At 36.1% G+C, this 72089-nt stretch overlaps 1 long non-coding RNA gene across 4 annotated transcripts; it reads left to right on the forward strand.

Moving 5' to 3' along the window:
- Positions 1 to 24419: 24419 nt before the first annotated feature.
- LOC149771203 (uncharacterized) lies at positions 24420 to 50595 on the forward strand. 4 transcript variants are annotated; one of them, XR_016418394.1, is made up of 9 exons: positions 24420 to 25208; positions 25720 to 25841; positions 30744 to 30858; positions 47476 to 47601; positions 47947 to 48036; positions 48889 to 49085; positions 49586 to 49743; positions 49939 to 50045; positions 50498 to 50595. It is a non-coding gene; the product is annotated as an uncharacterized LOC149771203 (long non-coding RNA). The 4 variants fall into 4 exon arrangements; XR_016418396.1 differs by lacking the exon at positions 50498 to 50595 and having other exon boundaries at positions 47920 to 48036; positions 49939 to 50431; XR_016418393.1 differs by lacking the exon at positions 50498 to 50595 and having other exon boundaries at positions 49939 to 50431.
- The last annotated feature ends 21494 nt before the right edge of the window (positions 50596 to 72089 follow it).

A 72089-nucleotide genomic window follows, 5' to 3' on the forward strand; every position in this document is an offset into this window, starting at 1 on the left:
CAATTAAAATCAAATTTTTTATCTGGTATCAAATGTGTCAAAACCTTGTTTTTGCGATTGTTATGACTTATTCGCCCATATGAAAAACTTTCGTATAGATCGGATCTAGGCGCACGGACAGACAAATAAAGACGTGCTTATTAAAATATATACACACATTTTATAATATTGTATAGTTTTAATTCTATACTTCAGATCTCTAATATTAGCATCGAAGTATGTGCTACAATCACAAAACGGGAAGGGTGTATTAAAGTAGCAAGGATATGAAGACCGGTAAAGTCGCACCCGATATTCCGTAAAAAGTGGAACTTTTTTATTTTGTATTTTCACACACGTCTATTGGCACAAATCGATGTAGGTAGATGAGAACCTATATATTAATATGAAATTTGTCAAAAGCTGTGTTTGTTTACTATTGGTATAAATTATTTACCTATATGGAAACCGTTCGGATAGGAAGGCATCGGGTGCACAAACAGACATATGAAACCGTACTTAATAATATACATACACATATTATTTAATGTTGTACATCTTTAGTTATATCATTCAAATCTATAGTATTAGTATCCAAGTATGTGATACTATGGCTAAACGGGAAGGGTAGATGCACATATCAAGGATATGAAGATCGGTAAAGTCGCAAGCCATAATGAGTCATAAATACCAACTTTTTTATTATTAATTTTCTCGACTTTTTTGGGGGACAGATCGATTTAAACTGATGAGAAACCTATACATTGATATTATATATGTCGAAATATATGGTTGTTTAAGATTGGTACAACTAATTTACCTATATGGAAAATGTTTGTGTTGGAAGGCATTTGGCGCACGGAAAGCCAAATGAAGACGTACTTAATAATATATGTAAACATGTTATATACTGTTGTTTAGCTTAAATTTTATGCTTCATCATCATCATCATCATCATCATCATCTTTATTTCCTTCCATGGAAGATTACATGATATAAGAATAAATCATCTGAATACAATCAATAAATATAAAAAAAAAAAAATTCTATATTGGAATACAAATTCTTACACAATATCAATCAACAAAGTGTTCGTCAACTCATAAGTTGCAAGTTTCAGTACCTTATTTACAGAAGATAGCTGCACACTGCATGACAAAGTATGCTGCATACAGGACGAATAGCTTGGAGTTTTCTTTGTCGATTACTCCTGATGGTAACCTTTTACCTAAAAGATATTGTAGTTGCAGCTCATCTTCTGCATTAAATAACGTAATGTGCAGTCTCAGGGGAAATTTATCAGTAAGGAAATCCCAGAAAGAATTTCGAAAGTTCGACATATAAGGACAACTAACACAACAATGAAGTATCAAGTCTGTATAAACATTCCCACATCTAATACACATATCAAGCTGTGTTTGTGGAACAGCAGCCCATAGTTTAGCTACATATGTAAATACCTTAGTGTGTTGTCTAGTTTTAGCCCACTGCCACACTGAGGCAGGTCGTAAGTATTCGTGTATCGAAGAGAATCTATCAAAATCTGCTTGATTAGACATACGAACTCTCCAGAGGCTATTTTCAAGACCAACAATTTTTGACCTTACAATTTCTTTCCAATTATGTTTATCTGGAATTTCAGAATAATGTAAATAATCAGTTAGATACCCGAGCAAGTCAAACTTCTTTGAGGTATAATATAAATTTGAAATTAACCCGCAGCTTGACATGCATCCGCTCAGAATGAAGTGAAATAACGCAACGTTAAATACACGTTTAGTATGTACATTGTTAGGCATCAAACACAATCTGTGTAAAAACATCAATTTTCTTCTATCAATTTCGGACTGCGCTGATGTCCATCCTAGCATTCCCAGGGCAATGTCTGATCTTGTATGTATTGGAAAACCTTGTAAATGTTTGGCAAAATACCTCAGAGTTTTATCCAATAAAGCGAGGTCACTTTTTGAAATGTTACACCATAATTCACTTCCATAAAACATTGAAGGGAAAATTACCTTTTTAATTACATTTGCAGCAACCAAAGGATTTAAACCATTCGGTTTAATGCCAATACCAAACAGACCGTGAAAAGATTTTTTCCCTTTCTTGCATGCATCGAGTATTGCGTCATGCGACGTCAGCTTTGAGTTAATCCGGTGACCCAGGTGTGTTGCCGAATCGGTGACCGGCAAACATGACGGGCCAAGATACCATTTCATATTGATAAAATTCTTGTATTGGGGTCCGAAAATGATAATGTATGACTTTGTAACACTAAGCTCGAATCGCCACTTATTACTGTAGTCGTATGCTATATCTAACAGCTTTTGTAGATTGCTAGGATATATAGCCAAAAGTGAAATATCATCAGCTAGGGTTGGATTTCCCACAGCTAAGGATCCAATCTTTGCTCCAAATCCACTATTTTCTAACTGTAGCAGCAAGTCATTTATAAATATTGTGTACATCAAGGTTGACAAAACACCCCCTTGTCTCACTCCTTGGCCAATTGAGAACCAATCTGAAAATTGCCCATTTACAATAACTTTACTCTGTAAATTTGTATACATGTTAAAAAATATCAAAATGGATTTACCCGTAATTCCCAACGTGAATAATTTAAAAAGCAGTCCTTCGTGCCACACGGCATCAAATGCCTTTTTTGTATCAAGAAAAGCAGCAAAAACCCGTGAACCCATGTTTACATTATATTGTACTGATTGCAACAGCACAAAACTCGCTGTTGTGCAGCCTAAACCTTTTTGGTAACCATGTTGTTGTGAACTGGGTATACTAGAATTAGTATCTTTGAGCCAAGTTACCAAACGTTCATGAATAATTTTCTCAAAGGTTTTGTAGATAACAGGCAGTAAAGTAACAGGCCTGTAACTTTCGAGGGAGTTCTTTGATTTTCTGTTACCTTTGTACAGTGGTATTACTAACCCTTTTTTGCAATCTACAGGTATGTAAGATTGATCAATCATCCGAGTAAATAAAATTGTCATACACTCGATGAGGTAGTCGCTGCCATAGATCAAATGTTCATTGCAAATTTGATCATGGCCCGATGCTTTTGATTTCTTTAGACCTTTAATGATTTCTCTTACTTCATTTAAACTGATACTGGTCTGTAAGGCCTCGATATGGCTTACTTCGTCCTGTAGACCCCGATTTAATTCTCTCTCTATAAATTCATAAAAGTTTCCGTCAAAACTATGGTTTAAATTCGGCGTGTGAATGTCCTCATAGTATCTAGCAAAGCCATTTGCGATGGAATCATCATCACGGACACAAACTCCATCAGTTGATAGTTCCTGACAAAAATTTGTATTGTTCCCTCTCTTAATGTTGATCATTTTCCAAAAGTGTCTTACATCGCATTCATGTGCTTTTTCAATTTCTTCATACACCTCCCCCATATATTTTTCCACAGCCAGGTTTTGAACGTTTCTAAAGTCTCTCTTCTTATCTTTATATTCTCTGTAAGAATTAAATTGACTACCCCTCGGTCTTCCCTCATTTATCCAAGTATACCTAGCTTGTCTTTGAAGTTTATGTGCTTCTTTGAGTTCATTTGACCAATATGGTTTGGCATGATAATTGAATTTAGACTTTGGAAGCGCGATGTCGCTTGACTGCTGTATTGCATTAACAATGTGCTGGTAAAAGCTATCAACATTGTCCGAAATAGTATCTATATCTAAAGTTTTCAGGCGAAGGTCCAGCTCAGATTGATAGTTTTTCAAGATATCAGCGTTTAATTTATTCCAGGCTATGTTGTTTCTCTTCATAGACTGTCTGAAGTCTCTCCCACAGGTCACTGTACGAAGGGAAGTAAGGATGGGGAGGTGGTCAGATATCGCGTGCTCTTCGTGATCTGAAACAATGTGCACACTTCGTAATCTACCTATGCATTGATCCGACAGTACAAAATGATCAATCATCGTTCTTGCTGGGATGAACGTATAGCGGGAACCAGTGCATATTATTAAATGTCCAGCACTCACTAGATTATTATATCGCAAGAACTCATGAAATACTCTATCTTTGTAATCTCTGAAAGTGGCTGGTTCAGCTACTGCATTGAAATCACCAGTAAAATACACGTCCCCCAGCTGTGAGTACTGATCATAGAGATTTTGAATCAACTCAATTTGCGCTTTGTAACAATCTATGCCATATAATAGGGTCGGCATATATACACAAAAAATATATACATTTTGCATATCAGGAAATTTGAATTCTATGCCAACAACTCTGTCACTATTAACTTCATCTATAAAGTTAGCATATCTCATGAGAGAAGTTTTGCAGAAGATTGCAACTCCTCCTTTACCACATTTTATTAACATACAATTAGAGGAAATATCCTCTGCCTTAGCAGTGCATTTATAATCAGAACGAATAGTATCGCAAAATGGAAGTATGTGCTGTAATAGTTTATGTTCAGTTACGCAAGCTACGTCAACATTATATTTATCCAGCATTGCACTAAAGCTAAGAGCAGAGGACATAATTCCTCTAACATTCCAGGTCAGTATATTAAGATTCATATTAACTTGCAATATAGGCATATTAATACTTATGCATCGTGAAAGCAGGACTAAAATGACAAAGATGACAAAACACATTAACTTACGACAGAACATAATGGCAAATTTATGAACAATTAACTGTCACCCTAGTCACAGAATATCGCATCCTGCACCTTCATTTGCCTCCTGATCGCGATTGCTAAACCTGTCTCGCCAAGATTGATTCCCATACCACCTTCTTACATAAACACCTTTTGGCCATGTTACATCATTTTCAACAGTGTCGCAGTCTGAATTATATACAGTCAGCTTTGCCGATAGACAATTACGTCTACTGTGGATAAACTTTATGGATAACGGATCTATATCGTATTCTTTCAAGAATTTACCGAGGCCTTCAGCAGTAGATTTGACGCCAATGCCACCCACATAAAAGCGCCTTGTTCTACGTCTAACTACACCTTCAAATACAACATTCTCATTTTTGTCATCAACATCCTCATGTCCAAATTTTATGCTTGAAATCAGTAGTATTAGCATCGAAGTATGTTGTAACCCCCTCCCCTTAGTACGCTACTGCAAGCAGACTTTGTCAAATGCTAAGAGACACTAACTTGCTGGAAAATTATAATTTTAATAATTTTGTGGACTCGTATATTATAACCTTATAATGCGCCTTCATTTTCCATCAGGTAGGTCTCCAGGTCGAGTTGTCATGAAAAACAGGAACCAGTATCGTACATTCTTTTCTAAGCGACTTCTCCGATGGTGCAATGTGTCTATAGAGCGTCCGCCTCGGATGCGAGTGGTCGCGTATTCAAACCCCGGCCGAATCATACTAAAGACATAAAAAATGGTACTAGCAGCTGCCACTTTTGGTGCCGATCATTAAGAGGTTAGTGTTCGGATTAGCCGGCCTGTTGTCAGGATAGTGTGACTGGGTGGGACAAGTTTGTCTTGTGTCCGCTAAAATGCAAAAGCCTACTGAACCAAGTCGAACAGGATACGTATTATACAACTTATTTTCGACGTTTCAGCGCCCCCCCCCCCCCTTAAATGCGTACATTTATTATCAGCATACCTCCATACGCAAGCCTATGCATTTGGGTTACCCCCTCCCCCCTCTATGCGTACATACTAAATGGACGGCCCCTAACCATTCATGAGATGGTATTGATTCAAATTTATGAGTGCGATTGTGATGTACGCATTGTCCTACACAAACACGGGATGGTATTATTCAACCGTACATGTCCACAAAACTATATATATTTATAGATATATGTATACAACCATGGTACAACAATTAGGTATCTAATTACATAATGACAGTGTAGTGGTTAGCAAATTTGAGAAATATACTTTTTTATTCAGACACCATGCCAAAAGGAAAGAACTAACTTACAGTTTACTCTAAACTAAATTAAATTTACTATTTTTGTTTCCAGCATGGTCGGAATATGTTTAAATGTTTCATATTATGAAACAATTTGCATTATGGCTAAGTATATCTTAGAAGGAAATAAGATGTTCTTACGAACTCTTATTTTGTTGGTGTATTGGTTACCTCTCAACATATGAACCATTCTTTGCCATCTCACGATTATAATCCGTATGTACTTATGTGTTGTCTCATTTGTAGTATTAATTTTTAAATGTATACTTTGCTTGTAAAATGATCCCACTTTATATAAATGTACAAACACCGCAATCGTGATGTGCTTACAGGAATACATTCTTCTGAGTTCTACTGAAGTCAATTATTCAGTATAATTTGTAAAACGATATGGACTGATTGATAAAAGTGACTGTTTTCTTTACTTTGGTTTGTCGCAATATTTTTCTAACACAATACTAATATACACTGGTCACACATGACGCCCCAATAGAAGCAGTTGTAGTTAATTCTTTTTTCCCTGTAGTAATGGGATTTTTACAATATATGGCAGTGGCAGATGTACGTCGATTATCAGACAATGGTCGGCTTTTGCATTATTCACTTATTTCCCTACTGCGAGTGCGGACTGATTGACCGTTAAGCAAAATCTCAGTTAATCTCTGCGATTTATGTGTTATCATTTTGATGCAACGTACGATATTGTCCCCAGTGTTTATTTAATTCCATCATCGTTTAACAAGACTTCTTTTCTTATCCACTCTAAATCAACTTTTGTTGACCAAAGACAATACATTTTATAAGCAAGGCAGAACGCAAAATCACATTGCCCATTCACGAGTACAATGAAAATATATAAACAAAAATAGTTAATAAAATTCCAAAGTATGTATAATATTGTAATATATTTTGGAGTATGCGCATTTGTTTACAGCTCTCCATTTTAAGGATTCATTATATACTTGCTTGAATATGGGAAGTCGGTGCTGGGATTATAGTCTTTAGACCGAAATAATTAGCCAGTTACTAGGGGCAAACGTTACGGAGTGAAGTGTAAGTGAGTTTCAAGATGACATGGTTTACTTTTGGTGAATTCAGGTCAGAGCCGCATGAGTGTCCCTGTCACTCAGTAGTCCCTATTCAAATCTAGTTGCGTGAATTGATCGTGTGACTCCAGGTGCAGTATTTATGACTGGAGATTGGTAAATTATACAATGGAATCAACAGGAAAGGACTGTTCCGCCGTCGGCAGGCGCCATTTATTGTTGCTATGGTGGTAAATATATTACAAAGTTACAGGCGTAATTAAGCAAAAAAATCATGATTTAAATGGCCTAAGGTGGCGTAGTAAAAACGGTTCCCTGTATTAGGTTGTTGAGTTGTATAGTTTCACGGCGTGAAATACTGGTGGTAAGTTACGGAAAGTTAACGAAGAGAAGCTTTGCAGTTGTGACCTTGACATTCAATTGGGAAATTGGGATTTGTGGTCATGTATTAATTAGAGTAACATTATTGATAGAATGGACGCGTTGGACTTTCCAGTTTGCAGAAGTAGTTGTACAGGATTCCTTTGAATCAGGGGAAACTTATGACTCGTAGCGGGATTCGCGCAAGGGCTTGACATCGCTCGGTCAAGAAACCCCTTTGGTTGATACAATATTTCTTGCGTGAGCATAATGCAAATATGTATACTGGCTTGCACTGTTTTCAGCTATGATGTACGATGTTGAGATCTCAGTCGGTCAGAATATTCTTTAACAATGGTATCTTTTATCCTAACACGTCTTTCAATACGGTTCCATTTCAATAGGGTACCATTTACCCCTTGCAATAAAGTATATCAGTTGGAGGTTGAGGATGAACTAATCGATATTGAATTTCTCTAAGTACTGTTTGGTCAATGTTCGGATCTCATTATCTTGTTATTGCAAAAAATATATATTGGTTATAATCAATTACACTTTTAGTTTTATGATCATTTAGACATTCTATTTAAATCCAGCATGGTATTAGTTAATATTTCGACGATATTATTATATGTGACCAGTACATTTGAACAGGTATGATTATAAACAGTAAATATAGGCATTTAAACTGTAGGATAAAAAATTCTACTGAAAAATGTTTCATCAGCATAAAAAAATAAGGATTGTCAAATCCGAGACTAGACAACATTTTATAGTACCTATATTTGCTCTTTTCAGGCCAAGTTCTCACATAATGGCTTGTTTTAGTAGATGTTTGCATTCACTTGCTTGTTTTTGTGTGGGGTTTTTTGTGCTCCCACACAAAATGCGCATGCGCGGAATTTAATTTCCGTTGCCATGACGAATAAAAGTTACCGGCCATGCACCAACATTTTTCTTTTTGCATCAGATTTGCATAACATGATTAAAAGTAGTTATACTTGAACAAAAAGAACCAAAAAAAAAACTATCAAATGTACAGAAAAAATAATTTAATTTCTCGAAATAAAAGTATACATCACTGTTACTTAGCTACGATTTTCCACCTATAGAGGACGCCAGCAGGAAATGACGTACATTTATCCCCACAAGACGAAGTACTGGGGTGGGTGGGGGGTGAGGGGCACCAGACAGATCCCCCCCACTTTTCCAAAAAATTATGGTGTTTTATGTGTATTTATTCCCCCCCCCCCCATGTGTTGTATGTTTTATATTATGCAAAAGAATTTAGGTAAAAAACATTTAATTCTAATTTTTAACGGGGTATTTTTTTTTAAACTTAGTTTTATCTATAGGGTTGTTTTTCCGAGTAGGTTTCCATCTTTCCATCACCTGACTTGAAATCCCTTCCCTATACTCTTGGTTGACCTTGGCTAGAGGTCGCCTATATCCCGTGTGTGCTATATGTATATATGCTATAGTTTGTGTATGCTATATTTTGCTTCCATGTTGGGATATCCTATATTTTTTTTTTCCCAAATCTCCCCAGTAATCTTAGGACCTTATAATCGGATCAAGAAAAGGTTTATTTTTATTTATTTAATATATTTTGGAATTTTGGCGCAGTAACGGTGTATTATAATTTAATTAAGAAAAAAAACCTTAATGTGTTCTGTGTGCAAATATATTGTGTCATTATTCACATATTGAATTTGTAAATTGAAATCCGCTGTACTCGAGTTGGAGTCCATACACGTTTTTATTTGCTTGTATTTCTCCCACCTAGAGTTAGGCCGTCTCAAATTATTCATTGGATTTCTGCCAAAATCTCTAAAAATGGTTGTTCTTCCCCCACACACACACACACACACACAGTGGGGATTTACCGTGCAGTGCGAGAGCTGCACATTTAGAGCGAATAGAATTAGAAGAGAGACTTATTAGATCCTTTGTTTTCGTGTTTGTATGTAAAGTTTCCTATATGGGGTGTTTTCCCCGACTCTTTCATAGCCCATGACGTCATTATCTCGTACTTTTCCCATATAGTTTCTCTGTCCCGATAATTAAGATTTGTGATAGGTTGCGTAATATAATTAAAGTCTATTTAATTATTTAATTTTAATTTTAATGGATAATAAAAAGAAACTGAAGCTTTTTAGGAAAATTTATAAGAAATTAAAAGGGTGGCGGCTACAGCAGATTCCAATCCGGGGTGGGGGTATGGGGGCAAGGGTTCACTTTGTGGTGGTCCCCTTTAAGGGGAGACTATCCATTGCCCCATCTCCCTCCCCTTCTTTTCACCCTTTGCAGCCCCGTCCCTCCCATTCACAAATCTTCCTAGAAGGTCTTTTTTCTAATTAATTTGAAAGGATTACAAAAAAATTGGCCTATTCATTTTTTTATGTTTATGACTTGGTCACATGCCATCATGGTTTTAGTTATGTAATTTGTTATTTTTCCTATTAAATTTTTGTTAAAGTTGCCATCTTGATATAAAATTTGGTTTCTTCTGTATTCTTATTTCTTGAATATCTCCATAATAATTGTATCCTGTCTTGTTTCCTAAACTCGCACTGTGCTATCGCATGATATTTTGTGGAGTTCGCACATTTGCACATGAGATATTTTACATGTATGCGTATCATTCTCCTTCGGAGTGCCACTTTACCAGTCAGCCATATGTCGTGTAGATATTTGAATATCAAGCTTTGTATTTTTGGAGAGCCGATGTTGGTCCAGTACCTCCAAGGTCTGTCCCAATTAACCGAGATATTTCCTCCTCTACTTTATTTTTAATTTTAGAGGTTAAGTTTTCCCTTATCCAATTATATGTTTCCTTAGTTTCAATTCCCCAAAGTTCCTCATTTTCCCTATATTTACATAAAAGTTCCTTTATACTTCTAAAGGTCCTTGGTTTTTCTAGTCTTTTTACCAGTTTATTATTTTTGTAGATGTCACTTACGTTTTTCATGCTAAAACCAAACCCGTAAATGTATAAAGCTTCCTAAGGGGTTTTGGGTTGGATATTTACTTCTTTTACATTATAAATGAAATACTAGAGAGGAGGCCTAACTCGAATTGGGAGAAACACAAATAATTAAAGAAAGTGCGGACCCTGACTCGAATACAACCTGCCTCATTTTGAAAATAGACTTTAATGTGAGAAACGCCACACCATAGTCACTCACATAAAACAATAGGTTTTATTTTAATTTCAACTGGTAGTATACCGTTCATCTCGCCGGAATTCTAAATTGAAATTAATTCAAAAGCAACTAAATTTATACCAGGACAAACAAATAAATTTGAAAAGTCCATAGAAAAATATATATTAAGACAACAGGGACAAATTTGACATAGTATTGCTGTCCCTATACACAGACTATGTAGCATACACACACCATAGCATTGATACACATAGCATACACGGAACATAGGAAATCCTTGGCAAAGATCACTAAAAATCAAGGATATGAAATCTGAAAATGGGAATAAGACCCATGTTTCAGACTACTACCCTTTAGAAAACACTGGGACTAATTATAAACTAAACGTTTGATCAAAATTCCTTTTTTAAAACTTTAAACAAGCACACACATCTTGGGGTATACAAGAGTACATGAAAACACTTTATTTTTTGTGGTGGGGGGTGCATCTGTCTGGTGCGTCCCCTCAAAAAAAAAATAAATAAATAAATAATAATACTTTCTTAACCCATACTAGCGAAAGATTATCATTTGCAGTCACATTGTATGTTCTTTAAAATAATGATTTTTTTTTTATTTGCGAGATATCGTCGTATAGTTAACCTGGATACAATACAGTCTTGGTCCGTTTGCACCTTGTAACTTATCATGCGTGAATGGCAGGCGCCTTCAAGCAATCTGGTGATATTTTCGTTTCTTTTGCGATATTTTTTTTTTATTTGACATTAGCGATACACACACAGTAAGGATGCATACGCATACCGGCATCCGCTACATTTACGGAGTTCGTTGATATATTTTGTTCTCTAAATTTCGCATGATGAAAAAAGAAGGAATACATTATAACAATGCAAGGTTAGTTTCTTTTATTTTATTTTCAATCAAGTGTTTGTTTATTGTACCGTGCCGGGGTGGGGTGGGGGGTGGGGGCACAAATTCAACACAAAATTAGTTCCTTTCTTATCTGCATGGAATAATGGAGCAAATATGATTGACGATATTGACTAGTAATAACAAGCTTTCAATTTACACACACGAAGACAACTTGAAAAATAGAAACAAACAATAAAATTAACTGGTAACTTCGCACTTGTTCAAGGTTTTGTAGTTACAATGGGGGGGATTTTCTTTGCTATTCTTTGGTTAGGCATGACTATTTCGCAGAAATACAAACAAATCTTTTGAGATGAGCATAAAAGACAATTTCTTTTCCTCCATACATTTACGATGCTCTCAAAGGACCCACATATTTAGGTAAAATTATGACCGTTACCAGGCGTTACTGAGTTGAAAAGATGCCGAGTAAACTTACGAATTACGCCACGTACAATGTATAAACAACACTTGGCAACTTTTAATGATAAAAGTTGGTGTTTTTATTTATCTGCTTTTTTATTTAGTTATCAGAACTCTTTCAGAATAACAGTGTAATTGCCGATTATACAGCTCGCCTCTAAGAAGATTTTCGTAGTTTCCAACTGCCATGCATAAAATAAGTTTATGCCAAAGTGATCGTGACCTGCATAATGTTGGCCATTGTCACAGGGCATAACATTCATAAAACAATAAAGAGCATTCCTTTTTGTTCTATCAAAGCAGCGGAACCATAATGAGTTGATAAAACACAAGGATATTTGTTGTTCTTTTGCAAACCATTGCTAATAAAATCAGCTTCAGAAACTATTATTATTGTCCGCCCTAGAGGAAAGATTTTACAAGGTGGAAATCACTGACTGTCAGTATCCCTGGAATGACAACCAGTATGACAATTCTAACTAGTTTGTGCATCAGTAAATAATCTTGAGTAGCCACTGCACCTGAAATGCATGCAGTCCATTCATCGAATACCTCCTATTCATTTATTGTATAATACACATTTTACTTACTAAGAATACCCTATCACAGTATAAATGTTTAGTCATAAATCGGGAAAGTTTACAACTGGATATGCATATTTATTTCTATTTTAACCGTACTGTCATAAAAGTACTTCTGTGGAGGCTAGTGTGTATATGTCATGATGAAAGGTTATGTCATCAATAGTTTTCTTTCTTTGCTCTTTACAAAAAATCAAAATAATAAGACTTTCGTTCATCTTTTGTTAGATTTCATATTTTCTTGAGAAATTTTTTTAAAATGTATCTGGAAAGTAAACATAAAAAAATACGATAATTTAAAAAATGAAATTTGGGTCTCCATCTAAAGAATTTATATATTCTTAGTTACTACTCAGTAATTTTTAATTATTCATAAATGATTGTAAGAGAAATTAGTTTTACAATGTAAAAGTGCGAGTTTGCTCCGTTTACAGAAGGGTTTACTTGCTTTTCTCTTTGTATAATTCTCCCAGCTTTAAACTGCAGAGACAGAACATTACATAAGACAACGAATTTCAGTCTTAACCTAAAGCTCGATGCTGGAGAAGAGGTCACTAAATTACCGTTTCCATAGTTACACACTGATCAGATAGAGCAGTCTCCCGCAGGTATCATTCCCTATAGATGAATTAGAGGCCAAGTAAACTGCCTTCATTTCATGAGCTATACTAGTGTAGTATAGATGAAATAAGTTTTAAATTGCAAAAGTTGTCTCTTTTGTAACAAAGTTGTCTCTTTTGTAACAAAGTTGTCTCTTTTGTATAACCAAAGTGCAAATCAATAAAGGAATATAATGACATGTAAAATTACATGAACAACAATGAAGGTTCTTTTACGAGAGTCGCAAAAGATTGAAACTATTTAATGAATTTCATAAATTTCATTTTAAATAATCTTAAATGTAAGATTATGTTATGTGTATCACATGACAGAAATGATATTCAATAAAAAGCATAAAAATAGGTTACATAATTGACTTTAAATTACATTCGTCATTACACCTTCAATTCATATGTCGTCATGCCGGCATTTGCTGAGTTATTGGGTGTTATTAAACGTATCATATAGTTACGTATGATACTGGAAAATATCATATGGGTATATTAATCTTAAGAGGAGCCACATTGGCTCAGTGGTTAGCGTCTCAGACCTGCGACCGAAAGGATGCAGGTTCAACCCCTGCCATCGGATCAAATCCTCGACCTTATTGGAAAATAATGAGATAACAAGTACATTCTACAAAGACATGGAACCTATTACTTCCACTGAAACGTACGAAATGATCATCTAAATTTGCAAAAAGTGATCAGGAGAAGTGCGATCTGTTGAACTCGCAAGTTTGATATGTTACACGTTTAAAAAATTATGATAAACAGTTACCGCATTTTGAAGTTAGAAATCAAACTTTTATTTCTGCCATCATTATATATAAACAAGAAATTATTGATGTAATAACTAGTCTTGACCTAAACAAAACCGCTGGACCCAATCCAATAAGTAATAAACTTGTACAAGTATAGTTGAAGAAATGTATGTTCCATTGCAAATACTTTTAAATAAATCACTCCCAGCCAGCGTGTTCCTAACATAGTGCAAGCTAGCGTATGACATACCGATGTATAAGAAAGGAGATAAAACACTACCGTCTAAATACAGACTAATTGTTGACTTCGGCTAAATTATATACACTATTCATAAGTCCAACCTTAGAATATACTTCTGGAGTCTGGGATAATTGCTCTATTGAAGATTCGGAAAGATCATAATAAAGGGGGGAAAATCAGATGGAAGATGCACGGATCGTTCCAGATCTATACCCATTAATTCTTCTAGATAGTCTCTTTATGCGGAAACTCTTTGGTTTGCACAACGAAGGAAAAGGAAGAGATTATGCATTATGTATTCGATTATAAATACTCAAGTACCTAACTATTTAAGCGAACTTCTTCCACAAAGGAGATATGAGGCATCTAATTATCGTCTACGTTACTCTCAAAGTATCACACCAATCTCTACCAAACTTTATATTTTCACACGACCTTTTACCATATACGATTCGTCTTTAGAACTCTCTCCCTGATGCTATCCGAAATCCTCCAAATCTTTCTATTTTTAAGAAACGTTTCTCTAATTTAACTAACGGATCATCACACAAGCAGAAAGACATCTTATTGTAGCTGGGTAGTCACGTCACTTTTCAATGATAAATCTAGACTTAACCAAGAAGTGTGTTGAAAGGTAGAGCGAAAGAGCTGGGATCTTTGGCATTAGGTAAGGGGCAATAGACAAAGTGCTCAACTTCTTCATTATCATAAGCACATGCACACGTGAAAGAGTTAACTAAATTCACCATGTAAAGGTCGGAATTCAGGAGACTACCTGCTTATCTAAGTTTAGTATGTAGGATATTAAGATGACATTTGTCAGTAGCATAATTTTAGCGTGATGACCCGTTAGTTGAATTAGAAAAACGTTTCTTAAAAACAGAAAGATTTGGAGGATGAGAAACCTATAAATTGATATCAAACGTGTTAACATCGGTGGTTCTTTACAATTGGCATGACTTATTTGATTATATACAAACCATCAAAAAACGGCAAGGGTAGAAGCGAGTGGCAAAGATATGAAGATCGGTAAGTCTCAAGCAATACCGAGACAAAAAAGGCAACTTTCAAGGTAGCATTTTCACACATTTATATTGACACGGGTCGTTTTAGACTAATGAGAAACCAATAAATGGATATCAAATATGTCCAAATCTTTGGGTTTTTTTTACGATTAACATGACATATTTAGCCTTATAGAAAACGATCATGTTGCAAGGATATAGGCGCACGGACAGAGAAATGAAGATGTACTTAAGATACATACACATAACTTTTACTGTTTTATTGCTTAAGTATATGCTTCATATCATTAGTATCAGCATCGAGATATGTGATACCATCGCAAAACATCAATGGTAGAGGCACGTAACAAGAATATAAGATTGGTAATAGTAAAGTCGCAAAGGATAATGGGTAAAATATATTAACTTTTCTAGGTTGCATTTTCACACATTTCTGTAGGCATATATCAATTTAGACTGATGAGAAACCTATCAAATAATACCAGATTTGTCAAAATCTTTGTGTGCTTACGATTGGTATGACTTATTCGACTCTAAGATAAACGTTCGTGTTGTAAAGATCTAGGAGCACTAACATTCAAATGATTATCATCGAACTATATGGTACCATCTCAAAGCGGCAAGGGTAGAGGCACGTAGGTAGAATATGATGATCCGTTGATGATCCGTAATATCGCAAGCGACACCGAGTAAAAAATATCAACTTTTTTACTTGCATTTTCACACATTTATATATTTCACAGATCAATTTAGATTGATGAGAAACTTATCAATTGATATCAAATTCGTCTAAATCGCGTTTTTAAAAAAATTACTAATGTTGTAACTTATTTGCTTATATGGACAACGCACATTGAGAAAGACATTGAGCTGACATACAGACACATAAAGATGTACTTTATAAGATGCATACACATATTATATACTGTTGTATAGCTTTCCCTATATGCTTCAAATCTATACTATTAACATTGAAGTAGGTGGTACCGTGGCAAACGGCAATGGTTGATGGACGTATCAAGGATATGAAGATGGTTAAAGTCGCAACCGATACCGAGCCAAAAATATAAACTTTTTTATTTTGCATTTTCGCACATTTATGTTGGCACAAATCGATTTAGACTGATGAGAAAATATCAACTGATATCAGATTTGTCTAAATCCGGGTTTATTTACTATTGTTATGACTTATTCACCTATATGGAAAACGATCGTATAGGAAGAGAGGGCGAAAGGACAGACAAATGAAGACGTACTTAATAAGATACATGCACATATTATTTACTGTTGTACAGCTGTAATTACATGCTTCAAATATATAGTATTAGCAACGAAATATGTGGTACGATCGCAAAACGGCAATGGTAGATTCACGTACCAAGGATATGAAGATCGGTAATGTCGCATCCAATATTCAGTAAAAAGAACAAAACGATTGATTTTGCATTTTCACACATGTCTATTGGCAGATCGACTTAGTCTCATGAGAAACCTATCAATTGATATCAAACTTGTCAACATCGCTGGTTGTTTGCGATTGGTATGACTTATTCACCTATATGGAAAATATTTGGTTAGGAAGGCACTAAACGCAAGGACGTACAAATCAAGACGTACTTCATAAGATGCATACACACATATTATTTACCGTTGTGCAGCTTTTATTATATGTTTCAGATTTATAGAATTAGCATCGTAAAAATGTGATACGATCGCAAAACGGGAATGGCAGATGGACGTAGCAAGGAATCGATGATCGGTAACGTTGCAAGCGATACTGAGTGAAAAATATTAACTTTTCTATTTTGCATTTTCACCCATTTATATTGGCACAGATCTATTTAGACTCATGAAAAACTTGTCAACTGATATCAAACGTATTAAAATCGTTCTTTGTTTGCGATTGGTATGACTTATTCGCCCATATGGAAAACGTTCGTATAGGTCAGATGTAGGCACACGGAAAGGCAGATAAAGACGTGCTTAATAAGATACATACACATATTTTATAATTATGTACAGCTTTAATTCTATGCTTCAGATCTATAGTATTAGCATGGAAGTATGTGCGACCATCGCAGAACGGGAACGCTGTATGAACGTAGCAAGGATATGAAGATCAGTAAAGTCGAACCCAATATTCAGTAAAAAGTACACTTTTTTGTATTTTGCATGTTAACACATGTCTATTGGCACAGATAGAGTTAGACTGATGAGAAACCTATATAATAATATGAAATTTGTCAAAATTGGTGTTTGTTTACTATTGGTATAACTTATTCGTTTATATCGAAACCGTTCGTATAGGAAGGCATTGGGCGCACGAACATATATATGAAGACTTACTTAATAAGATACATACACATATTATTTACTGTTATACAGCTTTAATTATATGCTTCAAATCTATAGTATTAGCATCCAATTATGTGCTACCATCCTAAACGGCAAGGATGGAAGCATCAAGGATACGAAGATCGGTAAAGTCGCAAGCGACAATGAGTCACAAATAGCAACTTTTTATTATTCATTTTCGCCATATTTTTTTATTGTGTGTGTGTGTGTGTGTGTGTGGCATAGATCGATTTAAACTGATGAGAAACCTATAAATTGATATCAAATATGTCGAAATCGGTGGTCGTTTACGATTGGTACAACTTATTTACCTATGTGGAACATGTTCGTGTAGGAAGGCATTTGGCGCACGGTAAGACAAATGAAGACGTACTTAATAAAATATATTAACATGTTATGCTGTTGTTTAGCTTTAATTTTATGCTTGAAATCAGTAGTGTCAGCATCGAAGTATGTTGTAAACTCCCCCTCCCCTTAGTACGCTACTGCAAGCACACTTTGTCAAATTCTAACAGGCACTAACTTTCTTGAAAATTATAATTATCAAAAAAATTCTGGATTCGTATATTATAACCTTATAATGCGCCTTCATTTTCCCTCAGGTAGGTCTCCAGGTCGAGTTGTCAAGAACAACAGGAACCAATATCGTACATTCTTTGTTAAGCGATCGCTATGGTGGTGCAGTGTCTCTACAGAGCGTCCGCCTTGGATGCGAGAGGTCGCGGATTTAAACCCCGGCCGAATCATACTAAAGACTTGTAAAAATGGCACTAGCAGCTGCCTCTTTTGGCGCCCATCATTAAGAGGTTAGTGTTCGGATTGGTCGGACAGGTGTCAGGATAATGGGATTGGGTGGGACAAAATGCTGTATGTTTGTGGCATGATGCCACATTGCTACACATCATTATAAACTGTCACAATGCAGACATGGTAGCGATATGATTGCATTTTTTTAAAGCTACGTAAAAAATTACACACACACACACTTTACTAGGGTATTTGCTATTTAAAGAGATGGAATCTTGTTCATATTTCAACCGCTTTTTATTAATGATCATAGCTGTGACCAACATATACGATAATAATAATCCCGATGATGATGATGATGGTTGCTGTTCATGATTTGTTTTATTACTACTGCTCCATGGTTTTATTATATATCGAACTTGAAAACAGAAGCACTACCAGCAATAAAGTAACTTTGAAAACAAATCGCACTTAGTCGATATAAATAATACTGACATCAAAATGAACGTCAAATGCTCTTGTGCAAATGTATCGAAATGAACTATCACAAGCCGGGTTTTTATTTTATTTTTATAATTTTTTTTTTTTTTTTTTTTTTTTTTTTAATTTACATTTCTAAACCGAAATAAGTAGTACTTCAAGGCTCTGTCTATGGTATAAATATGTTCATGCACACTTTTCCATTGTAACTTTAAGTGTATAGACTGCAAATACGATGAAGCACAAATCGAGGACGTCGAGTGGTAACATTGGAACAATATTACTACTTCGGTCCAGAAGGATAGCGACCTATATATATATTCCTGCCCACTACCATGTAGGATGTATCAAACTGTATATTACTCAAGCGCTCTTTGTCGAGCGTGCTGGTGTGTGTGTAAATATAATAACTTTAACTGAAATATATACAATTAAATTATATTTAAAAGTGATGCGGCACCTGGGAGTAAAGCAAAAATGGAAGAAACAAACTTCCGGATCGCTACTATCAACAGCAAGGGGATATACAAAGCGAAAGCAGACAAAATAGCCAAAGAAACAAACTTTGAGATAATAATGATACAAGAAACACACTATGGAATTAAGCCAGAATTCAAAATTTTAGTAGAAGACAAACTTAACGCAATAAAGATATGCAACAATTTTACAAACAATGATATTAGAGTGGGTTGCAACAATAATATTTTTTAATAAAACAGGCAGTAAGCTAGTAAAGGTTTTTTGAGGTGGGGGAATTTTTTTAAGGGACGGTTGCTACATGTTAAAATGTTGAATTGCCATATTATAAATGTGTACATGCCAGCTAATAAAAATAAGAAACTAATTTTAAAGAAAACTTACATACCTACCTACAACAATATTCGATGGAAAATCTAATCATAGGGGAAGATTTCAACTGGGTAGGGGACGAAATTGACAGAACGGCTGACCTAACAAGTAACAAAATATACCGAACTGAAATGGTAAATTTATTAAATAAACACAATTTACATGACATTCATAGAAAACTGAACATTTTAAGAAGAGGATTTACCTTTAACTATAAATAAAACCAGTCTAGCAGGTTTTATAAATTTTACGGGAATTTTTATGATCCATTAATATATATTAATGCTGCAATAACCAACCAAAAACTATCAGACCATTTCATGTTCACTATTGACCTAAAAATGAAAAAAAAAATAATAGAAAAATATGGGCCAAATAATAAAATAAAAAAAGAAATTGAAACCTTCAAAAATGAAGAAAATATTAATATAATAATTGATTGGGATGTTTTTGAAAAACATAATGAAAAGAATATATATTCAGTACTCAAATAGAGGGCGGAAAAACAGAAAAAAGACAAACACGAACTCAAATTTGAACTAAGCAAAACAACAAACGACGATGGAGAAAAAAAACGATTGACAGACAAAATTATAATCGTTGAAGAAGACGAAAATCAGGGGGGAATAATAAGGGCTGGAAAATTTATAGAGATCTACAACAAGGCAAAAGACTTATATAAACGAGAAGAATTTAGAAAAGGGGGTGATACAATTTTAAACAAAATCAAAATAAACAATGTAACCCATACTGTAAAAGAAGATATCCTAAATAATATTTCCAAATATTATAAAGAACTATACACCACACAGAACATATACTTCAGCACAATCGACAGCTACTTAAAAAATGTCGACTGTGAGATGACATCAACAGAACATAGAGACCAATGTGATGACGTCATCTCAGATCAAGAAATCACAAAAAGTATATCTACACTCACAACAATCGCCAGGGAACGATGGACTCACCGTGGAATTCTATCAAAAGTTCCACGGTGAACTGACCCCGATCTTAAACGCTTTGTATAACAATATATTTTTAAGTAAAAATAAAATGACTAAATCTATGAGGGAGGGAGTTATCACACTTATATACAAAGGGAAAGGGGATAGAGACGAGATTAAAAACTGGAGGCCCATATCACTTTTAAACACGGACTATAAGATTTTAAGTAGTATTTTAACAAATAGAGTAACGGGTAGGATAAACAAAATAATTATTGTAAATCAAACTTGTGGGGGAGGGCTATACAAAACAAAATTTTAAACATTAAAACTATAATTAACTACATAAATGAAACATGTATGATGAGTGTTATGGTACTCTTCGACCAGGAGAAAGCTTTCGACCGATTTGAACAAAACTATATAAAGAATGTTTTTAAAAAATTTGGTTTCAGACCCAGTTTCTGAAATGGACCAAAATCCTACAAACTGGGATAATTTCATGTGTACAATTAAACGGGAAATGCACGAAATAATTTGAAATAAAACGATCAGTGAGACAAGGATGTCCACTATCAATGCTACAATACGTAATGGCAATAGAAATCCTAAGTCACATGATAAGAAACAACCCAGAAATACAAGCAGGGGCGTATTAACCATTAGGCAGACTAAGCACTTGCTTAGGGCACCAGGGCCAAAGGAGGCACCACAAAGTTGAGAAAAGGGTGAAAAGAAAAAAAAAAGCGAATGAAGATTTGTAAAAACAAATTGATAAAACTAGTGCCAATTGATCATAATGTTCTGTTTCTTGATCATGGTACACCCTAGGGTTATCTTCCCAGGTGTACGTTGAAAGGAGGGGGTCACCAAGATTTGTCAGTGCTTAGGGCACCAGTGAGCCTTAATCCGCCCCTGAATGCAAGGCATACAAATACCAAACCTAAAAAAGAATAAAAAATGCTCTAACATGCATATGATTGCACCAACTTTATAAGAGAGGGGAAATGCTATATGCATCTAGTAGAAGAATTTGAAAAATTTGGTAAAGCGTCGGGTTCCAAAATAAACCACAACAAGCACGAAATCTTAAAAATAGTTAACTGGAGGGGCAACCACCCTGGATTGCCCCCCCCCCCCCCCAACACACACACACACACCTACTGAGAGACACGGTAAAGGCTCTAAGGGTTTACTTTGGTAAAAAAGAAAAGAAGCTGTAGAAAACTATGAACATATTATCAACAAAATAAGAGAAAATATGAAAATCTGGCCATGGCGCCATTACGTATCATGGAGCGGGCCCAAGTGGCCAAGACTTATTTATACTCAAATATTAACTACATAATTAAATCCATATATACGGATAATACTATTTTAAACAAAACAGACAAGGAAATAATAGATTATATATGGAATCATAAAATGCATTATGTAAAAAAAGAGACATTATATAGGGCCAAAAGTAAAGGGGGCTTGGGGTTGCCGAGCCCCCTACTACTATAATTAACTAACATAATCAATAGATTAAAAAATTGCAATCAGACCCGGCTACAGCGTGGGAAGCACTGTACATCTACTGGTTCGGCTTCACCATGAGAAACCGACCAGAGATATACAAAAATAACAAATTAATATAAAAAATTGAAGTGCCACGCAAATTTAAATATATAAGAGAACTAATTTTAAAATATAGAGACAAAACAGATTTATGGAAAATAGAAATAAGTAAAAGTGACGCTTGGATTAGAGAGGAGGTAACCAAAAATATAAAATGTAGATTAGAGCAGGACAACTGGGGGGTAAATTGGACAAACACTTGGAAAAATTGGTGAAAATAAGATCTGTCAAACACAAAGTATAATTTTTTAAATACCTGCACAACACCTGGCTAACAGACGAAGAAGCAATCAAACGTCGTATGCTCAGGATAATGCCGAAATGCCCTTTATGTAAAACAGCGAACTTCACCAAACTACATACGATTGCCCAATGTAAAAAAACTAAACATAATAGGATAAAGTTAATAATGGAAATTTGCAAAAAAAATATAAGTATAACAAAAATAACATTTTATTCATAGATGTAGACTACGAAAACAAAATCGTTCTAAAAATGTATAGACTATATAGTAACTACGATGATATCCTGTGAACAGGTGATAAAGATTTTTAAATAGGATACGCCGTAAAAATAAGAATATTAACCACAATACGAACTCAGTACGTCTTACGACGAACAGATACTTACCGTCAGGCTGATATAACGCAATTTATGTTGGAATTGGGGGAGAGAGGAATAGGTATGACAGACCGAAGGGTCGCGTAGCGCAATTGCGAGCTGATGCCATACCCATACCCCCTCCTCGCACCCCACAACAGCCATATTTTAAAGAAAATTTCAAATTATATTTCAAATATTTCAAAGAAACCCATATAACTTTTTTTTTAAAAGAGAAAAGGGAAGAAAGGAAGAAAGAAAATAATAAAAGAATTTTGTAATTTATTTTTTTTTTCTTTCTATGAAAAAAAAATTCTAAAGACATATATAGTAAGGGATACAGGGAAAATATAAGGGGGAAGTAAATAGCGATGACATCATGGGGCTAAGTCACATGGCGCTAAGCGAAGTGGACAGGCCCATCAAAAGTCTTTGAAAACACGCCATGTAGAACATAAACAGACAAAACAAAGACACAAATACATACTGTATAACACTTAGTTTAAAACCCTACTAACTTCTATATCTTAAAATCCATACAGCTCCCGCACTGCATGGTTGACCACTGCACAATAATGTGGTCTCATACATACGTTTGGATCTTTCAATAAAGCATAATCAGATAAACTAAATGAAGGAAGCCTAATGCGACCCAGGAGAAACACAAAGAATAAAGAAGCGTGAACCTTGGATCGAGCGTAACCTACCTATCAACATCTTTAAAACCTATTATGAGGAACGATCATATTATCACTCGAATAATAAAATGAGAAATTATTTTTTTTTTAAACAAAATCTAAATAGTACACCATTCCATCGTCAAAATTAGAAAACCATAAAACAAATTAAAAGATACAATATAACATCATAAAGGAAGAAATACAACTGGGAAAGATAGTTGATCTATACTTGCTGTCTCAAACATAAAGAAAATATAGCATACATACAATATAGCACCATTACATATAGCAAACACTGAGACCTAGGCGACATATAGCAAAGGTCACAAAATATTTCAAGGGAAGGAACTTCGAGCAAGGTGAGGGAAACCAGACTCGGACGAACAACCCTTTAGATAACACTATGGAAACATAAATACCCCATCAAAATATCTACAAACTAAATTTTTTTATATAAAATTTTGTTTTAAATAAAACATACAACACATCTGAGGGGGAAAGACACAAACATAAAATACTTTTTAATTTTTTGGAAATGGGGGGGGGCATATTTCCGGCGCCCCCCCCCAAAAGTGTGTTTGTGTGTGCGTGTGTGTGTTACTATACCCATTACATTACTTGCAAAATATATATGGTGCTGACATTTTCGGCAAGAGGGAGACATACCGATATTCTGCATATAATTATTTTAATGTTTGTCAGAGCGAGAGTATTGGGGCCTGATCAGTTCAATATATTTCTCAACTGATATAGCGGGTATAATAGAGCCCCCCCCCCCCCCCGGCCGAGTTCGCCACAGAGCGCTCGTGTAATATACGGTTTAATACAAAATACATGATCGTGGGCAGGAATATACAAATTTTGGTCGATATACATGATCGTTGTTATCTATTCAAACGAGGGCCATGAAATACATTAGCAAATCCCTACAGTATTTAAGGCAGGCGATTACGAATTATTTAAACCACATTCTTCATCTGTCACAGATTTTATAATCATTTTGAAGTGGCTGCTTTATCTCGAGGAAAACGAGCGGTAAGTGTTATATAAAACAAAATCTTAATAACAATTTGATCACTTTTGCGTTATTTTACAGTAAGAATAGTAACAAATAGAGGATAATTTCTTTTCCTACGTTAGGCCTAATACCTGGTATGTTTCTTAGTGTGATACACACACACAAAAACCAAAACAACACCAACAACATTTTAAAAAACCCACAAAAACGAGTGGCGCGCCGAAGCCACGGGCTAAAATGTTTTTTTAAATATTTATTTATAGTATCAATCACAAATTGAAATATATCCAGTATTAGCGTTGGAAAAGAAAGTTTTATTTTTGATATATTTTTTTTAAAATTATCTCATCCTAGCGAAACACTTTCTGCAAATGACCTTAATAAAGGAAAATAATAAATTAACCTAAACCACTTTGAATGTCGACCGTAACTTGTATTTACACGGCATCATGCGCGGAAGAAAATACCAACTGAACCGGGATTTCAGACAGCAGATGAACTTGATTCATTGAACTTCATGAGCACAATCAAACAAATGCAACAGTGAAAAAGTGGAACTATGAAAAATCGAGAATGTTAGATTTGCGGAGGATTTATTCCGAATTATTGTCTGCTAATAAAGGATTCATGTCAGTTGCTGTGTCAGGGATGCCCACGCAGCACGCCGTCCAAATGTGAAGTTGCGTCGTGCTGAAAGACATAACACTGTGCCATAATTTATCTTATGTCATGTAAAGAAGCTGCTTAAATTATAGTATTTAAAATTTTCTTCATTTTGTAAGAGCTCAAGAAATTAATTCTGGTTTGAAAGACAAGATGACGGTAAAACTCAGAAGACGTAGCTGTACAGTACCGTTGGTGTTTGAGACATCATAAAAAAGGTAACTGCGTTAACTTCGCTTTTTGTTTGGTAATATGTTGGAGATCATCTTTTGCAGATCTTCTTTGAGCTTGGAGTAGCTTTTACATTCTAAACATTTTTATTTGCACTTATCTGCTTAACATGTATTGCTGGGATATCATATAGAATATGAAGTCAGTATAATGGTACTATATTTTAAATATTTGAATGATAAATTACTGATAAATGATATAATGATAAACTACAAAATAAATAATTTGCCCATTATCCAAAATATGTTAATTAAAACAAACATTGAATGTAAATTCAGATATAATGAGCAGTTGTAAGAAGTCAGAAATAACATTTATCAATTGAACCAGTTATGTGTTATCATCATCAATTGTAAAATAAACACATGGAGACAAGTATGCTTAAATTCTAAAATGAACACACACACACACACACACACACACACACATATGGTATTTTAATTTAATACAGAAAAGGTGACATTGATATATGCAGACCAATAATTTTTTCTTTTTCAGATACAAATTAAAAAGCCTAATTCTGAGAGTTTCACCTACAACATTCATGATGGAAAAGGGCCACTAATTAAGAGCTGACATATGTGGAAGAAAAATACCATCCATGTTGAAAAGGGCTAGAGGTAATGTGAGAAAACATAATTTATCAATCTGAATTAACATTATTGTTGCTATTTTATCTCAACTGGTCAAAAGGCTAAGTGGGTTTATGTAATGGTCCAGAGTGTGTTATTTATTTCACATCCCTTCTGTCTTTCAACAGTAAGAAATTAGCTACTTTGGAGTCCATAGTTCTGATCAATTTGTTTATATAAAACTTGGTTTTGGGCTTAAATCAACATCTTGGATAAATCTAATAATGAGCAAAATCCAAGTTTTTTTTTTTTTTTTTTTTTTTTTTTATTAACCCCGTAATAGGTTGACCACTGGGTCGGGGAACCATCCCAGGATCACCTTACAATCAAACATTTCTGGTTATCAGATAATCTAGGGATAATAAATATAATCTACAGAGAAAGTAAAAAAGAAAAACACACACACACACACACGCATATACACATGCATATGGCCAAAATCTAGGTGACATGGCTTTTGTGATATTACAGTATTTTGTTCCTGTTTACCCTCAAGTCAGAGACAAGTTAAATGTTCATTGTTGAGGTCCATTTTTGAAGAAATTGGTCCTCTTTTTTATTTACCTTGGCAGTGTAATTTTCAATGTTCTTATGCATTGCAACTATTTGCTTAAAAGCAAAAATAGAAGGATTTTTCATATTGAATTTGCAAGTATAAATATAATATTTTGCCAAAATAAGCAGAAAATTATCCAAACTGTCCAGTTGTTCACTTCCTAAAAATGTTTCTTTTTTGGACAGATGTACAATATTTGGGCAAAAAGGTGCAAAAACTTCATTAAAACGGTACCAAAACTGTGAAGTAATACTGCAGTCATAAAAGAGATGCTCAATACTTTCAGTTTCACTCTTACAGAAAGTACATTTGTTGTCATCAGATATGTTAATTCTTTTAAGAATATCATTAGTAGCGATTATTCTATGGATTAATTTAAAGTTAAAAGAGATCAACTTGGTATCCTTGGTACAGCATTTTGCCCGGCTATATATATCAGACCACTCCTCACTACTTATATTTTTATTTAATACTTGCATCCAAGTTTCTTGCTTCGCAGTGTGTTGCCTTTTAGCTTCCTGTCAAAGATCTTTGTAAATAAACTTGAGTGAATCTTGTTTTCGCAAGTTCGTTATTTTATCATCCTGCTTATCAAAATTATTATGTACTAGGTGGTTTTTTATGGCATCTTTCCATGCTTTAGGAATTCAGCAAAATCCAAGTATATACACGAGGTGATCATGTATAAGATTAGTTGAGTTCTTTTAACCAACCTAAAAGCCATACTTCCACAATATAGACTAAAATCATTAAGTTGTCCTCGAAGTTTGATGAGTGTTAACCATTAATAATAATAAAGTGATCTTTCACCTGACTGAGCATGTTACCACCGCATGCAGTATTTATGCATATAGTGCAGTTTTTACTAAATTTAGAATACATGCTTATATAAATGAGATCTAGATTGAAGAAGTGAAGATGCATACAAATACACGAGGTTATAACCACTACTGCTGATTCAAGTTTGATCATACTTGGCCATTGGGCTTCTATAGTCAAGCTTCACAATGATGCTTATTATGAGTGTGATAAAGGTATGTTAATGAAGTGACCTTGCATCTGATTGGCAGAGTTTCTTATGACTTGCACAACAGTGTTTATGGTCAAATTTAGATCTGACTTGTTTAATTATTTGCTTGTATGTCTGAGGCTGTAAGCAAATTCTATGCAAATAATGTGGTGGTTCTACATCTCACTCGCCATTCTTGCTACTGCTCTTAAAACTATTTCTCATTAATTTTATCAGACTAGGTAAATAGATTTATCTCATCAAGATATAGCAAAGGAGCAATTTTGTAAAAAAAATATTCATTCATATTAAACTCAAATTCTGCATCTGATTGGTTGACCTTGCAAATACTATAAGGGCTCTATTTCTGACAGAAAGATTATTTTGATCTAATGTAGCAGAAATGCTTATATGATCAAAACATCTAACATATTTGATAACAAATAAGAAATAGTTTTTCATGTAAATTTGATAAACATTGATAAATCGGTTCATATCATTAAAAGCTTGGAAGAGTTTGATTACATGCGAGACCTTCACATATTAATCATGCTTTATTTAGAGAATTATTTTTGTCAGGATTTAGTAAAATAGGTAAAATCAATATGGACTGGTTTTGTTATGTACAGCAACACTAGTTGTTTACTGAGTACTGAGGGAATTGGAGTAAGGCAAGGGTACATTGTAGTAGGTAACCTGGTTGACTTGATAACAGGATTGTAACACAAACATTTTTATCAGGAGTCTATCATACATACCATTGATTCACTGCAGATCCTGCCCCCATTAGTTACCTTTTAATACATAAAGCATTTGGGTTTTTTATGTCACAAATCCCATAGGGATTAAAATTAACATCATAGGTCTCACTGGATAATTTTGTATTTTGACATACACCTAATTTTTAAGGTAGAAGGCATGAACCTAATTATCACAAGCCTAGCATTTCTAAATTCACACATAAGCTAAATCTATAATGTGGTTTAGATTTACTTTGAGTTAGGCATGGAAATAGGTTGGCTTGTTAGTGACTGCCTGTCACAGTTAGATGGGCATTGGAGATCAAATGCTTGATCTGCAAATGAGCTGCTGACCTTGATGTGTGTCTGCTACAGAGGCAAATATAAAAAAATCTAGATGGTTGAGGGTTGATGAAAAAAGTATGCTAATTTGTTATAGTACTAGTGAACTTTATTCATGCATAAGCCACATACTGATTCTTTTAGCTGCCTTGTCACAGAAAAATATTGAAAATAGCTATTTCTTGTCAAAAATGAATGTAAAATTTAGGAGATGGTGGCAGTGATGGTTCAGTATAGAAATCAATAGCTGCATCAGGAATTAACCTGATTACTGCAGTCAAAATCTCACATGTATGCTTTCTACAAAAATCATTAGTTTGTTTTTGTTAGTATCTTCAGTCTAAAATTATTCTCATTTTTCTGTAATTGGTCATTGTCGGATGAAAATTCACCAGATAAACTGTCCAGTGAGACCATAAAATACACAATTAGAAAATAAAATAAATTTATTCTAGAAAGAAATATTGCATGCAACTCTGTGACACAAATGAAATTAATGAGAAAACACTTAAACAAATGGCTAACATTACTCATCTGGCTTATATAACTTAACAGTTGGCCATTTCACTGTGGAGTAGTCAGGTATATCTAGTATTGTAAGAACAGAGCCTAAACAGTAATCTCAAAACTTTTATCAGATCAATTGCATACTTAGGTTTGGAAAGTATTACATGGGAATTATGTTAATTTTTAAAGATCAAAATGTACCTGCATGTTTTGACCCTACCAGAACCAAACTAAAAGCTCAAATGTGTGCAGTGCTTTTTGCTCGTCACAACATAATTGGGATTATAACTGCTAACCCTACCCTCTAGCACACATTTAAGATCTTTAGAGTTTTTAAATACAGCCTTCTAATTATATAAGTTTCATTACATTGGTTAATAATTAGTCACATGTGATGATACTTGTAACTAATCAAACCACAGCCACTGAGAGCAGACTAAGCACTGATATTTATGTGGTACAGTGGCAATATACAGTCCGTCTGCTGCACATTTAGTTACCTGCCCATTAAACTGACAACACATGAAACAAACTGGACAATTCTGAAAGCCTTGAATTTGACTTTATTTATCTGTATGGTAGAACAGAACATGAGTTGAAAAGCTTTTAATGAAAGACCTTGATATCAAACCTAATAATAACTGCAGGAGTTATATTATGGATAATTAACCATTCTCTCAGTTTCAAACTGGGCATTCCATCCCATGGGGTTCTAAATGTAAACCAAGTGTAACTGATATCCTAATGAACTGTAAAGACCATAGCAGCACAACAGCAGGGGGCCAGATATGTCCAGATCCAGGAATCATAGACCAGTTTCAAACTGATAATGAGCCACATAAAAATGACACATCTGCTAGAACTTATATGATGAAGATAACTTAAACTGCATTATTATTAATCCTCCTCCTCCACATCATCATAATTGAGATGCATCATATATGTTTTATTGTAAAATAGTTTATGCAACATAATTCAGTGAAGACCTTTACTGCCAATTTACCAGTGAACCATTTGTTTCAATGAACATATTTTATGTTGTAACAAGGAGCATCATTTAAACATTATGATACACTTATCATACCTGTATATGAAATCTTAATACTAACACTTATACTTGCAATACTACTACTAATAAAAACACCTGCACTGATAATTTGATTATGTTCAATTGGACTTGTATCTAAATGATCACCAGCTGTATGAAAAGACATATTTTAATATATAGATATTGGATGGAATACTAGTTACCACAATTGAATAGTCATATGATAAATGATATATTATTATTTTAAACAATTTATATTTGCAGTGAAACATACTTTTACATTATCTTCCCATAAATTTCATTTATAGAGCAGTATACTCTGCATTCATTAAATTACTGAAATGGTTAATAATACAACAACAAATACTGCAACTTCCAGAACCACAAAAATCAAAAGATATAAACAAAAACTTCCCTACATGTATCAACAGTTGTCACTTTATAGACAGAACCATGAAGATTTAGGACAGGATGTTAACAAATTAGGTATTCAAGTTAAAAAGAAAAAAATACCAAGTAAGCTTACTACCAAAAAAATCAAACATTGACAGTGAATTTTAGTACATTCCCAGGAAACAGAATATATAATTTTTCTTAACTTGATCTGATACATCTTAAATCTATAGAAAATGATTCATATTGTATGACTAAAATATTATGTAAACAAAAATTCCATCACTTTTTTCAGATGCAACATGCATACCCCAACCCATCCTTCTTGATCATAAAGTATACCAGCATTCCACTATAAGATGGGGAGCTGTAGTTGCTCAGTGGTTAGCTTTCTGGACCTGTGAAATAAGGTAGGTTCAAATTCTACCATCGGACCAACCTGGGTTAGCTACCATGGTGCGTCCTTGGGCAAGGCACTATACTTAAAGTGCCTTGGCACTAAATAACTTACTTGTGTTGCTTTACCATAAAAAGCCAAACCAAACACAAAACAACAACTTTAAAATATGAGTTGTGTCACTACTAAGTAAAGGAAAATCATACTGAAGAAACGTTTTTGTTAATACAATTTAATGGATCTAAAAATCTCTTTCTTCTGCAGGAGTTTAAAATGTTAAATTAAAAAGGTCATGGTACACATTGCTTTGTTCGTACACATCAGGCTCCGTATCCCATATCCAGCTAAAATTTTCAGTAGAGTCTGAATAAAAAATATTTTAATCTGGATGATAATATTCTTTCTCCATTCATATATTACACCAGCAAGATTGATCCAGATAAGATTACATTTTACTATAACACTGATGATGAGTATGCCTCATAACAACTGACAAATGTGGAGAGAATGGAGTTAAAATGATTTCTTTTCAGCCATAACACAAGATGATCATTTATTATGAAAAAACCTGAATAAAGTTGGAGTTCATAACCATGACAGTCTTGATATAATATAAATTCAATATATTATTGTTGTCTTGAGGTATAGTTCTGTATATTACAATCTCACACAAGATCAGGGTATATTTTAGTACCATACAGTTAGTTCAGGATTGTATTAATACCTATTCTGGTGAATGAAAACTGAATAAGTTTTACTATTTTGGAACCAGTTGCAATAAAGTTCACTACACAAGAGAAAATATGACTTTACTGTAATATCTAAAATGTAAAATCTGCAAACAGAATACTCGCTTGACTTTACACTTCAACTATATCATAATATTTATTTGAAATGAATTTATACAAATGGCATTAAATTGGGTTTCAGGCTGGTAATGACAATGGTCACACTGACTTAGACCCAGGGTGGGCAACCTTGTGACCAATTGCCACAAGTGGCAAATTGGCCATGTAAGTTTGGCTCAGTTGTGGCATCGTATGATGTTTTTCACTTCTCATTCGCCACACCTGTGGCTACATTGAAAAATAGTTTGCCCACCTCAGACTTAGACAACTAGTAAATTATGAAAGAAAAATGTCATTAAATTATGCTTTTCTGGATTGCTAGATTAATAAGTTATTGTTGACTTGAAGTTAGAATATTATGTCAGTGAAGATAACACTCACAGTGACTTTGACATTTTGAGCTTTTTGTGAAGACATTGGAATTATGTGTGTGAAGTGCTAGATTAAGTGTGTGTGTGTGATTTGGATTTGTTACATTACAAAAAAATGTAATGTAATTTAAAAAATTACTAGTTTAAAAAAACCTCAATCATATCATGGATTAAGTAATGATTAAATTGTATTGCAAAGATCAAATCAGCAAGGATAACACTCACAATGACTTGGGTATTCTATATCCCTAAGAACATTTTTGGACCTATACTGTATAAGAAATTGAATCATGTATTGCAGCATAAGAAAAATTTCTCAGGCATGGAATTAGAGTCTTAAATACAGAAAATCAGTACATACACGTGTTGGTATGTGAAGATAACACTCACTTGACAATATAGCCAAGTTCTTATAACAAATGATATAACTATATGTAGTTTGCTTGTAAAATAAGTTAGGAATGAATATTAATTATATAATTTAGAATAGAGAAAAGCACATTAAATTCCATCAATAAATATTTTGTGCTTAAATAAAATCTTAAACAAAAATGTACAAGTCCAAAATATTTTGTTTTAGTGCTATGTCTTACTACCCAAATAACGGCCATGTATATGTGTTCCAATGTCAATTGTCATCGGAATGAGTAGTCCAAGTTTCAGGAATAGCTCACACACTTGGCAGCCTATATCGACACTCTTCCACTAATTTATGTGTAATTAATATACTTACAGTGCTGTCTTTATCCTGGTGGAGTGAAAATATGACACTAGCAAATGGACACATTTTCATGTTCCATTGACATACATTTGAATTTGTTGCAATGCAATGATAGTCGAGGTACGCCAAAGTTTGTTTAAGTAGGTTCATGTGGGGAATATGTTTCTTGAATGAAACAAAACATTGCTTACAGTTTCAATAGGCAAAACATATTTTTATTTGTTTCCTTAAAGAATAATGTTTCAGCTTAACCCGATTTTGGCATTCCTGACTTTCATCGCTTTCCAGCCAACTGAAATGTGGGCCAACAAAACTTGAAAACAGGTCCGGTTCTTTTGTGAGAATTTGAATTTATTAGAGAAAAGACATCAGGATAAGTGAAGTCTGACAAAAACATTATAACTTTACTTTGTAGAAATGCATTGTTATTGGTTACCAGTTGTGTGTGATATTTCAGAAAATTTGACTTTCATTACACTGTTAGTCGACATCAAAACGCTCCACACAGCACCCTTCGTTAGGCAGTAAGACCCATCAGCCCCCCAACAAATATATTGGGTGATGTGTCTTATGTTATCGGACTAGTCCAAAATATTGCTTAAAGTTTCTAAACTATATACAGAACAGTAAGAAACAAGTTAAAAAAAATAAATAACTTTTAAAAAAGCTCATAGTAATTGCAATATTAGTTAGAATGCTGCTGAGCTGTCTTCATACATGCAGCCCACAACACCTTATATACTTATGACATATTGCATAAAAACCCCAGCTTGTTAGAACCTTTAAACAAACATGGGACTTAGTATCGCAAAAGTACATTTAGTAAATCTGCACAATAATTATATTTAAAAAATTACCAACTTAATAGTTTACACATTAGTACCTAATGATTTTATAGCCAAGAAGAAAAAAAGTTGATTTCTAGTGGTACATGCCATGTTTACTGCTGCTGCTCATAGCAAGAGTTCGAAACCTGTGTTAAGCTATGCACTTTTACAGTATGATCGAGATACACCACATGACAAGATTAGTCAGCATGTGTTTGTATCAAGTGAAATAAAACAGAGAAAATCAAAACTTAAACACAGTGACATACAGAAACTTAATATTGGTATAAACACATTGAGAGTAGTGAAGTGGGACGATATAGCGTCAATGGGACTTACCATTAAAAACCACCCTGGGACGATATAGCGTCAATGGGAAATTTAACATTGTGGAAACCCCTGGGATGATATAGCATCAAGGGGAATTTAACATGGGAATATGGGACTGTTTAGCGTCAAGGGGAATTGAACAGGGTGGGACTGTATAGCGTCAAGGGGAATTTAACATGGGCAACAAAAAAAAAAAAAAATCTTGGGCCTGTTGAGCGTCAAGGGGAAATGGAGCAAGGTCGGGACCCTATTTTAATAAGGTCCCGACCTGATGGGTCTATGGAAATGGAACAGGCGAAAATTGAAACAGGGAGGGGTCTCTATTTTTTATTTTTTTTTAAAAAAAAAAAAAAATTAAAAAAGGGTAGGCAGTGAAAGTCAAGATCTTTTCGAGACCTATGAGTGGCCCTGAAAAGGGCCTTTGGGTTTATGTTAATATGCCCTTAACATAAAGGGCATCTGTGACTTCTTCTTGTCCTTAGGCTTCGCCTGACTGCAGGACCATAGACTAAAACTCTTTTGAGACATCCTTGCCTCTCCACATAGATCCTACGTATCCATAGGCTGGTATCTGTCCTATGGACAACTGTCCACTTGGATCGGACGTACATCGGTATGTCTGTCCTGAACATCATCGAAGACACAAGCATAGAAGATTGAACGTTGGTCCACATGTTGAGGCGCCGAGAACAGGTGAAGGAATGCAGTGAACTACACTTATTTATAGGGAGAGGAAGGATTGAAACGGAGTTCACTGACCAATCCAAACACGCCCACATCCAATCCGAAGAGAGCAGTCTGTGACGTCATGTGGTCTATATAGATTTGCTAGCACCTGTGTGCAGTCAATTCATGCGACAGTTTTTCAACATGACGGAAACTCAGAAAACGATAAATTGGGGTGCACCATCTGTGGAGACTACCCAAGGGAAACCGGACTTACTTTCAGAAGAGGTGAATTGGGATTTTGTGGATTTTCTTACCTCGCAAGAATTTGTTCCGGAACCTTCGTCACCTTCTCCTTCATTACCACACGTGGAGAAATTTAGACAGAGACAGAAAGAAGAATTGGAGAAATTTATACAACAGCAAAAGGAAGCGGAACAAGCTTTTCTCCTACAGCAACAGCAGCAAAAAGAAGAGGTAAGAAAAAAACAAGAAGAAGAAGAAGCAGCAGCAAAGAAACAAGGGTGTGAAAATCAAATGGTCACGGTACTGTTAGACATTTTAGCGGAGTTAAGAAGTCTGAAACAAATGTTATCAGACTTCTTTATTACGACCAAAGAGAATACGACCTTCCCGAGCTAAACACTCCAACCCTGTGACTAAGCCTCCCGTGCCACCCTTAGTGATTTCAACCAAATCATCATCATCAACACTACGCAGTCCAGAAGTAGGCCTTGGCCGTGGCAAAGGCTTAAGGCAGTTAAAGTTGATTGCTTAAACTCACCCCTACACCAAAAAAGGCCCTTTTCAGGGCCACCCACGTCTGTCGAAAAGAGATAGACTTTCAATTGCCAACATCCATTCAAACTATAAAAAAAAAACATTTTACCTCTGTAGTACGTGTGTATGAGTGTGTGAGTGTAGGTTCTTATTTTAAAATCAAAACCCAAAGACACTTACCTTTTAATACCTAATTTATTCTTTTATAAATATTTACAATCCAATTCACAATTCACAACAGAGCACTTTAAAAAGTTCATAAACTTCTTCTGTCTCATTGTTCACTCTCTGAGTTTTTTGAATTTCTTCACCACCACAGTCTTTTCCTCCTATTCCTCCTCACTTTCTTCTCTTCTTCTTTTCTTCTCCTGTTTCTTTGTCTTCACCTGTTTTCTTCCTCTTCTTCCTCTGAAGAATCCCTCTCTTCTTCTGACTCCTTGTTTCTTTTTTGGGCAATCTGGAGACCAGTGTCCTTTTTCTTGACAATAATAACAGGTATCTTGACTTTTGTCTTTTCTAGCCCCTTTTTTTCTTTTTTGACGGTCTGGACACTCTGAAGACCAATGCCCTTTCTTCTGACAGATATAGCAAGTATCTTGACTTTTATCTTGAAAGGAAGGAGAGTAGTCCCTCGGCTGGTCTGAAGAGAATTTTTGGATGACCCCTCGCAAAGCTCTGATGAAACGTTCGATCTGGGTAGTCTCTTCCATCGTTGTGCTCGGTTTGAGAGTGAAATGAATAGTGAAAGGACAAGACACATACCCTTTTATATACGCTGGTCTGCTATGACTATAAATTAGTCCATGGTGTTTAAACTTTAGTCATTTGACTTTTTGCTATCAAGATGAAACGATCCAATTCATTTGAGAAGAAGGAAGAAGAAAGTAAGAGGCAGAAACGTGCTTTATCGCCTCGTACCAGGGCTGAAGTCTTGGCACAAATTCATGCCAGTGATTTTGAAGAGGACATGAGTGAACCAGAATCCAAACCCTCTAAACAAAGTTCACCACCCTTAGTCAACCGTGAAAAGTACTATTCCATTCAAGAGACGGAAGAGCATCCCTCTAGAAAATTTAGAACTACAGCTTACAAATACACGGTGAAGTTTAAAGATTTCAAGTCCGAAGTACTGTTAGAGAAAGCAGAAGGGTTCATCACCGAGATGTGGATTGAAATGCTCAGCATGTTTGGCCTCTCCACCCTGTCTGAGCGAAGGACAAGAACGAGTGCATTGTTCAACTGGTCTGCGCACGTTTGTCAGCCCTGCCTGTTACCAACAACATTTGAAGATGCAAGGTTCACAGAAGAAATGTGCTTGTCAGCTGCTGAGATTGTGCCCTACCTGTGGACAAGGCATACTTACCAATAATGCCAAGGCACACCTGTGTCGAGGAAAGAAAAAATGTCACATTTGCTGCCACATCGTGGACTTGGAACACGAATGCTATGTGCAAAAATACCAACCCCAACCAGAGAAAGAGATCGGTCACAAGAAGAAAGGCAATTTCATCTTTTTCGATTTTGAATGCATGCAAGAGACTGGTATTCACATTCCTAATTTCTGCGTGGCTCATCGAGCGTGCGAGAAGTGCATTCAAGAACCTATTTTCAGTCATTGCCTTCACTGCAGCAAGATTTCTGGAGGACGTGAAAAAATCTTTCGAGGACCGAACACGCTAGCTGATTTCGCTTGATGGGTCTTACACCCCATCGACAAGACGTGGATCCAAGAGGACATCGAACGTTACGGAGATTGTCATCGTCATGCCACAGTGATGGCTCACAATTTCTCCGGATACGATGGACAGTTTCTTCACAGATACTATACAGAACATGGCATCGAACGTCCTAAAGTCACTTTGAATGGAGCCAAAATCATTTTCATGCAAGTGGGACAAGTACAGTTTAAAGATTCGATGAGTTACTTAGCCATGCCTTTGAGTCGAATGCCTAAAACGTTTGGAATGACAGAAATGGCTAAAGGGTGCTTTCCACACTTTTTCAATACGGAAGCCAATCAACACACCGTTCTACCCCATTTGCCTGAGGCTCACTATTACGACCCTGACAACATGCGTACCGAACAACGAGAAGCTTTCTACGCTTGGTACCAGGCTCACGCCTCTGACCCTTTCGACTTTCAGGAAGAAATGCTAAAGTATTGTCGTTCCGACGTGGACATTTTACGGTGTTGCTGTGGAAAATTTCGAGAACTGTTCATGGAACACGGAGGGGTCGATCCTTTCAAAGAAGCTTGCACCATTGCCAAAGCATGTTCCTTAGTGTACCGGCAATGATTCATGCCTGAAAACACCGTGGCTGTCATCAGTCCTCAAATGACCAACTATGTCAAACGTCAATACTCGGTCAAAGCCCTACGCTGGTTACATTACTTGTGTGACAAGGAAGACAAATGGATTCAGCATGCCCGCAACGGAGGGGGTGAAAAGACCATCAGAATGCATTCGGTCGATGGTTGGGACTTAGAAAACCCCAAGATTGTGTACGAGTTTAAAGGTTGCTTATTTCACGGATGCCCCGTCTGTTACCCTGACCGTGGCACTAAAAATCAGTTTTTACAATGAACCATGGAAGACTTGTACCAGGCCACATGTCAGCAACGCCTAAAGTTAGAACAGGAAGGATACTAAGTGGTGGAAATGTGGGAACACGAGTACCATCACCGTTTGAAAACCGATCCAGAGTTTAAACACCTCGTGGAAAGTTACCAGTTCATGGACCCCCTGAACACGAGGGATAGTTTGTACGGAGGAAGGACCAATGCCACCAGTTTGCTGTACCAAGCCGACGAAGAGAAAGGAGAAGAAATCAAATACTTGGACGTGTGTTCACTGTATCCCTACGTGTGCAAATATTGTAGCTTTCCTGCAGGGCACCCACAATTGTTGACGGAACACATCGATTTGAAAAACATTCGACAATATGAAGGCTTGATCAAATGTAAAGTTTTGGCTCCCACTGACTTGTACCATCCCGTTCTACCTCACCATTGTCAAGACAAACTGATGTTTCCTTTGTGCCGTACTTGTGCTGAAACGTGCAACCAAGACCAGCCTTGTCAGCACACCCAGGAAGAACGGGCCTTGACAGGGACGTGGGTCAGCGTAGAATTGTTCAAAGCTCTGGACATGGGATACCAACTGTTAGAAGTGTATGAAATTTGTCACTTTCCCAAGACAGAACAATACAACAAGGGTGACCCCACTCAGAAAGGCATTTTGGCAGACTACGTGGATGCCTTTTTGAAACTAAAGCAAGAAGCCAGTGGTTATCCGTCCTGGTATCACACTCCCGAAGACCAAAAGACATTCAAAGAGAAATCCTGGGCACAAGAAGGCATTACTTTAGATCACATCGAGAAAAACAAAGGCAGGCGATCGTTTGCCAAAGTGATGTTAAATTGCTTGTGGGGTAAAATGCCACAACGACCGTGTTTACCCAAGAATATTTGACAGAACCTTCCTGCTACTTCCAGATGATTCACAACAAAACTAAATTCATCGAACACGTGGACGTCGTTCGCGAAGATTTGATCTTAGTCAATTACGAAGAAGATCTGGACTTTGTAGAAGCCGATCCTTTTGGAAATGTCATCATTGCAGCTTACGTGACAGCTCATGCTCGCTTAAAACTGTACGAAGCTTTAGAACTGTTAGGGGAACGCGTCCTGTACTTTGACACGGATAGTTGCATCTACATCGATCACCCGAGTCAACAGCACTCTAACATCGAAGGAGACCGTTTAGGAGCCTGGACAGACGAGCATTCTGACGACAAGATTCTAAGTTTCGCCAGTGGCGGTCTTAAAAATTACGGCTACGAATACTGGGACAAACAAGGAGAAGTGCACACGAAGTGTAAAGTGAAAGGATTGACTCTGAATTATCGTACCAGTCGAGTGGTGAACTTTGGCGTATTGAAAGAAGCTTTGCAGTCTAGAGAAGATGAACACTTTAAAGTGACCACCTATCAACCGAACAAGATTGTACGTTTACCCACTCACCACATCGTCAGTCGACCCTTGGAAAAAGTCTGTCAAATCGTGTATCAGAAGCGAGTGCGGCTTCCCAATCACTTTATATTGCCATATGGACATGTCGGTATAAAACATTGGTTGTAAGTGGATAGCCACTCACCAGAAGCATGACTACGCCACAGCAAGAATCAAGTGAGAAACCTGATGAGAACTCCAAGTTCAAACCCTACCATTTTCCAGTCTTCTTACCTGACTATTGTGATTGTGCCCGTCGATTGGACACATTTCAGAAATAGTTTACGGATAGGGAAGGATTACCTTCTTCGCATGTTTTAGCTAGAACAGGATTTGTCTACTTGGGACCTGAGTCAGGATTGGGATACGAAGTACAGTGTTTCGCTTGTGGACTGAAGTTACGAATGGATCTATGTATCTATAAAGGTTCAGCTATTCTGGAACACACTCGATGGTCTTTGTACTGCCCTTACCTTTCTATGGCCTTTCCACCCATTACACTACGGTACAATTATGACGGTACCTTAGAGACAGTACCTTCAAAAACTAGATATAAAAAAGGAACGATGTACAAGCTTGAGACTGCATTGTGACTAGTATAAAAAGGGGCTATGGTCAAGATCGATAGTTCATTGTGACTACCAAGACCAAGCGAACAAGATGAATCCTTTCAGAGAAACACAAAACAAGTTCAGAAAGGCACAATTCAAGTTTGGGGCTTCTGAAGTGGAATGTGATTGTGAGCCTTGCGATGGGAACGATGCTGTACGCTGTGACCTTAGCGATGCCGTAAAGCATCATGAGAACTTTGTTCTCACTACCCCTCTCATGGAAAGTGATGCTGTGCGTGTCAAACCTGAGGGATGCGAAAGCGATGCTGCTCGTCCTCTTGGACACTTTACTGGGTTTCATTTTAAATGTGGATGTTCACCTTCACGTCTACCCCCCTACGGATGTCATCCAGACTTGAGCAAACTCCTGTCCATGTCACCCAGCCCTCATCGAAACGAACCTGTGAAAGACGAATATTCGTTCCCTGTGTGTTTGTCGGAATACTGCGACTTTGAAAATCGTCTTCAATCATTCAAAGGAAAATGGCCTAAGTATCTGGGAGGACCGATCCCCAAAGAATTAGCCAGAGCCAGATTTTTCTACTTGCACGAAGGGGATAAAGTCAAGTGCTTCAGTTGCGGTGTGTCACTTCACCACTGGGAACCACAAGATTCCGCCTATCTAGAACATGCTCGTTGGTCACCGAATTGTCATTACTTACCCTTAGTGGGACCGAGAAATTGAAGTAACTTACCATGTCGTTAAAGAAGAAACCAGATTGGTTAGGAGTCAAATGTTGGACATCATCGAGACCAGTATTTAAACTTCATTTCAAAAACGATATTGAATCATTACCTAAAGAACTGCAAGAGAAGATTTACAAGGAAGTTTGGCAGGGGCTTGCCAGAGTGAAATCTCAATGGATAACTGTAGAACTTTTATTCCGAGAAATTCACAAGAGATAAGTGAAAAAAGTCAACCAGTGTGTTAGATTTCTCTGGGTCAAGGGTGCATTCATACTATTATATCGCTTTAGACCGTTTACATCAAAAGAGTTCAATGAGATTCTTGAACGTTACCCTGAATGGCAGTGGTCTGAAATTACTTACTATGTGGATTACTTTTGCTCTAGGAGAAGATTGTGAATTGTACGTTTTAAGTGATGATCTTGGTAATATAAGATTTTAGTCTTAGGGGGATGTTTTCCTTCAGGTCTGCGCTTTAACTATAAGAACCTACAGTATTCGTCATTCAGACCGTGTGATCGACGAGAGAATCTAATCCGAAACCGGCTAAGCAATGAAATTATCTAAATTACACTAATAAATACTTACATAAAATATATATATATCAAATTTGGACCAATGGCGAAGACAAGGATTCGGTCTCCCCGAACTCTCCATTTATGAGAGGCGAGTGTGATCGACAGGGAATCTAATCCGAATCTAGCCAAAAATATTACAAAATAAATACACTCACAAAACAAGTACCAAATTCTGAACAATAGAAAAACTCATTTTATCAAAACTAGCCCACTGACTGATAAAACTCTACAAACAAATATCATTAAATTAAAAAACACCTAGTTCAAATACCAGGAAGAAATATACAGGGGGTGGGTGGTGGGAAAAACAAAACAAACCTTCTCCACTTCTCCTAACTTAATACTCGCCTAACACCCTTACTAACAGCTCCAAAAGTCTATCTTCTACATAGGTGACAGCTAAGACAAAAACTAGGTATAACCATATAGTCCCAAAATAGAACGTAAAAGGTGGTCGCAAGAATAGACCATCAGGGATCCCCCGTATTAAGACCCTAAACTTACACATATAAGGTAGTCAAAAAAACCCAACGACTATCGGGCCCGGCGGCACAATGCTGCAAATATAACAAATATATAGAATACCACCCCAAAAATTACTTGTATAAGGTAGTCAAAAAAAACCAGTGACTATAGGGCCAGCAGCACAAGGCTGCAACCAAAATTTACAACTAGATAATTAGGACCCAAAAACAATTACTCAGTAAGATGGAAAAAACACCAACTTCATCCAGGGCCAGCAGCACAAGGCTGCAAAACCAATCGACAAATACTGTCACCTAAAAGCTAACATCGACCTCAATAGACTCTATCTCTCTTAAAAACAGCACAGAGATTTTATGATTCAAAATTCCAAAGACGGAAATTTAGAACAAAAATACCCTGGATCGGAAAAACCCTGCTAACCTGTGGCAAGACAACTCCGCCCGAGCCTGACCACTTTCGCCCTTTGCGACGGACAGACATCAAAACACATACGTGCAGTGCACGCATCATAAATTAAAAATACGGACTAGATCGGGTCCAATCCCACTAGTCGCTAATCAATGCAAATGAATGACAGAGTGTGTGCTGGGTCCAATCCCACTCAAACAAAACATAGGCCTTACTATCAGATCGATGTGTACACAAAAGTACCTTGACCTGACGGCCCAATCAATTAGTGTTCTGTGAACACAGATATGCCTGGAGGAAGTGGCTCCATTCCTTCCTCCAAGGAGTAATCAGTTAGGTGCCTGTGGCATCATAAACCAGTGGTACATGCTCAATGCGAAGCGCACGCCACTATAATTCAACTCAACAACAACAACAATCGTTCAGACCATTCCACGGAATAAACAAAGAAGATGGAGGTGACAAAATTATTCAATCTATTAAGAGATATCTATTTTTGGATAATGGATGTTGAATATGTTGTAGGAAGAATAGAAAAGGAATGGAGTGATGGAAATAGGCAAGACTTGTTAACTATTCAAGTCAAAGGACTAAAGGTGGCCGGAGATCTCATCGCAGGGATGATAGAAGAAGAATTCAACAAGTCAAGCGGATTTACTGACCCACCTTATGTCAGAGTGGGAAGTTTGAAGGAAGCACTGGACCATGTCATCCAAGTCGGGTGCTTCCTGGAAAAAGTATTGTATTGGATGGAGTGGTGATACGTAAAATGGGAGTTCGACCAGTTGACAAAAATGGAAGAAGTAATGAGGAAAGTGCTGACGGAAGAGGTAAAGAACATCAAAGAAAAGTGGTCTAAGGAAAGAAAAGAAGAAGAAAATAGAAAGAGAAAAAAAAGCTTTGAGAAACTCAACAATAACTGGATAAGAATACAGGAGAAATTCCGAGTGATAGGTCATCCTGACTGGATGCCTGAGTCAGAAATAAAGAAGAAGATGACAGGAATATTGGTAAAAGTTAGAAGATGGTTGAAGAAGTGGAAGAGTTAGAAGAAGAAGAAACCCAAAGGCCCTTTTCAGGGCCACTCATAGGTCTCGAAAAGATCTTGACTTTCATTGCCTACCCTTTTTTTTTTCTTTTTTTTTTTGTTTTAAAAAAAATAAAAAATAGAGACCCCTCCCTGTTTCAATATTCGCCTGTTCCATTTCCATAGACCCATCAGGTCGGGACCTTATTAAAATAGGGTCCTGACCCTGTTCCATTTCCCCTTGATGCTCAACAGGCCCAAGATTTTTTTTTTTTTTGCCCATGTTAAATTCCCCTTGACGCTGTACAGTCCCACCCTGTTCAATTCCCCTTGACGCTAAACAGTTCCATATTCCCATGTTAAATTCCCCTTGACGCTATATTGTCCCAAGGGTTTCCATAATGTTAAATTTCCCATTGACGCTATATCGTCCCAGGGTGGTTTTTAATGGTAAGTCCCATTGATGCTATATCATCCCACTTCACTACTATTGAGTATATATTTATAAATCTGAAATGGTTAATTAAAAATAGTTATTAGTCAAATTAACAAGGATGCCAGTTACTAGCTTTGATACTCTGTTTTTGTTAACTGAAAACATGTAGACTCAAGCCACATCTATAATGATAATTTCTGGCACTTTCAAGGCTGATATAGCCCTTTCATTAAAACCTGCAAACATTTTTGACAATTTTATCTGCACACATTGCTGTACATTTTATACACATCTGACTTGCCAGTATTTCTCCCAGCCATTGAGTTACCATTGGCAGAAGAGATCTTTTTGCGAAAAATATTTCCAAATCAAATCCTGTTTGGTTACTTGTAAATCGACATGGAATAGCACAACCCTAGCACAAATATTACTATCCCTACTTCGTGGAGACATTGAGGCTATGACATTGTAGCTACTCAACCTTCTGTCCTATGACCATTTTGAATTTTGCGCTAGATATGGCTGTTACCAAATACCGGTGTCTAAACAGTACATAGGTGCTTTCTGGAAAGATTTGCATGCAGTAAGATTGCACATCAGATCCACAATATTTCCATCAATATCAACACAGATTGGAGGGGGGCCTTTGAAATTGTTTCTACATATTTAAACAGGTTTTCAATGAATTGTTGCTTTTTGTTTTATTAGCAGGTATTTATACATTTATAAAATGAGTGTCCTGTATCACAATATGTATCAATCTTCCTGCAAAAAAGTTTCCCTTGTTTTTTTGCTCCCAAGTTACTCCCATTTTATTCTTGATAAAAGTAGCTACCCCTCCCCTTACATCTCCTTATAATCATTCACAATTATAACCCCATTTAATTTTTCCTCATATGAAGTTATTAGTTCTTTAGTCAACTTATTATGTGTTTCTTGTATGAAAATCATATCATAATTTGTCTTGTTGTTTAGTTTAATTATTTTTTCCCTATTTATTCAGTTTAAATTTGCTGAGGCTATATGGAAGTTTTTTATATCCATTTTCGCCTCTCCACCAGGTTGTCGCATTTTTGGTTATACATTAAGTATTATTAGTTTTAATTTAGAATTGAAATATCACCTAGGGGATCAAATAGTAATTTATTAGTCAACATGTAGACCCACTCCATGACCTTCTTGAATCTGTAACCCAGAAATTCCGATTAACTATGCATCTTTTAGAATCATACAATACATTATATAAAATATGGTAATGTATACCTTAAAACAATACTGCATTTTAATCCAAGTTTCCAATTTTGCAAGAAGTTGTCCCGCACATGCAAAATCATCTGCTACCCAATATGTAAACTTGTCGCCAGAACATAAATTCTCAAAAAATTCCCCAGCGTATAGTCTGTTTCTAAATTCTTTAGTAATTTTCCCCCATCAACAAGACGCAAACACATTGCATCCTATTTCATTGTTGTTTCTCTTCCACATAATAGCTTATTTTTTTATAAAATGTTAAACTTTACTAATCTCGATGGATAAACATTACATCTTTTAAAGCTGTGCACAGAATAGGCCGACATATCACGAGTCAGGAAAACATGGGGGTGGTATCCCCTGTGTCCAAAATTAATATCATTTTGAATAGAATATTCTAGTGACAATTGCCTCTTTTCAAATGGTAAGCATTGCATTTTTTTATTTTCGTCAATCTGTCAAATTTGGTATGCATTTTGCTTTAATATTTGAGATGGAAACCTTAGGTGCATAGAAATGTCAGACAGCATTGTACATCATGGATGGTGTCCAACATACTTTTATGATCATAAAACAAAATCCCATTGTTTTAGTTATGGCCACTGATTTAAAAAATATTCATCCAAGCTAAATATAATAATAATAATAATGAGGACTTTGTATAGCGCCTAATCTTTAGAAGCTCTGAGCGCTTTGCAACATTAGACAACATAAAAACATACACAATGATATGATTACAAAAACAAACACCATGAAATTAGAAAACATAAAAAACATGCTGAGAATATTTAAGGTAGTTAACATTATTAAGTCATTAAGTTTGTTTTTGCAGTCAGAATAAGTAGTTTTGAGAGCACTCTTGAATGGGATCACTGCGTCTTTGTGTCTAAGTTCAGTGGGCAATTCATTCCATGTTGCTGGGCCCTGGTATGCAAAAGAATGCTGTCCATGTGACTCTGTTTTCATAGTGAGAATAATGAGTATATGATTGTCGGAAGAGGAGTGTAAGTATCTTGCTTGTGTGTACACATAGGTGAGGTCGGATAGGTATGTTGGACTAGAGTCTGTCAGTGAAACGTAGCACAGAGAACTAATGTTGTGTTTGATTCTGGATCGAATGGATAGCCAGTGTTGGGTACAGAGCAGCGGGGAGGTGTGCTCTGATTGTGGTACTCTGAGTATGATCCAAGCAGCTATGTTTTGAACTTTTTGAAGTCTCTGCAGTAGATATTAAGATGAACCAGACAGAATTGAGTTACCATAGTCCAGTCTTGAAAGTAGTAATGAACACACAAGTGTTTTAGTGGCATCAACTGAAAGATATCTGAGAATGGAGCTGATGCGTCTCAGCTCAAGATATGCAGCCTTGCATATGTTCATGACATGTTGGTGCAATGTGAGAGTACTGTCCAGAGTAACACCTAGGTTTTGTACTGATTGTGTGAATTTAATGTTGGTGTTGCTGATATTTATTGTGTGAGGTAAAGGACGTGAATGAGAAAGTCTTTGTGTTGTAATCAGAATGGCCTCAGTTTTATCATCATTCATCTGCAGCTTGTTACAAGTCATCCATGATTTCACATCAGAAATGCACATCTCTACACCTTGGATGGTAGCATCAACTTCAGTTGGGTGGCTAGATTTGTATATTTGGGTGTCATCAGTGTACAACTGGTGAGACACTGGATGATGATCTATGACACTTGAGAGCAGCTGAGTGTATAGAGTGTAGAGAACAGGTCCAAGAACAGACCCCTGTGCAACACCACAACATAGATCAACTGGGCTGGAGTGTAATCTATTTGCAGACACAATTTGTGTCCTGTGGCAAGGGCGATATGCAGATTGTACATTGCTAAAAAGACTGTTTGAATTCAGACAAGATGCAAGCTGGGATTGAACAACCTTTTGTAAGATTTTTTATATGAATTGGAGATTAGAAACCGGGCAGTAGTTCTTTAAAACCTTATGGTGTAGTGTTAGTTTCTTCAGCAGAGGTTTTACAATGGGAGTTTTGAAAAATGATGGAAATTATGCTGATGAGAGAGAGGTATTAATAACATCAGTTAGTGAAGGCAATACTGGATCTAAGCACTCAAGCAGCAGTAATGTTGGAATTGGATCAAGTTCACATGACTTTGGTGCACTCTAGGATGATTACTTAAAAATGCATTTATTGGTGGTGAGAGACTAAATACATGACTTGATACTTGTGTTTAGCATTAATTGGAAAGCTGAAGATTAGTAATCTTTTGACATACATATCTTAATTGTACCATTTAATTTACAAAATTAAATGTAATTTGCATTGGTAAAATGTGTAGCACAAGAAAAGTCATTATGAATCAGAGATAAATCATATCTTTGTTTTGTCTGGAGCTTGACTAATTTATTGCACATTTCTGTACACTATTTTGTCTTTAATCCAGGATTATTCACTGCATTCGGATGCATTTCATGGTGAAAATTCACCAGCTGGATTTAAAAGTGGTGAATATTGCTAGCGATTGTTCTGCAAACCCTGTATGTCACAAGGAGTCAGTGTATTCAAGGACTCATACAGTATTTACAAGTTCTCATTGACATTTCAGATGAAAATGAAGAACTGAAAAAAGATGAAAATCTCAAGTGGAAACCTTTCTGGTCAGCCATCTCATCCAAAACCTCCTGAAATGGAGAGTATTTTGCAGACTCCAAGATTTCCTCTTATCCTGCTGGTATGTTCTATTTAGTTTATCTGGTCTCTTTTTATTCTTTATCAATTGCTTTTATACCATGCCACAATTGGAAATTCTTTATCAAAAGTATGTATAAATTTCATCATTTTTCTGTCTGTTTAATAAGATGTGTTTAAGAGTACTTACTTACTCATGATGCTGTATATATGAGATTAGATGTTTTGTTAAAAAAGAATGCATTTTGTGATATATTGTATCACTGCTTTATATACAGTGGTCATTGCAACCAGTATGCATTTTGTTTACATGCCAAAAAATCCAGTCTGATTTCTTTGTTTCTTTTTTACTGCAATTAAGGAGTAGTGATAATCTTTATACTCTTAGCTGCATCCAGAAGGACAACACCATCACCATCCCCATCCACTCTGGAGTGGAGAATATAAAGATTTCTCTCTGCCAGTTCCTCTACAAGTAGTAAGTATTGAGGATGGAAAAAAAATGTACATTATAGAATAATGAAACAAATACTACAGGTGTTGACTTTCATATAATCTCTTATTTCATTTACAGCTCTCTAAATACGAGTAGGTCAATTATACACTGTATTTATGAATTTAATTCTCATCTAAGGTAGTAGAACTGTTTTATGTTTGACAAAATGTTGGGTAATTTGTGGCCATACACTAAAAACACATTTTATAGCATTTAAAAATGCTTATGTTCAATGCACGTAAAACTCATTGGTTTGTTGTCACTTCAGTTGATAATAGTCTTGTCATCTTGTAGATATTTTGAATGTTAGTGTTCAATGCTAAGGTCATATACATTGATTCAACATCAAAATTTGTTTGCAAAATGGAAGATTATGACATGAAAGCACAAGCTCTTGTAGCTTAGATACTGTTATTTCAGAACATTGTGAGATGTTAATTAATTAAATTATAGGTCATAAAACATACTGTTCAAGACTTATTTGTGCAAATAAACAATGAATTGTTTTTCATTGATGTGTCGACTGTTCATCATTCCATTGGTTTTTTTAATTTTTCTTTCTGATGTATACCATTGTCTTGTGTAAGTCAGACGCCTAAACCATCTACATTGAATGCAGACTTTACAGACACCAGCAGTGAAACAACATATCCAGGGAATAAAAAAATAAAGGATTATGGGAAAAGTTTTCATATAAACTGTACAAAAACCATGTATTTCATTCCATAAATATATTTCATTGTTAAACCCATGTTCACTGTACAGATCTTTTTAAGGAGTTTATAATAATGATCTTGATCTTTCAAAACTAATTTCATCACAAATCTGTTACAGATTTCCAGTTCAATGTACTTATGAAACTGGACACAAATATTGAGAATTTGTTGGAGCAGCTGGCCCTCCAAGTTCATACACAAGGCCCAGACACAGAATATAGAGAAGAAATTCTTGCAATGCCATGTGATTCAGTGGAGGAACTAGAGGGCCTTTGCCAGAGGTTGGAGGAGAATCCCAAACTCTCCAAGAAGATGGTAAATTGGGGCTTTATTTTCTATTTAAAAAAACTGTTATAACCTTTATTTGCTGTTGTGAACCTCAAAATAATTTATGCAAGTTCTGCAGTGCCTGTATAATTATTTTTGTGGGTGGGGTGAACATGTAGTGGTCGGCTGTTTTGTCTTACGGATGTGGGCCAAAACATGTTTAGAGATGAACATGTAACAGGTATTTTACTACATATACACTATTACATATTATGTGGCTACTTTAATTCAATCCTTGAGTGAATGTCATTTATGAAGTTAATAGATTCACGGTGGTTAATTTGGTTTATAATTGCTATTAGTACATTGTGTTGCATAGTTAATGTTATCAAATTTTTTTCAAGTTAGAGAAATTAAATTTGCTTGCAAAACCATGGCAAAAAATAACTATATACAAGCATATTTTGTCACATCGATCATGAAATACTACTACTAATAATAATATCAAAATCAAAAAATAGTAATATTATTATTATTATTATTTTCAGATATGCTACTTGAGCTCCCTTGGCAGGTTTACAATTGGAGATAGTGTCTGCAGGATGATGAAAAAGCTTAAAACAAAAAGACTGGCCAGAGTATAGTCCAAAGGGACGTAAAGGGAAAAAAGCATTTCAAGAGCTTGTGATATGTCAGGTTTTGATAAGTAAGTATGGCTTGATTTAAATTGTGTTTTTCATGTGACTTGCCAGAGATTTTTAAATGAATTGATAAAGTAACTTGAGACCACATTTCAAAGTACATGTTTTAAAAATATTCCATTGATTATTGCTGGCATTTAGAAAAATGCAATGCATCCTTTGTTGTGAAACTTTTTTAAAACATTGTATTACTCTTGCAGAAGCCTGCTTGAAAACTAATGGCAAAGCAAAGGCAAATGGAATGGAAGAGACCATATCAGAGACCCTCAAATATGCACCCAACCAACGCAGAATGATAAAAAACAAGGTAATCCAAATGACTCTTATTTCATCAATATTGGATTCAGTTTCGTCTTTTAAAGCATAGTATTTGCAAAGCGGATGCATTTCTAAACTGATAACAAAATCAGCTTATCCTATTGCCCAGGACTATCAAAGCTAGAGTCCAGCTAACTACAATATGCATATATCTTGTCTGATCGGACAAGTGCCTCCATTTGGAATTTTTATTCACATGAAATATTTGGATGAAATAAATTCATCTTTGTGCAAATTGATTGCACCATCCACTTGCCAGAAATGATAAGTAAGTGCAAAGTTATCTTGTATCATGGCTTAACGATAGTAAGGGAAGCACAAGTGCAGTGAAGAAAATTTCATACATTTTTATAATGCTGATTAACATGACTTCTGCATATGTAACTAGTGCTGAGATGATATGACTTTATTTAAGCATTACAATTTTGTTTTAATTTGCAGGTGCCTGAGCAGAAGAAGTAATAGATAAACTTTACAGTGGAGTTGGAGACTGATTCTGATTCATAATCTTAATTAAATCTAGAAAATAAACATTAAAGTCATATTAAAATATCTGTTGTATTGTTTCCTTCTTTCATTTTTCTCTTAAAAACAAATGTCTGAACCTTTAGTCTGTAAATTCAGTGGATTCCTTATCAGCCCATCTACTTTTACTTCACACCATGCTACTTTAAAAAAAAAATGAATTATCCCCATTGGGGTAGGTCCCCCCAACCCCCCACCCTACTTTGTCAACTTACCTGCCACATTTAAATCTAATGGAAGGCCCTGCTGTAAAGCCTGTTAGTAAAACTACCCAACAAGAGGATTTCATACATTTGCAACTCCTAGGTGGATGGTAATGTTTTCATTTTTGTAATGTAGATTTGGACATTCTAGCCACCAGTATGGAATATGTGTTTCAGAAACACAAGCAGCTTTCATCAGATTTGCATAAAGGTTTTATATGTTGTGAGTATGTTGTAGGAAGTTTTTTTAAATAACATCATATGAGATGATGCCAGTGGAAATGGCAGAAAAGTGTCTGTATTGTTCACCAACTACACCTTGTTCTTACAAAATGTGGCTGTTACACATTCCCATGATGATGTCACTGACAGCCATCAGTGAGGAATGCCCCAACAAGCATAATACAAATTGCTTCCATTGTAATTGTTACAATTCCATTCTGACCACTCCAGTGTCCTAGTGGTTAGAGTGTCCGCCTCAGAAGCGGGAGGTCATGGGTTCAAACCCCAGCCAAGTCATACCAAAGACTTACAAAAATGGTATTAACAGCTACCTCGCTAGACGCTCAGCATTAAGAGGTTAGTGTTAGGACTGATCGGCCTGGTGTCAGGATAATGTGACTGGGTGCAACATCATACTACATGTTTGCAGCATGATGCCCCAGTGCTATACATCACTATAAACTGCCACACTGCAGACATCGTAGCAATATGACTGAAAAATTATTCAAGCTACGTTAAAAATCCAATCACACACACACAATTCCATTCTACGATCCAGAACCAACACTAATTCCGTACTACAGTTCTTGCATTTCAATCCAATTTTGCTTTTGAAATGTAGTGCCACTCAATTCATAATGAACCCATTCATTTCAAACACTCGCAAAAACATATTATTCCTGTCTACAACTGAAAAATATCTATATAAAAAAACGTGTAACTGTGTTTTATGCAAGGGCATGGAGATGCACAAAAACTTGCACCTGAAGCTTGAATAAATCCCCGACTGTGGATAAGACTTTACCCATCGATTACCCCAGCTTGGGGATAAATTCCGACCGTGGCGATTTATTATATATCCTATGACTGCTCCAGTTTGAGGGCAAAATCCAAGCACATCCCTAAAAAGATAACAAGTATAGCGGCTCTTTACCTTCTGTAAATGCCACTTGAGCTTCCTGATGCTGTTGTATCTGCCATTTGACAGAATCACGAATGTGGATATATTTCTTAATTGCCTCTAGTTGTTGAGTTAGTTTAGCTGTATGAAATTCCTTTGTGCAGACTCGCTCATTATTAATATTACAACAGTGATTTAATTACACATTACCTGTCAGCACACCGATGATAAGTCAGTTATTTTATAACACACCAACAAGCTTGCCCCTTGCACCCCCCCCCTTTTTTTTATTTGGGCACCTGTGGACATGAATCTGCAAGGCTCAAATTGTCATTTTTAATATAAGATCTCAACATTTTTAAGGCCTTAATTTTAAAGACATCCTTAAAACCCCCAAAAGGTTATCAACTGGATCACCAGTCTTCGTTTAGAGTAACAGCAAGTATATATATATATTTAGGTCTAAGGAAACACAATAAAAATGTTTGATTTAACAATGACATATTTGCCTCAGGTCTGTGATCCTGAAGTGAATATTAACTGTCCATTTATTTTCTTGGCTTTTCTTTACTAGGAAATTGATTATAGAGATTTCTGCGATGGTGAAGGCAATGTAAAAATTGGTTACTATAACATACTTTTTACGCCATGTTTGAAAAAATAAATCCAATGGAAAGGTTATAGTCTGAACATCTTCATTAAATTAAGTTAATATAGGGGAAAAAACTTTAAGAGTTCATAAATATTTTTCAGTGCTGAATAAAGATATAACATAACACTTTCTGCTGTGATTTTAATAGTTTCTGAGAGCATGAAAAATTTCTAGAACTATAATGTATAAATGTTTTCAAAAGATTATATTAATATGAGGGAAAAATCTGTTGTGAAATAAACCGACAAGAACTTGTATGAATTCATGTTATCTTTAAATATGATATTTGTGTGAAAATATCTGGAAGAAAAAACAAGATGGTGCCACTCACACATACAATGTGGTTGCCACAGTAGCCATATTAAGAAACTTTTTATCGCTACTTCTGAATGGATAATTGTGTCAGCGTGTCAACATGTGTACAAAATACTTATGTTGATGTCTAGCAGGTCCTGAATGAGAATTATGGTGCTGTACAGACATCCTATAAGGCCACCAATGTGGCCATCCTGAAAATCCTGTTATAACTACTTCTCCTGAATGAATCGTCATATCAGTGAAAGACTTCTTATGTCTAGTTGGACGTAAATGAAAATAGTGCCAATCTAACCTCCAATATGGCTGTTTTAATGGGCATCTGGAAAACCCCTTCCTTGCTACTTCTCCTAGATGGCTGGTCATTTTGACATTGTGCTTTCACTAGATGACCTATTTGATGTCTGGTTGGCCGTAAATGGAACTATGCATATGGTTTTGATGTCTAGTTGGTCCTAAATGTGGTTTTTGCTGCTCATAAACTTCTAATGGTATTATAGTTGGTTCCTTAATGAAACTGCTGTACAAAATTAAAAGGCCTTCTGACTTTCTATCAAGTTGGATACAATTATCTTTACTAGCTAGGATTTCTTGATCCTCTTTTTTATACATCAACCCTTCGCATATGTAGTTAGCTAAAACAGTATTTTGAACAATTAATTGCCCTCTTGCAAATAAAATCCCAACAGCATGCTTTTACCAGTGTGAGAGCTCCTTATATAAGTAGCTAAGTATTCAGTAACTGAATTTCCACATCCACATGCATCAACTCAGAATTAAAAGTTGCAAAACATATACAAATTTGAAAATCTTGAGACGTGTCACTTTGCATGGTGGGTGTTATGATTTAAATGCAACAAGGAAATTGAATTAGGGTTAATTTCTTTAAGCTGTATTCAATCATGGGGCCCTGGATTATAGAATGGTCTAGGCATACACATCACTAATCAACTCTCTCTAGTCCAACCAATGTGTGTATATGGGAAAGTTTGCCAGTAGCGTTATGTGTGTTCATTTCTTCCAATAAATATGTTGGCTGCCATGTAAAGTCTATGATGTCCTGAAAAATGGTGTTAAGCTCCATACAAGCAAGCTAAACAATCAATGATATAATGGAACAGTAGACACCATTTTAGCTAAATATGCCAAGAATTGATTTAGAGACTTGGTTAGTGATGATGACTTAAAATTGGCAAGGGATTAAAAAGATAAAAGAAATGACCTTTCATGGCACTGTAATATAACAAATGAGGAAAAACAAAAGTTTATTGCATTTGAACCTTTTGTTTTTTCACAGTTTCAATTTAAGTCATAAGGCCCCTTATTTTGCCTTACCAAACATATAGCAAGTTATTACCTCAAACCCTAGCACTAATAATGCCTCACAAGTAAGCAGTCTTTTATGAAGTCTCAGGTCTGAGTATATGTCTAGCAATACTTATGTCCAGTTTCTTTATAAAATTCTTTCTCACATGGTACAGTTTTCAGAGAGACACGATAAATTCAACAAGTGTGGTAATGAAGGAACAGGCATTCTTTATTTATGCACACATCCCAAAGGGACATTGCTATGTTTGAATCAACACTGAACTGAAGAATGGAGCATCAGTTGCATCAATTAAAATATTGTGGCCCATACAAAATACTGCAAGGACTATAATCAATTTATGAGTGCAATGGGCATGAATTACTGTAGCAGACTGGAGGAAGTAATCCGAATTTATTAATATCTTGAAGCTAAATATAGTAAAGTTTTCATCTATAATCTGTGGAATCGTTTTTGCACACAGTTTGCAGGATTTGTCTTTGGGTCATCGTTTTTCTTTTTCTTCATCTTTCTAGCTTATGGTATCTTGATAAGTCTTATGGTGCCGTGCAACTGCACTTGATGATTACCACAACCAGTGACATTGTATCAGATCTTCTGGGATCAGATGATTCAATGCAAATTCCACATAACCTATCACCATCCTCATGTTTGCCATCTGACTTACTAAGTTATTTTGCCTAAATAATAATAAAAACAATCTGGTCTGATGTATTGATAGCGTTCTGAATGACCATAATATATTCTCTGTATCTACCCTAGAAAATCCTGAGTGGATCGCTGTTTGGTTTTAATAAACCAAAGTAATCCAATGAAAGGCATTTTACAGACACAAGTGTCTGTTTCCTGTATGCAGTGATTAAATGATAGTATTATGTCTTTATTTTTTTAAAACTGATGATACATATGATCACCTTCAATGTGCAATATTAGTTATGTTAATTAACGAGTGGGCAATATTTGAATTTCAAAGATAAAAGTGTATGCCATGATCACTTTAGTAGGATGATTTGTCAAGTGAGGTTATCTTTTCTGTTTGAATAAATATTGTTAACTAAACTATTTTCGCAAGTTATGACATAAGAATGATTCAAAGAAAGAAAATTCATTAAATTGAACATATAAAATGTAATACTACAACAGAGTCTAGATGAACTATTTCTTCAGAGACACAATCCAGACTCTGTGGCAGCAAAATTATCAAATAGGACACAACTAAGAGACAATCACATTTTCAGTCACAATGGTTTGACAATTATCAATGGCTTGAATTCATTGACTGTGAAGGCAAAGTGATTTGCAGTTACTGCAAAAAAAGTTCCCAAACTGTCACAGATTTTAAATTCTACCAGTGGACTTGTAAGTGTAACTGACAAATTCAGGATTTAATCAAGCAAGTCTCATGATAGTATTATACCTAATAAAGCAAAATGTAGCACAGTATATTCATGACACTTAGGCCAGCATGTACAAAATATTCCTCAAGTTACAGTTGCTAGCACTCCACTAAGAAATGTCATTTTATAATAAATAAAAATGTAATGAAAAAAAAAATCGATAGAGTGATTGCACTCTTTAACATAGCCTACTACCTAACTCAATAATGAAAATGATTTGGTTCATTATATCTTTGTGTTTTATGGAATAAATGCATACATCTGATTGAATTTTAGGCAAGAGACTGAACTTTTGGGTTAAGTTAAAATGTATGTGGAACAAATGCATTTTCTAAAACTACTTGTATCAGTGTGCATTGTGACTTTTCTTTAAGATAACTCTAAATGGTACTGGGTATATATCATTTTCTTCAACTGCACACTGTTGTCTTCCATTTGATTTGATGACTTACAGCTATACTGTCTAAACAGTAGGCCTCAGTATCAGGAAAAATTCTGTATACTTCAGTTACAGCTGAAATAAGTTTTGCATTAGTACCTGAATCAGACAAAAAAGGTTGTGTTCTGGTGTGTGAATAGAAATGGCTAAAAGTAATATAGACAAAAGCCATAAGAGTACACAAGTTACATATGAAAACCACCAATTCACTTGCATGTGTGGCATACAAGTTCAAAGATTTGCTTTATGTTTATTTGTGTACACACATTGTTCAACTCCTAAGATATTTTAAGAGCTATTTCTCTATTGTATGCATAATTCATTTACAAATGTGATTAGTGGGCCACACCGAAGGCCATACTATTAGTTCACTTGGCAATATGGTAACGTCAGCTGAAAAGCATAATCATCCATTAAAAGAGCATTATGATATGAACATTAGGTATTTAGAACATAGATTTTTCTTTTCCAAATGGAGTCCAAGTAATTATTGCCCAATCCAGGTATAATTTTGTACACAAGTAAAGAACAAAATAAGATAAATCTTCATTTATTTGCAATTGACAATACACTTCTTAATGAATATACACTTTTACATTTATTTTGTATCACTTGAATAAACAATATTTCTTTCAGTTCATTTTAAACTTTTATTTTATATCACTTGAGTAAACAATATCTCTTTCATTTCATTTAACACTTAGAAACAGGTTCTTCAAGTTACAATAATCAACTCTGGAAACAATAAACAAACTGGAACTTTTGACCTAATTATATTACATTTACTAGGGTTAAAACAATAAATTCCTTAACATAATAAATTAACAGTTCCAGTTAATCAAACACAAAATCATCTTTTATACAGGGTGTGAACTGTTAATATTTACAGGATAAAGCTTATAGTTTCCAAATTGATTGAAGCTTACATGTTGCAGTTGCTGGCACATATCTATTTCCAGCATGGTTTGCATACATTCCACCTTTAATAATTTTGTTACTTCCCTACCCCACCCCATTCAGTAACAAGTATCAAAAATCAGGCTCATTCTAAGGCAAAGTCTGTAACTTGTGTACCACAGTCATCAGAGTGACAAAGATGCAAAACTTTATGATGCCTGTCAAAGGAAGAAAACAGTTTGTTGTTTACCCAAGTTTTGAACCAGTTAACTTGAATTCTCAGACCATCAATTGCTACAGCCCCACTAATTACAATTGTTAGGGAATAATGAGAACTCACCTTCAGTTATCTGTGTATATATATAATTTTAATAACCAAGAATACCGGATGTCTGGGAACATTATAGCATTCAATGGTAACGTCAGAACTGAGATGAGAGAATTAAACAAGCATAGTACATGACATAATATATCCATAAACTATTGACTGGGAAAAATACTACAGAACACCATTTCTGCTGGCAGTAAGATGTTGAACCTATATGTCATAAATATCAGGTTGGACATCTAGGACCAGTAATATTCATAATGGGCAGTACCCACCCCCCACTCCCCAAGTGAGAAGGGCCTGATTTGTAATCTAAGCCACCCAACCTATCACAGCCTTTATAGTACTTGAAACAAATATTGATTAATAGTAAAACAAACTCTGAAAGTTATTAAAACCAATTTGTTATATTTCCATAACTCTGCATAGTTAACTGTACAAGCAGACTTAAACATATCAGTGTATGACAGTTAAATTGAGCTATAACATCGATTAACAGAAGCTACGAATTCATCAACAAGCAGTGAACAATCATCTTCACAATAAATGTCAAACATTAGCATCCATAAGCTGTCAAGACAAGTTGTTACACTGGATATATAATCATCCATTTATTTCAAACAAGCTGTGAAAAACGAACCTCACGTCCGCTGTATGTACGCTGGCCATTGCAAAGGATGCTTTAATAGATTAATGTTTATCGTCGTGTCTTGACAACCATTTTGCGCGCGCACACCGGAAAGTCATGCTATATATTTGTTACGTGTGAACGTATTCGTGGGCAGTACGCTATATATTGTTCCCGGGGCCGTATTCGCGGGCAGAATGCTATATGTTTGTTCTTCGTGAACGTATTTTTGGGCAGTTACTTTGTCATCTTCAATCTAAAGGTCAAAACTGCCCATGAAATTTATATATCTGCCCACGAACCGAAAACATGAATAGGACTATAACATAAGTGTATATACTTATTTTCAACATATACATAATTACTATGTAAGAAATACAACCTATGTATATGTATTTTGATTTGAAATGTAAACTATATCATGTCCTTCCCGTAAACCCACTTTCGGGATGACTGCCCACAACGCACCTAAAACGTGTGTATATATATATATATATATATATATATATATATATATATATATATATATATATATATATATATATATATATAGTATGTACGCTGTATCAATGATATACCACGAGATGTATACATTTTTCATTAAAAGAAAACGAGGCTTGCCCGAGTTTCCTTTAATTGAAAAATTTATACAACGTTTGTTTTTGTTTTCATACATCATAGGATTAGTATCCCTGATGTCCTTGACATTGTATTTGTTTTTGTCTGCCTTTCATTGAGTTCAACATACTCGAGACCATTCGCATCTTTCTTTAGTGTAACATACCCCATTTCAGATTGTAATGTTCAGTCACACCTCTCTAACCAAATTGCACAGAGTTGTTAAACCACAATGTGTTAACAATGGCTTAATGTGTTTCCATCCCCATTAGTTTTCTACTAAACAAGGCATTTATTTCTTCGTCTGTGATCGGTTGACTCCGACTGGGTTTATTTCCTTTTCCATTAGATTTTAAATCTTTGCTTAGCCCGAAGAGCTTCCCATGTTAATATACAATATTTGTATGTTCCTCTGATGATTGTACTTGCATAGTTCTTGATTTTAATGTGGCGATCAATGGAGGTGATGATGCTTTTAAGCTGTTCGGTTCAAACTCAGATTCATCTTTTCTCCTAACACTGAGTATAAAACCAGCCAGGTGCTGATCCAGTTCAGATGCGCGTATCTTGTGTAAATTTCTGAATTCATTTTTTGAATGCAGAAATTCTGTCACTAGCCTTACATCAAAAAGTGTCTTTTTTAAGTGTTTGCATTATGTTTCCTTTCTATAAATTTCAGTATATCATCAGGCTCATGGTGTACAAATCTGTCTTCCCTAACACAATGAAAATTTTCATTTACAAATGTCTCAGCCATGTCTCTATCAAACTCTGCAATTAACTCACAGTTTAGTAGATCAAATGTTGTTTCATTATAATGCTCCTTATCTGATGTCATTGTTTTCTATATCTAATGCTAACCAAGTTACTGCCCTACATTCAGAACCAGTGATAGTTTGCAGTATATACTTTATTTTTTCTTATTCTTTCTCAGAATAAGATTCAAGAAGTGGGATTGAGGCCATGCTTGGAACATGTGACAAATACTATGTAGTAATTGTCACAAACACTGGTTTGTCCAGAGGATTGACCCATATCCGGGCATCTGTTTTGCGTTGTAGCTTGATTTCTTACTGATGTTTTGAGAAAATTTGTTTTTCATGCCTTAGCACTTGAAAAGATAAATTGTTTTATGTTGTGACCAGTTTTGGACTAATTATTTTCTTTTCTTCAAATTGTTTAAATTTCAAGATTGTTTTCCCTGGAAATGCCAGGGCTCTAAATTAATTCATGGACAAGGACAGATATGAAAATATATACAGAATTCAAAAATGGTAATATTATTTTCTGTGATTCAACAAATAACTGATAACGATGCTGACCACACCATACGTCATTGGCTTTCTTTTTGGATTTTTACCGGAATTCGAACTTAATTTCATCAGGACATTTTGTTACTAGGACTTCTAGTTTTAATTCTTGTTTTCGTTTTGGATTTGATAAGTAAACAGTAAGTTCGTTTCCTCATTTTGACCTTGATTTCGCAAAGAAAAATATTATTTGATAAATTTCGATACACTTGTTTTATTCACTTTTTTCTTACCTTTTTGAAACAGCCTAAACACATAACATTTTCTTTATACATACATATATACATACATATATATATGTATATATATATATATATATATATATATATATATATATATATATATATATATATATATATATATATGTGTGTGTGTGTGTGTGTGTGTGTGTGTGTGTGTTATGCACATTTATAATAAAATGTAATTGCAACTTCTTTTCAGCTGGTTTTATTTTCAGAACTTCCATCCAAACAGTTCTTATTATGATTTATAGCAGATCACCTATACAAATATCACCTGCAGAAATATCATACGTAAAACTTCCCCGTTCTGAAAAAAAGATGAGTTATACAGTAGACCAACAAACAAATATAACACTGTACTTTGTTTTAGGAAGTATTGTCACAACGGTGGCTAAAATAATTGCACACAAGCGCCGGACCGATTACACATGTTCAATATATTTTTTTCATGTATTCTATGTGCTTTTCCTACATGCATTCTTTCATATTACTAAACATATAATATGTATCTGTCTTGTGTAACTAATGCTAGAAGTATTTACAGGTCGAAACACATGTGCATTTATCTGTGCTTGATATAAGGCTTCTGCGACAAGAAAGTAAGGGTGCAACAAAGGACAACAAAGAACAGCACACAAGATATAAACGGAAAGGATTGTCTACGTAACTACTACATTATCGGTTGTTTTCACAGACGTCACAATTATGTACGCAAATACGAACAAAGCAATGCACGTTCTGATTTCAAACAAACATTTGTAAATAACAGTCATCACGTCTAAAATTTGATATCATGTGTATTATACCAGAACTTTTATGTTGAAATAGTTTTTGTGTAGCAAAGACAGTTAACATACCAATTTTAATTAATACGGTCAAATATTTTATTTCTGATGGAAATGCTGGACGGAGGATAATATTGAATGATATCGAGAACTATTCAAAGACGTTTCATCTTCAGTGTATTAAAATGAAACATGTGCTTAACTGATCACGACTTTGTCTCGAACGTCAAAACAGTGTAATTTTGAAATGCTTTTGGAGATATCAAATTATATAAAAAGATTGGCTTTTTAACTTGAAAGATAACCGACTGACTGATACAATTCTAAATAATGACACATGTAGCTGCAAAAAGTGACTCGGCGTGTGTTCATGAGCTATGTGTGTTGTACTATGCATAGCGTTAAGTGTTTAATTCTTGCTGTCTATAAGCTTAATTTGTTTTGAAAAAATAATTTAAAGCTCTTAAATACACAAGAGGCGAATATGTAAAAATATAATTCTTAATAGGTTTCACACTCTAAATATTTGTTTTTCTTTCGTTAAACAAGAACTGATAATCTATATGCAACATGTTAGGAAGGAATACGGTGTGGCATACATAGAACAGAGACAAGAAACCAAACCCAAAATCAGGGTACCCATCATTCTGTCTCTCATGAACACGCCTCTATTTACTTTCAGTATAATAAATTTCAGATGGATGTATATATGAAGGTTTTCAAATTGCAGGTGACTCGGGGCATCACCCTTCTCGTATTTTTTCCCAAACAAATGTTTCACGCGTAGGCATACGGCGTATATAATAGTTTGAAATGGTTGCACGTGTAACTATATTTTAATAGACACAACTCATCTAAATAAAACGTCCTAGAGTGGAAATAAGGAATAATAACAGTTAGAGTTATGTTTTGCATACCTGACAGACCCAAAGAAGGAAATGCTTTAAAGTAAATTGAAGTTGAATTAAAACTAAGCGCATATTAATCTCTGACTGTTGTGATTCCGTTTCAAATGAATGCTTTCAGTTAGCAATTGCATACTTTCATGAAAATTTAATGAGGCAAGGAAAAATAAAACATTTTAATACACGCAATATTGCGAAATATTGTCTGAACCCTTGTTCTGATCAATATATGACGATAGAATATTACGTAACTTAATCCAAAACAGCTTGTCACATTAAACGCCGTAGTTGATAGATTTGTCTTCTTATATTTACACCAAAATTATTCACTAATCCTGGTACAAGTCAGCACGGATTCTAAAACATTTATGATGATTACTAAAGACATTTTAATACCATCTTCAATATTTCAGTATGATCATATGATGTCACAAATTATAATTTCATGCTTCGTTTTAAAAACGTGTCTGGTACATACATTCGAGGTGCTGATGTAATAGATATTATTGTAATTTCTGGAAACGTATTAGGGAAAGAAAATGACTTGATTTAGGATAACGTTCATGTGAACAATGACCAAAGAGTTTAAAGTTCAAACATGGAAATCATTATATTTTTAAGTAGGTCTTGACGTGAACTGAAGGCAAATGCCTTTTCAAAGAACAGCACTGACTTTCTATCCTCTGTAATCAATGGTATCAAATATAGCTTACTTACGCAACATCATCGAAAGGTCCTGGATTATATAAGGAACAACCGACACTAAGATGTCCAAATATATGTCGTATTCACGTATAAACGTTGATTTCTCTGAATGGTTCAGTTGAGTAGATGTTACCCACATGCTTACATGCCAATATTAGGTGAAAATATGCATTTTTTTAAGATTGGAAGATTTTTTTGTTAACGAGGAAATGCATGTTTACTACTCTCATCTCAAAAATGGTGTATACGCAAGTCATATCATGAGACCTGGAAATATTGATGTGTTAACAGACATGCACATTCGAAATATCAACTTACTGTTATTTATATATCATCTGTTGTCTCTGAGACTCGCTCACTCTTCACCCACAAGAGCGCACGCACAAGATGGGAAGATAAACTAATTTGCATTCCCCTCTCTCTCTCTCTCTCTCTCTCTCTCTCTTTGTTTCTTTATTTCTCTCTCACTATGTTCACATTCTCAAGTGCGCGAAAAAGCACGCACAGGTAAAATCCCATAAAGACTGAAGGTAAATATATAGGGTACGAATGACAGATCACCATTACTGCATTTTGCGGAAGATTATTACATCTGTAATAATAATAATAATAATAATAATAATAATAATAATAATAATAATAAAGATATTAATAATAATAATTCACGTGTTCCGAAAATGACATTATCATGTTGTTACAAACTAGGTATAACTTTTAGCCAAGAATAATGAACTAACATGTTATTAATAGCCATCGTTGACAGCTTTAAGCTATTACAAAACCTCTGAAACAATTACCGTGATGAATTTTAACTATAATATTATAAACTCTTTCACATGAGGTTATATATCTTGAATGCTCTGCACATTTTAATTTGTTCAAATCGATTTTGCAATGCGTCTACGCATGACCGATTGAATTTTAAAATCGCAAGGTTCAAATTTCCTGAACTCAGAGATTTCCGTCATATTTCTTTTCTTATGATCTTACGTTCAGCCTAGTCTTAAAATGTATGTATGTGAACTCCAACTGATGTGTCCGCTGAATTAGACTCATTTTAATTATTCGCTGATGTTTGGTGGACGACAAAAAATTTTCGTTCAAGAATGATTCTCACTATATTCTTTCTCTATAGGACTTTATTTACATGAGGTATGTCAGAATTTTATACAAATATGTGCTGTTTTAAAGAAATATATAATTATTAAAAATAAGATTCGTGTATTTTTTATTGTATTCGCACAGACGAAAATAGGCATATTTTATGATACATTTTTTGTCTCAAACAGGACTTGAATATATCTGCAAATATGGGAACTTATGGGAACTTAGATTGATACCATGGTAATATATTTTCACCGTTTAGTCTAATATATGACTTCACTTAGCATATAAATACATTTATACATAATTTCTAAGGCTTGAAGGAGCCCACAGTTACCAAAGAAACAATTGTTGACTAGAATCATTTGTAACTCTACTGCTTTGAAAATATAAAACCGTTTAATTTATGCCTCAACTTGGCATCCGTCCATCTACGGGAGACGATGGCGTAACTCCAAAGTAAGCTTTTGTTTATCTTTCTTTCTCGCTCTCTTTTCATCTTGTTTTATTTTTCTCTCTTCCTCTGCGTTTTGAACTCCCTGCCTGACAGCTAGACGCCAGCTGGAACGGTTATTTGCACAGCTCTTCCAGTCGTTGACACTGATGTTCGCCGTCTTCGTATCCTTCTTGCAAACATCTTTGTAGCGCAGATATGGTCATTCAGTTGGTCGAGCACCTTCTGCTAACTCCCCATATAACAGGTCCTTGGGAATGCGCCTTGAATCCATTCTTTTGACATGGCCACGCCAGCGAAGGCGCCTCTCTCTGGAATGGAGAACATGATGTTTATGTTGGCGCGTTCTAGAACATCGGTGTTGGGTACTTTGTCCTGCCACAGGATGTGCAAAAATGCACCGCAGACATCTCAGGTGGAAGCTGTTGAGTTTCCTCTCGTGCATTGCATAGGTGTCCATGTTTTGCTGCTGTAGAAAAGTCAGCTGAGCACGCAGGCTTGGTAGACACGCAGTTTGGTCTCCCCGGTGAGGACGGGGTTGTTCCAGACTCTCTGGTTAAGTCTGGCCATCACTTCTGCTGCCTTGGCAATCCTGCCGTTCACCGCAGAATCAATGGAGAGTGAGCTGGAGATGTTAGACCCGAGGTATGTGAAGTTCTCGACAACTTCCAAGCTGTATCCATCAATGGTGACAGAAGGAGGGGAGTCTGTATCCTGCGCCATGACGTTCGTCTTCTTCAAACTGACGGTCAGTCCAAATTCCTTACAAGCATGGGAGAGGCGGCATAGCAGCTGCTGAAAGTCCATCTTCCGTGTGTGATGTCAAGGCTGCATCGTCGGCGAAGAGCAATTCACGGATGAGTACCTTTGTGACTTTAGTCTTAGCACGGAGACGGGCGATGTTGAACAGCTTGCCGTCAGCCCTGGTATGGATGTACACTCCCTCGCTGCAGTCCTTGAATGCGTACTAGAGAAACATGGAGAAGAAGAAGATGGCAAAGAGTGTCGGTGCAGGGACACAGCCTTGTTTGACTATTCTGTTGACTGGGAATGCTTCAGATGTTGCGCCACTGAAGCACACTGTGCTGTGCATGTACTCGTGGAACAACATGATGACAGCGAACAGACGTGGAGGGCAGGCAATCTTCTGCAGGAGTCTGAAGAGTCCTCTCTGACTAACCAGGTCAAACGCCTTCGTCAGGTCTATGAATGAAATGTAAAGGGGCATCTGCTGCTCGTGACGCTTCTCCTTTAGCTGACGTAATGAGAAGATCATGTCTACGGGTTGACCTGCCTGCTCGAAATCTACACTGGGACTCTTGTTAGACGCGGAAGGCTAGGACCTGCAAGCACGCCAGGGCAACACGGGCGACAGTTTTCCGACGATACTGGGGAGGAAGGTGCCCCGGTAGTTGTTGCAGTAGCTACGGTCTCCTTTGTTCTTGTACAGAGTGACGATGTTGGCATCACGCTTGTCCTGTGATATGTATCCCTGTTCCTAACAAAGGCAGAGTAGTATGTGTATGGGCTGGAGCAGTGTTGGGTGTCCGCTCTTGGAGACTTCAGGCGGAATGTCGTCGCTTCCAGGAGCCTTCCCACAGGCAAGGCAATCGATGGATTTTCCGAGCTCTTCTAGGGTGGGCTGTGTGTCTAGCTCCTCCATGACAGGCAGGTCTGGAATGGCGTCCAGGGCAGTTCCGGTGACATTGTTTTGGGTTGCATATAGCTCAAGATAGTGGTCAACCCATCGGTGCAGTTGTTTCGCCTGGTCTGTGATGACGTCGCCCGTCTTGGACTTGAGGGGGGGGGGTCTTTTAGCTGGCGGGGGCCTGTCGCTTTCTTGATACCCTCGTTCATTCCACATGCATCCCCGGTGTCGTCAGCTGTCTGTATACTGTTGCTAAGGTTTAGCCAGTAGGTGTTTCCACAGCGGCGGTCGGTCTTCTGGGCGTTGTTCCTTGTAATCCTGAGGGCTTGTAGTGTTCTGGGGCTATGTGTAGCCTTGTATGCAAGGAGGGCTTTCCTCTTTGCCTCAGTCATGGCCTCCATCTCCTCCCACTTTGCCTCATATCTGTCGACATTCTTTCGCTCCCTTTTCCAGTAAGTTGTGATGGCTAAATTGTACACGGAATCACGGATATGGGACCACTTGGAGTCAATGGTGTCATCACGTGTCATTTTGGTGAGGGCTTCCTTCATTTTGCTGATGAACTGCTGTGTTTTCTCTGGGTTCCTTGCACAGCAGGTGTAGATGCGTGGGTGACCCTTCTTCTTTGCGTGGTGCAGCTTTTTGGGTAACATTCGCACCTTACTGGCCACGAGGGAATGGTCCGTGTCGCAATCAGCACTGTGGTAGCTCCGGGTGAGGAGGACACCGGCCAGTTCTGCACGCCTGGTAATGACGAGGTCTACTGGTGCCAGTGGCGTGAACGTATGTGTCTCCACGACACCTGGTGGACCCCCTTGCATTTGAAACAAGTGTAGGTCACACATAGGCTGTGGGAGCAGCACATCTTGAGCAGTCGCTGACCATTCTCGTTCATCTTGCCCCTTCCGTAGAAGCCGAAACAGGAGGACCAGGCCTCATGGTCAGCTCCAACTCTATCATTGAAGTCTCCTAGCAAGTAAAGGCTTTGATTTTTGGGGATGCTGTATATTGCCTGATCCAGAGCCTCATACAACTTGTCTTTCTCCTCGTGGGTGGAGCAGATGGTTGGTGCGTACACACTGTAGATGTTGACCGGGCCTAAGGATGTTGACAGCCGGAGGGCACGGTTTCTCTCAGCACCTGATGACGGAGGTTCAATGAAGGTGATTAACGTGTTCTTTACGGCAAAGCCTACACCATGCTGCCTAGGTTCATCCGAGGGCTTCCCCTGACAAAAGAACGTGTAATTGGCTTCCCTCATGGTGCTGCTGTCAGCCAGTCGGGTCTCTTTGAGGCAGGCAATGTCGATGTTCAGTCCGGAGAGTTCTCTGTCAATGATGGCAGTCTTTCGTGCATCGTCGATCTGCTGTAGGTCAGCGGTCAATCCAGGACACATGGTCCGGATGTTCCAGGTTGCAAAACGAAGAGTTGGAGTCTACTTATTTCTTTTTTTAGTCTTTCCTGGTGCAGAGTTTTGTGGTCCACTTGTCGAGATGGTTCTCTAAGCTCCAAGCACCCAGTGAAGCAGGCAGGCCATGGCGGGCAGCTCCTTACTGACTGGGGCTGCCCAGCTTGAGGCGGGCGGTAGCTGTCCAGTGAGACCTGATGATCTCTCCCACTGCCTGAAGTAACCCCTGGCGCCAAGCTCTACGCCAATCGAGCTTTGACTTAGAACCGGTAAACTGCTACTTCTCGTGTTGTGCCGACGCCGTACGACGACGCTGGAATGTCCTTTCCAATGGAGCTATGAAGCCTGGGCAGGGTGGTATGGAGAATCAGCTGTTGTCCATGCAGCAGATCTCACCTCTCCACGCAGCTGGTGGGCCCAAGGGAACAACGAATGCCGATACAGCTTGGCGAAATGACGTTAAAGTCAATGTCAGACCGCCATAGGGACTCCGTCTCCGGATTTTCTATCGGGGTTTACTCCCTTAGCCTTTCGCATGAGTGGGTATAGCCATAAAGCAGCAAAGGTTTGGAATCGGAGTTTTCCTTCTCCTAGATGAGCTACTATCCAAGGTTTACGAGTCCCATCTACCCGAAGCAACTGGTTTTAAGGCGCCAGTGGCCCGCACCCCTTCTCCTGATAGTGGAAAAACGTGGTCTGTCGGACTTCAAATCTAAGCCACTCGCGAAGGCCTGGAGCTGGATTTTAGCTGACACAGGTAATCAGAGACGCAAGACGTATGGGGCATTTTTGGATGATTGGGACGCTTGTTTCCCACTCCCAATGTCAACCTTAGACCACTTTCATTTATACATTATTAGGAATATAAACCTCACTAATGAAAAAGGAGATAAATTTCATGCAGTGTGTATTATAATGTTTTGCGTACAGATTGGGCAGCTTATAAAATAACACGCTTTCCTAGACTGAAATGTTGTTCACATTAGGGTAATTTGTACTCATCAAAGAACATTAATGATGAGTCAATGTTGAATTTGGTGTGTATCATCCGAAGAACATCGCAACGTTCGGTTCATTAGACATATGGTTTTGTTACTCGGGAACGCTCTTTCCCATTGATTCTAGTAGATGACAGGTTTTTGCGAAGCCTAATTTTCATTAAGGGCAGAGGCTGTCCGATGTTGATCCAATGGCGAATCTCTCTCTCTATCAAATTAAATCAAGCTGGTCATGTCCACGAGCTTTTTAACTTTGACCCAACTTTAACACTCTACCATCAAGGTGTGAGGTTATGGTATTTTTCATTATTTTAAGGACGGTTAAATATGTCACGTCGGTTGAGATATCTAAAGACTTAACACATCCCCACATTTTGGACCATTTGCACATTAGCACGTTAGTTGGATTTTATTTGGAATATCACATGAATTATATTGGTACTCTTTTGCTAATTTGATTCTTGTAATGTAACTTATGATATGTATTTGACTAGCAACTGTAGATTTTAAGTAGACTATTTTGTCATCCAGCCTTTACGATCAGGCTAATTTGTCTTATAACACTGTACTGTACAAATCGTGTTTTAACCTAGCGAGCAGTTTAATTTGTCTACATAACTGAGTAACATCTGTGACAACTGGTGTTTAAGGATTGTTATATATCGATCCCTTATATACTGTTCTGGGTTAGGGTATTCTATTTAATTGTTAATATTCATATTTCCGACCCCATTATCATCATTCTGTGTTGTCCAATAGTATCTTGTGAATTATGATGATAGAGTATATTTCATAAACATTTTTATACAATGTCCATCGTATAAACTAAAGATTCTCCCTCTGTGTAGACCTTAGGAAAGAAACCACTCTCTAATTACGTGGGAAGGGGACCGAGTCTGTTTGTAGATATTTATTTTTCTGCACTATATTAATTTGTCTTCAGTTGCCACTTTTTGTGTTCCTAGTTTCACGCGCCCCTCCAACACTTTCCAGGCTTCTTACACTCTAATTAGGAATGCGTGATTTGTGCATATGTTGACTCATTCTGAAATTAGTGTTTGTGTCACAAGGCTCCTGGTGGATGTAATTTGTTGAATTTCAGTATTTTTCCAGAGCCATTTGGTCTGATATGGGTTACTCTATTTAGCGTGTGCATATCATCTTATATTTTGTTTTATTTACTCTTTACTATTTGTCGTGCAATGTTCTTGATCTGGCTTGTCTTCAGCTAGGTTTGTGTAACAAGATGTTACTCAATAATGTATTTAAAATATTTTAAGTGGAATCTGGGGAATCTGGTTTCACTTATTTAACTTTTGATTTTCAAGCTATCATAGCGATTGTCTCACTTGAGTCTCTTGCTAATATTATAATTGATAGATTTACCTCCACTTTCTGGATGTTAAATAGATTAGATAAATGACCATTTTTATCATGTACTACGAATATGTTCCTGACGAGGGGTGTTATTGTCTGTTTGTGAATTCCTATAATATGTACCGATGAATGACAGTACAAACTACAATAACTTAACTCATATGAAATAACTATTATTAATATACATGAGATACGTACCCATGTACTATCAAGGAAAAAGTTAAAGCGTTTAATTGACTGAAGATCATAGACATATATATTAAAAACCAATTTATACATGTATAAGCAATGGGCCTGTGATACTTAGAAAGGAGAAGGCTATACGAATCACTTCTTTTAAATAAACTAAATAATAATCTGGAATTTACCCCCGAAAACGGATGTTAAATGTTAGTTTTGTGTCCTATGACTTTGTTTGGGGTTTTAATAAAGTTAAAGTATTTATACATAAACTGATATCTGGCAGATCGGAGAATTCTAAGATTTATGAAACCAATTCGAAAGTCACTGGGGTCGGGTATCATAAAATAATTGAAAATCATTGGCCTAGCATGTTTATTAAGATGTGAATGTCACAGATTATTTGGTTTGTCTTAAAAGTTTCAAAGTCAGTGGCTTAGGATAAAGGTCTGCGATCTAGTACATTTCCTACAACTTGAAAATTCGTGGCTATATGATCATCAAACAGTTTGAAGTCAGTGCCACAGGGTGAAAGTTAATGACCCAGGGCTTATATTATAAAATGAAACTGGAAGATTGGAAGGGGTGGTTTAGAATTTTATGTAAATAAAATTGCTTAATGACACGTGTTAGTTGAAAAAGGTCTATACCTGGTTGTATAGAAACTGCATACCGTTTGAAAGATGATTGTTTGGGAAAAGTGGCGCAGGACGCTAACATTTTAAAAAACAATGTTACACATTTTATACAATAAAATGCCATGAAAGAAAACGGAAAGGAAAATATGAAAACTATTTCATATGTGTGTATTTTCGAACTCCAACATTTGTGAGCTGACCTTCTGGCAGACTCTGTCCGCAGACTCTATCCACATAGTGCGATGCATGTCTGTGATGTGTTGTGTATTATATATATCTATACATGTATATTACAGTACTAAAATTAATTAACTCACTTCCTCGTATACCCACATAACATGCCATAGAATTAGCCGTAAGTATAGAGAAATACAGAGAGAAGCAAAACAGACAATGACACTCGAGGTGCTCTTGCAAACTGCTACAATAGTTTTTATTTAGATTGCTAAACCAGCACGATTAATCAACTAAACAAATATACAAATGCCCTTATTACATTTATCTTTTAGTACTTTCGACTTTCATAATGACAGACAAATAATTTAGACAACGCTTATTTTTGCTAACCCTAAATTTACTTTGTTTCAAGAGATTGTTGATCTTTAAAGTAATATCTGAACACGTTATTTCTAAATAATACAGTCAGATGGAATTTCTATAACATGTTTCATTTTTTTTCAAGCGTAAAATGAGATACACGTAAATATCTTATACAAACTAAAGCTAAATACATATATTTGCCTTAGTTGAATGTAACCAGAACTCAGTATACAGTATACAAGCTGGAGTAGATGAAACTCCACAATTATTATCAAAGTATTTGTGGGAGAGTTGAAATGTTATTTCAAAACTGAATGGAATTAAACATAAAATTGCATGATAATGTAGCTGTAAAGTATTTGTGGTCCGTTTAAGCACGTCCAATACACCTTGATGTAACCTCAAGCTGTTTCCATAGGATCACCAAACACACTTGTGTCAGCAGTTATTGAACAATTGTTGGCTTCAGTACAAATATTAATTGCTTTGTCAGTGACATCGTACATTTCACATTTCGCACCACATGTGTTCATCAGACCGCCATAATATATGTTGTAAAACGGAATTAGAAGATTATATTCATTGCAATATCCATGGTAATTTGCTAAACGAATATCCACAACCATATCTTTCCTGCAAGAAATGTTCACAGCAGATCCCTCAAACGCACTCTTCGTCTCGTACTCCGTTTATACAAGCAAAACATCTTTCGCAGACTTGTCCTTGCCATCTTCTTTTGAATTGATGGAAATATCAATATTTTTGGGGACCTGAGTATTGTTTTCAGCAAGTAGATTCGGAGAAAGAAATAACATGCATAACACAAAACGAATAGATATTCTGACTTTAGATGTTCCCAACATATTGGCACGACACTTTGCAAAATTAGAATTGTTAATTCAAGAACAATAAACTTGTTTGTTATTGAATATGTTCTTCTGTCACAAGTGTCTTCAAGGCGATGCTCCCTGATACTGAATACGTGTGGTTTTAAGTAGCAGTTTGAAACATTTATATAGGTATACTAGTGACGAAAGAACAAACTCCACCTACATACCACCAGCTGTCAGTCTCGCCTTATTTTTTAGGATTCGACTGGACCGCTGCACACTCTTAGGTGCGTATCTGTTTGATTAAGCTTTTGACATACGTCTGCCGTGCTAAGCCTGTCAAAATACCTTATCAGTCGCTTTCAGATCATTCTTTCCGTGTCCGTATGTGCCAAACGACCATTAGGATCGTATTAAGACCAGTGTAAGCCTTGAGTCTGTATATATGATCAGGCAT

This window comes from Sinohyriopsis cumingii, unplaced genomic scaffold, assembly GCF_028554795.1.
Source record: "Sinohyriopsis cumingii isolate HCF-2022 unplaced genomic scaffold, ASM2855479v2 utg002043l, whole genome shotgun sequence".
Classification (NCBI taxonomy): domain Eukaryota; kingdom Metazoa; phylum Mollusca; class Bivalvia; order Unionida; family Unionidae; genus Sinohyriopsis; species Sinohyriopsis cumingii.